Raw genomic sequence first — 72089 nt, forward strand, 5'->3', positions numbered from 1 at the left:
CCTCCTTTCACTCTCTAAATGATTGAACCTTCATTTATCCAAGTGATCTCCTGAGCTTGAGAACCTCTTTTACCAGAGACTTGACAAGGCACTGGGGTTGGAAACTAAAATGTCATATACATTGTCATGACGTGATAATTGGACACACTGACACTAAAAGATGGCCGTTAATTTCGCTGCACTGTTTTGCTTGTCTCCAACAGGTTTGCTATGTAAGCGTACACTGCTAGCTGATGTCCCCTCCATAGCGTGTGGCTGATCAGTGTGTTTACTGGTCATGTCCTGTCTCACCCACTGTACCAGGAATTGAGCTGTGACTTACTCTTTTTTTTGTTTTGTTTTTTGTCTGTATTTCATAAAACAAGTTATTAATCCAAATTCATAGGCTACAATTTCCGTAATGGATTATTTAATCAGTTTGGATTAGTAACTCGTTACGAGAAGAACACTAGTTTTGAAGGTGAGACTGACATCTATGCTCGACGCCATTGTTGAGTTGTTTGTTTGGATGTACAAATAAAGATCATTCATCATTGATAGGAGACGAGTGAATTTATTGCCAGTGGCTCCCTCTTGTGGTCAACATTGTTTTTTTGGCATTGCAGTTCAGACTTGGTGACAGCCATGTCTCTCAGCTCAGTCCAGATGTTAAGGGTCATCTGGATAGCTTCAAAGTCTTCAACACCAGTAGAGCTATACAGCCAGCCCCTGGTTACAACAGGTTTGATAAGACCTAGCAATGTGCTGTTAGCTCAACTTTTATCAGGATGTGTCTATGTCACCCCTATTATCATTAGAAATGGGAACATTGGCTCGCCCATACGTTTGATATATTAATGAAGGACCAGCCCACTATTATGAGGGCTCTCCTGGCTTGCCCCGGGTGATCAATGTGTAAATCAACCCCTGACAGTACGTAATATAATGACAGTATGGACAGATGATCGCAGTGCCAGACCACGTGTAACAACACCTGCACAGGATTGGTACATCTGAACATCACACCTGCGGGACAGGTACAGCATGGCAACAACAACTGGCCGAGTTACACCAGGAACGCACAATCCCTCCATCAGTGCTCAGACTGTCCGCAATAGGCTGAGAGAGGCTAGACTGAGGGCTTGTAGGCCTGTTGTAAGGCAGGTCATCACCAGACATCACCGGCAACAACGTCGCCTATGGGCACAAACCCACCGTCGCTGGACCAGACAGTCGCAGTTTGGTTTCACCAGGGGTGATGGTCGGAATCGCGTTTATTGTCAAAGAAATGAGCGTTACACCGAGGCCTGTACTCTGGATCGATTTGGAGGTGGAGGGTCCATCATGGTCTGGCGTAGTGTGTCACAGCATCATCGGACTGAGCTTGTTGTCATTGCAGGTAGTCTCAACGCTGTGTGTTACAGGGACGACATCCTCCTTCCTCATGTGGTACCCTTCCTGCAGGCTTATCCTGACCTGACCCTCTAGCATGATAATGCCAACAGCCATACTGCTTGTTCTGTGCGTGATTTCCTGCAAGACAGGAATGTCAGTGTTCTGCCATGGCCAGCAATCAATCCCAACTCAATCCCATTGAGCACGTCTGGGACCTGTTGGATCGGAGGGTGAGGGCTAGGGCCATTCCCCCCAGAAATGTCCGGGAACTTGCAGGTGCCTTGGTGGAAGAGTGGGGGTAACATCTCACAGCAAGGACTGGCAACTCTGGTGCAGTCCATGAGGAGGAGATGCACTGCAGTACTTAATGCAGCTGGTGGCCACACAGACTGTTACTTTTGATTTTGACCCCCCTTTTGTTCAGGGACACATTATTCCATGTTTGTGGAACTTGTTCAGTTTATGTCTCAGTTGTTGAATCTTGTTATGTTCATACAAATATTACACGTCTGGGAACTTTTTTGCTGAGTTTACAATTATTAACTTCCACAAATGTAATAACTGTAGTTGGATTGTAGGCTGTGCCGATGTTGTTGTAGACTAGGGTGGTTTCAGTAGGGACCCACATATCTTCCATTCATCAAAGCAGTATAAAAGGCCACCTTTGGTCTGTCTGTGAGCACAGGAGATCGAACACACTGCTGGATGACTGCAGCATTCAACATTTTGAATGATGAACATTCCAACCTGATATTTATTTCAAATACGTATAGGAAGATAAATTATTGACTGTTCATACACTGACTATTCCAGAAGACGACATTAAAGTAGTGTATCACTAGTAATGAATGCTTCTCTACTTTTAAATTGGAGTATTAAGCAGGACTGACGGGGCAGGGATCAATGTTTTCTGGATGGTTACTTTGCTAAACTTGAAAGTCTCATTAACACTATTATCCCAGAAACCCTAGACCCACTCCAATTTGCATACCGCCCAAACAGATCCACAGATGATGCAATCTCTATTGCACTCCACACTGCCCTTTCCCACCTGGACAAAATGAACACCTACATGAGAATGCTATTCATTGACTACAGCTCAGCGTTCAATACCACAGTGCCCTCAAAGCTCATCACTAATCTAAGCATCCTGGGATTAAACCTCTCCCTCTGCAACTGGATCCTGGACTTCCTGACGGGCCGCCCCCAGGTGGTGAGGGTAGGTAGCAACACATCTGCCACGTTGATCCTCAACACTGGAGCCCCTCAGGGGTACTTGCTCAGTCCCCTCCTGTACTCCCTGTTCACCCAAGATTACTTGGCAAGGCACGACTTCGACACTATCGTTAAGTTTGCAGACGACACAACAGTGGTAGGCCTGATCCCCAACAATGACGAGATAGCCTATAGGGAGGAGGTCAGAGACCTGGCCGGGTGGTGCCAGAATAACAACCTATACCTCAATGTAATCAAGACAAAGGAGATGATTGTGGACTACAGGAAAAGGACAACCGAACACACCCACATTCTCATCAACAGGGCTGTAGTGTTGCAGGTTGAGAGCTTCAAGTTCCTTGGTGTCCATAAGACTCCTGAACAGGTAATCGAATGGCTATCCGGACTATTTGCATTGTGTCCCGCCAACCCCTCTTTTACGCTGCTGCTACTCTCTGTTTATCATCTATGCACAGTCACTTTAACTCTACATTCATGTACATATTACCTCAATTAGCCCGACTAACCGGTGCCCCCACATATTGGCTACCCGGACTATTTGCATTGTGTCCCAAACTCCCCACCTGCCAACCCCCTCTTTTACTCTGCTGCTACTCTCTGTTTATCACCTATGCATAGTCACTTTAACTACATGTACATATTACCTGAATTAGTCCAACTAACCAGAGCCCCCTCATATTGACTCTGTACTGGTACCACCTGTATATAGCCTAGTTACTGTTATTTTTACTGTCATTTTACTGTTTTGTTTTTATTTCTTTACTTATCTATTGTTTACCTAATATTTACTTAAAAATTGCGCTGTTGGTTAGGGCTTGTTAGTAAGCATTTCACTGTACAGTCTACACCTGTTATATTTGGCGCACGTGACAAATAAACTTTGATTTGATTTGAGTCTTCTTGGGTATGACGCTACAAGCTTGGCAGACCTGTATTTGGGGAGTTTCTCCCGTTCTTCTCTGCAGATCCTCTCAAGCTCTGTCAGGTTGGATGGGGAGCGTCACTGCACAGCCATTTTCAGGTCTCTCCAGAGATGTGAGATCGGGTTCAAGTCCAGGCTCTGGCTGGGCCACTCAAGTACATTCAGAGACTTGTCTCAAAGCTACTTCTGCTTTGTCTTGGCTTTGTGCTTAGGGTCGTTGTCCTGTTGGAAGGTGAACCTTCACCCCAGTCTGAGGTCCTAAGCATTCTGCAGCAGGTTTTCATTAAGGATCTCTCTGTACTTTGATCCATTCATCTTTCCCTTTTACGTGCTTTTACAAAGGAGAAAATCATGTAGGCTATGAGGATTATACGTTTCTATTCATAGCTACAGCCATTGTAACATGAAATAGGTGACAATGGTCAACCCGCATTGTTTTTCAAACCACTTTGACTGATTGGTGGTGCAGTCTGTTAAAACAGTTGACTCATTGTTGAATGTTTGTGAGTTATAATCAATCAATCAAACACTTTTATAAAGGCCCTTTTTACATCAGCAGTTGTCACAACGTGCTTATAAGAAACCAAGCCTAAAACCCCAGAGAGCAAGCAATGCGATGTAGAAGCACGGTGGCTAGGAGAATCTCCCTAGAAAGGCTGGAACATTGGAAGAAACCTAGAGAGGAACCAGGCTCGGAGGGGTGGCCTGTCCTCTTCTGGCTAATGGAGCAGATTTTCTTCAATTCCTTTATTTTCAATATTCATCCTGTGTCCACACAATTCTAATTCTTAAAGTGAAATCATGCCTGTGAGAGGGGTCGCCCTGATAGTAGTTGTTGGTTTTTATACTGTACCCAAGCCCAATCCATGAGTTAATTTGACTATTGGAAAAATACATACTGCGTAACTACTTCAATGCGGGTTGGATTTAATTGAGCCACTAATCTTCATTTTCAATTAATGAGAATTTACATTTCTACGTTTTTTTTGCGCGCCATGGGCATTCGAACTTAAACTGCAAGTGGCAATAGTTACTCGGCGCTTTACCAATATGAACAAACTGTACAGAACCATCTTTTTTTGCGAGTGCCAGTGGACTTCTGGTAAGTATGATTTAGTGAGAAAGCGTTGAGATCAGGTACAACTACGTTTACCCAATGGTGTAAAGTACTTTTAAGCATGAATACTTTAAAGTACTACTTGAGTCGTTTTGGGGGGTATCTGTACTTTACTATTTATATTTTTGACAACATTTTTCCTGACACCCAAAAGTACTCGTTACATTTTGAATGCTTAGCGGGAGAGAAAATTGTTAAATTCACACACTTATCGAGAGAACATCCCTCGTCATCCCTACTGCGTCTGATCTGGTGGACTCAAATGCTTTGTTTGTAAGTGATGTCTGAGTGTTGGAGTGTGCCCCAGGCAATCCATACATTTAAAAAACGAGAAAATTGTGACATTTGGTTTGCTTAATACAAGGAATTTTGTATTATTTGTACTTTTACTTTTGATACTTAAGTATATTTTAGCAATTACATTTACTTTTGATACTTCTGTATATTTAAAACCCAAAACTTTTAGACTTTTACTCAATAAGAATTTTACTGGATTACTTTCACTTTTACTTGAGTCATTTTCTATTAAGGTATCTTTACTTTTACTCAAGTATGACAACTAGGAACTTTTTCCACCATTGCGTTTACCTACCCCCAAAATGTATATTTATGACTGGTTATAAGAGGTCCCTACCAGATTTCAATTTTTTTCAATTTCAATTTTTTCAACTTAATTTAACTAGGCACGTCAGTAAAGAACACATTCTTATTTACAATGGAGGCCTAATGTATGGAGTAAAAAGTACATTATTTTCTTTAGGAATGTAGTGAAGTAAAAGTCAAAAATACAAATAGTCAAGTAAAGTACATACACCCCCAAAAAAGACTTAAGTAGTACTTGAAAGTATTTTTACCTAAGTACTTTACACCACTGGGTAATAGTTGCACCCGACCCCAACGCTTTTCTAGGCTGACCGTGCACGTTCATCCAACTGCAACATATTTCCAGCCTCCAAACAGTGGTGCATGGAAAGAGACATCTGTTACACAAAATAGCATAATGGCATTTCGCGATTGTCATTAGGCCCGAAATTATGAGACCAGTGCTGTCAGCGCTCGTCTGTGAAATCGGCCACACGTCTCTGCATTGGCAAAATGTCAGTGTTTTCGTGGAACCACATCGCATTTAGTATAGGTAGGCTATACCATCCGTATTCAAGTCCATTCGCTCCATTTTCATCCCTCTGACATGTGGAATAATTTTTTTTACAAGTGGTGTAATAGCCTAGTTTTCTTGACATTGTGTTATTGTGATAGGCTCATGCTTTACTGGTACAGTTCCCCCACTATTTATTTTGCCGTGATGCGTTACCAGACCGTACCGTTTACTTTCACCCGTTTATTAGCAATTTCCCCCACCCACAACTTCTCACCTGAATACATTTTTTTATATTTTATTTGAAGGGCTTAGGCAATTGCTAAAATTGGGATTTGAGTGTTACTATTTATTTAATAGAACACTTATTTGGCCACTTTATTGTTATTTCTGGCTAAAACTCATACTCTGAAACGGGGACTTTTCCTTCCCGCTTTAGTTTTTCTTCTGAGGCTGAAGATAATCATGTGAATCCTGGTCACCTGCTGACCGCAAGGAACGCCCTGTTCAAATAGCGTGAATTACATTCGTTCTTACCCAGTCTGAAGTTCATTCCCAAAAAATTGAACGATTTAAAAAGCGCTTTTTGAGTGTAGAAAACACAAACGTGTAATAATCATTCAAGTCGCATCAACCTGTTTCAGCTGGGACACTTCCGAACTGTATTCATTTACCGTCTCAAAAAGGCACTGCTGAGATTCGAACTCAGGATCTCCTGTTTACTAGACAGGCGCTTTAACCAACTAAGCCACAGCGCCAGTGATGTAATTGGTATGACATAAGTTACTCATACTTGACCTTTGGTAATGTGAGGATTTGTAAGGTTTACTGTGTGCAGTTACCACATTACATTCCGGTATGAACTGTAAAGACCAGAACGGTGTAAAGTGGTGGATCAGACATCAATCTAAAGGAAAATGGTATTCAGTCACATATTGGTATGATGCAGTAACAGCTAAATACCTCAGGGTGTCACTATCTACACGTGTCAGAAAACACAAGCCCCACGTAACATTACGTGACCAAATCCAAAAGCTGCCACCGCGGCCAGAAAGCGGCGCACACTGTCGCAAGGCATCAATGTTGTGACGGGTCAAAGAGATCTAGCTAGGTACCTAATCGTCGCCTTGATCGTGTTGAATTTACAAGTAAAAGGTAGCTAGCTAGCTATGCTTGCTATTGATCTCCGTTTGACAACCGCTACCGGTCGAACATACATCGGCTTGCAGTGAAAAGGAACCTCGATCGTGTTCTGACTGCGCGTGTCACGAAACAAGTCAAGACTGTGATTCTAGTGTCTATCAAAGTGGACACCATTTTATCAAGGATAGCTAGCTAGCTAGTCTATTCCAAATCCGCTAAAAACACTGGCCTTCGCGTTGTGAATGGGTTTGCGATAGCAAACTACTGCTACAGAGAGGGGAGCGCGTCATCCAGTAAAATGGAAACGGCAGATGAAGGTAAATGTAATTTTACAGTCAGTCTAACGTTACTTGTAACGTCAGCTGATTTACACTACTATTAGAGACCACATGTTTGAGACTGTGGGTAACGTTAGTTTACCTTGCCAACGTCAGCTGCAAACACATTTTTCTTCGGCAGACACCCAAACAGTGACATGAGCCTTCGATAATAAAATAAGGTGTTTCTCTGAACAAATTAACTAATATCTTCATCCTTTGTCTGTTTGTAGCAGATATATGTCGTGTGTGTCGTTCGGAGGGGACCCCAGACAAGCCCCTGTACCACCCCTGTGTATGCACCGGCAGTATCAAATTCATTCATCAGGAATGGTGAGTGGCTATTTGTCTGACTTGATCACACTGTGAGTATGCAGTCGTCAGGAGCAATTACAAAGAATGTCATTGAATTGGGACCTCAAGATTGTTTTACTTATCAGGAGTCCACTGTATGTAGCCCCCCCCCCCCCCCCCACACACACACACACACACACACACACACACACCAGCCCCAAGTATTAGCAATAGAGACATAATGGACATAGAATAACATTTGAGTCAGTAGGAGGGACTAACATTAATGTTGATATACAGCTATAGCATAGGTCCTAGCTTTTACCTAAGACTGTCCTGAGGTGATGGTTTTGGCCTGCGTCCAAGTGGCCACCCTACATTTGTCTGCTTTCCCAGCTGGTTTCTCTGCAGTGTGGGTCTAACAAAGGAAAAACAATTAGCTGGGTGTGCTGAAATAACGCAAAGGATAGCAGCCAGTAATTGAGACTATTTTAGACTGAGGTCTAAAATAACTATGTGTTTTTCCATTGAGTGAGAATGATAGGCTTAGCCTCCAGGCCTGCTAGTGTAACTCTACATTACACACACACACACACAGTGTGGCAACAGCTAGGACACAATCATTGACTTACATAACCCAGTAGTTCATTGTTCAGAGCTGGGTAGTTAATGCCATGCTGCTGGTACATTTATTGGGTAGTGTGTGCGTGCTGGTTCGGGATACAGAAGTAGAGGAATAACAATACTGTCACTATCTCACTTTCCAACCAAGGGTGGCATAACAGAGGAGCAAACTGAAGATTAGAAAAACATTCAGGCCTAGCTACACTTTTTGGATGACAATTAGTTGCTTCTAAAATAGCATACATTGTTATTAAAATTAGAACCTGGGGTACTGAGGAAAGTTGTTGATTTGTCATTTAGGATATTAGCTACAGATTATTGATGATAAGCAGTAGAGGTCGACCGATTAATCTGAATGGCCGATTTAATTAGGGCCAATTTCAGGTTTTCATAACAATCGGAAATCTGTATTTTTTTATTCCATTTGCCTTTTTTTTATTTTTTTTTTACACACCTTTTATTTAATCTTTATTTAACTTGGCAAGTCAGTTAAGAACACATTCTTATTTTCAATGACGGCCTAGGAACGGTGGGTTAAGTTAAAATAAGTGTTCATTCAGTATTGTTGTAATTGTCATTATTACAAATACATTTTTTTTTAAAAATTGAAAAAGCTGATAAGCAGCCTCCTGAACTACGGTTTACTGCTGCAGGCCCAGGTTTTGAAATGTGATGAGGTGATGTCACAAACACACTCTGCTTCTCTGGGTATAGAAGTACTGTGTCATTGACATCATCCCCTTTCTGAGAATATTTTAACTTTATTTAACTATGCAAGTCAGCTAATAACAAATTCCTATTTTCAATGACAATAGGTAGGTTAACTGCCTGGGGGCAGAATGACAGATTTTTACCATGTCAGCTCGGGGATTCGATCTTGCAACCTTTCGGTTACAAGTCCAATGCTCTTACCACTAGGCTACCTGCCGCCACAATATCTCCTCTGTTATTATGTCACTGATCTCTAATAGCCCCTGTTGCGTCAGAATACTGGTCACTCACACACTATTCATTAAGCTGGACATATAGATACCATGTTACCTAGGCTTAGTTAGTTACACTTAGAATTCATGGTGTTATTAACATGTAGGCCTAACTGGGCACTAGCTGTTTGTGTGTGTCGTAATATTTTATTCACATTACAGTGCCAATTAGTTCCACAGAATCACAAATACCAGACAGCTCAGGGTTACAGTAGCAAGCGTTATACTCAGTCTTATAGAAGGCATTATAGGATGGTGGGCTTATGAATGAATGGACTGAGGTGTATGTATGAAAGTGTCTTGTGGACGGTTCAGTGTGGGCTGTTCTCTGTCTCACTCGCATTCACACGCACCACACCCCACATACCACCCACACATCGCCCCATGTGAGTTAAACTGAATTGCCCTGCTTGAGTGAGGAAGCCAGTATTCCATGCCTGCACTTGCACATGTTAGTTCCTCCCCTACAACACACCTCTTTTACTATTGTTGTTGTTTACAGTTTGGTCCAGTGGCTGAAGCACAGCAGAAAGGAGTACTGTGAATTATGCAAGCACAGATTTGCTTTCACACCAAGTAAGTACCCGTCCGTGGCATTGACCTGTCAGTTTAAAAACGTGCTCCGTTACAAGGGGATGACTTCAGACTGGGAAGCTCTGCCATTGAGTACAGTCTTAGAAACCTGTTTTCTAATTGGAGCCCAAAAGGGTTATTCAAAGGGTCATCCTATTGGGACAGACCCAAAAAACCTTTTAGGTTCTACACACTTTTTGTTATTTTTAAGTCATTTCTCAACCTTATTATTCTGTCTAAGTTTGTAACTTTGAACATGGAGTGTCTCATCCCTCTCTCTCTGTCCCTGCTGTCTGTGCTCCAGTTTACTCCCCAGACATGCCCCCCCGCCTGCCCATCCAGGACATCTGTGCTGGCCTGCTGACCAGTGTGGGCACGGCCATACGATACTGGTTTCACTACACACTGGTGGCCTTCGCATGGCTGGGGGTGGTCCCCCTCACTGCATGTGAGTAGACTGACATACGCGGACACATACCCACACCATTGCGTCAACACTTTACTCTTAAGTACTGTATCACTCGCATAAGAACCTGTACACACACACACACACACACTAAGTAAAGTTTCAGTGTGTTATGGTTTTACAGGATCAGGAGACTTAGAAGTGGACCAGCGTTGTATTACAGTCTGTCATTTCCCAGTTCGGTAAATCCCACTGGTGTGTTTCATTATTTGTACTAGGCTTGTCACGATGCTAACATTTTACAAACGATACGATACCAGGCCAAGTATCACGATTCCGTGGAGAATAACGATACCACGGTGGTAAAAAAATCAGTGGCCTAGCATTCTGTTTGCTCCGTCCATAGGACGCTTGTTCAAGTTTTCTAAATGTTCTCCAAAAACCTGTAATTGAAATGCACACCTCTACTCAATAAAACACATTGAATTTAACTGACCACTGTTCATTATATAATAGAACACTGAGGGTTATTCAAAGGGAATTTAAATGACCACTGTTCAGTATATAATAGAACACTGCATAGAATGACTGATTTGCTCATATTTGGTGCCGTGTGGTCCCAGTATAACAACCTTTCCCTCAACGTTATCAAGACAAAGGAGTTGATTGTGGACTACAGGAAAAGGAGGACGAAGCACGCCCCCATTCTCATCGACGGGGCTGTAGTGGAGCAGGTTGAGAGCTTCGAATTCCTTGTTGTCCACATCACCAACAAACTATCATGGTCCAAGCACACCAAAGGCAGTCGTGAAGAAGCCACGACAAAACCTATTACCCCCCAGGAGACTGAAAAGATTTGGCATGGGTCCTCAGATCCTCAAAGTTCTACAGCTGTACCGTGGAGAGCACTGGTTGCATCACTGCCTGGTACGGCAACTGCTTGGCCTCCGACCGCAAGGCACTACAGAGAGTAGTGCTTACAGCCCAGTACATCACTGGGGCAAAGCTGCCTGCCATCCAGGACCTCTATACCAGGTGGTGTCAGAGGAAGGCCCTAAAAATTGTCAAACACCACCCCAGTCATAGACTGTTCTCTCTGCTACCGCACAGCAAGCGGTAACGGAGTGCCAAGTCTAGGTCCAAGAGGCTTCTAAACAGCTTCTACCAAGCCATAAGACACCTGAACAGCTAATCAAATGGCTACCAAGACTATTTGCATTGCAACCCCCCCCGTACCGGTACCCCCTGTATATATAGCCTCAATACTGTTCATTTACTGCTGCTCTTTAATTATTTTGTTACTTTTATTTGAATTGTTTTACTTATCACAATCAATCACATTTATTTATAAAGCCCTTCTTACATGAGCTGATGTCACAAAGTGCTGTACGGAAACCCAGCCTAAAACCCCAAACGGCAAGCAATGCAGGTGTAGAAGCACGGTGGTTAGGAAAAACTCCCTAGAAAGGCCGGAACCTAGGAAGAAACCTAGAGAGGAACCAGGCTTTGAGGGGTGGCAGTGCCGGGTGGAGATTATAACAGTACATGGCCACGGTGTTCATAGATGACCAGCATGATCAAATAATAATAATCACTGTGATTGTACAGGGTGCAACGGGTCAGCACCTCAGGAGTAAATGTCAGTTGGCTTTTAATAGCTGATCATTCAGAGTATCTCTACCGCTTCTGCTGTCTCTAGAGAGTTGAAACAGCAGGTCTGGGACAGGTAGCACGTCCAGTGAACAGGTCAGGGTTCCATAGTAGCAGGCAGAACAACCAGGTGGACTGGGGACAGTGAGGAGTCATCAGGTCAGGTAGTCCTGAGGGGTAGGGAAGGGGAGGGAGAGAGAGAGAGAACTTAAATCCACACTGGATAAGAGAGGAGAAATACTCCAGATATAACTGACTGACCCTAGCCCCCCGACACAAACTATTGCAGCATAAATACTGGAGGCTGAGACAGGAGGGGTCGGGAAACGGTGTGGCCCTGTCTGATAATACCCCCGGACAGGGCCAAATAGGCAGGATATAACCCCATCCACTTTGCCAAAGCACAGCTCCCACACCACTAGAGGGATATCTTCAATCACCAACTTAATATCCTGAGACGAGGCCGAGTATATCCCACGAAGATCTCCCCCACGGCACGCAACCAAGGGGGGGCGCCAACCCGGACAGGAAGATCACATTAGTGACTCAACTCACTCAAGTGACACACCCCTCCCAGGCACTGCATGGAAAAGCACCTGTGACTCAGCCCCTGTAATAGGTGTTGAGGCAGAGAATCCCAGTGGAGAGAGGGGAACCGGCCAGGCAGAGACAGCAAGGCCGGGTCGTTGCTCCAGTGCCTTTCCGTTCACCTTCACACTCCTGGGCCAGACTATCAAATTAATTTATATATCCCTTCTTACATCAGCTGATATCTCAAAGTGCTGTACAGCAACCCAGCCTAAAACCCCAAACAGCAAGCAATGCAGGTGTAGAAGCACGGTGGCTAGGAAAAACTCCCTAGAATGGCCAAAACCTAGGAAGAAACCTAGAGAGGAACCAGGCTATGAGGGGTGGCCAGTCCTCTTCTGGTTGTGCCGGGTGGAGATTATAACAGAACATGGCCAAGATGTTCAAATGTTCATAAATGACCAGCATGGTCAAATAATAGTAATCACAGTGAACAGGTCAGGGATCCATAGCCGCAGGCAGAACAGTTGAAACTGGAGCAGCAGCACGGCCAGGTGGACTGGGGACAACAAGGAGTCCTCATGCCAGGTAGTCCTGAGGCATGGTCCTAGGTTTCAGGTCCTCCGAGAGAGAGAGAGAAGGAAGGAAAGAGAGAATTATAGAGAGCATACTTAAATTCACACAGGACACCGGATAAATACTATGGCCTCATCCGATGATACCCTCGGACAGGGCCAAACAGGCAGGATATAACCGCACCCACTTTGCCAAAGCACAGCCCCCACACCACTAGAGGGATATCTTCAACCACCAACCTACTATCCTGAGACAAGGCCGAGTATAGCCCACAAAGATCTCTGCCACGGCACAACCCAAGGGGGGGCGTCAACCCAGACAGGAAGACCACGTCAGTGACTGTATATTGTCTTCAGAAAGGCAGTGAGTTGCTGCGCAACAGCTTTTTAAATTTTTTTTGAGAGGAATGTGAGATTCGATATAGGCCGATAGTTTATATTTTCTGGGTCAAGGTTTGGCTTTTGTCAAGAGGCTTTATTACTGCCACTTTTAGTAAGTTTGGTACACATCCGGTGGTTAGAAAGCCGTTATTATGTTCAACATAGGAGGGCCACGCACAGGAAACAGCTCTTTCAGTAGTTTAGTTGGAATAGGGTCAAGTATGCAGCTTGACGGTTTAGAGGCCATGATTATTTTCATCAATGTGTCGAGACATAATACTAAAAAACTTTAGTGTCTCCCTCGATCCTATGTCCTGGCAGTGTTTTGCAGACTCAGGACAACTGAGCTTTGGAGGAATACGCAGATTTCAAGAGGAGTCCATAGTTTGCTTTCTAATGACCATGATCTTTTCGTCAAAGCTCATGAATTTATCACTGCTGAAGTGAAAGCCATCCTCTCTTGGGGAATGCTGCTTTTCAGTTAGCTTTGCAACAGTATCAAAAGTAAATTTTAGATTTCTTATTTTCTTATTTTCCTCAATTAAGGTGGAGAAATAGGATGATCGAGCAGCAGTGAGGGCTCTTCGATACTGCACAGTACTGTCTTTCCAAACTAGTCGGAAGACTTCAAGTTTGGTGTTGCGCCATTTCTGTTCCAATTTTCTGGAAGCTTGCTTCAGAGCTCGGGTATTTTCTGTATACCAGGGAGCTAGTTTCTTATGACAAATGTTTTTTGTTTTTAGGGGTGCGACTGCATCTAGGGTATTATGCAAGGTTAAGTTGAGTTCCTCAGTTAGGTGGTTAATTAACTGATCTTTGTACTCTGACATCCTTGGGTTGGTGGAGGGAGTCTGGAAGGGCATCTAGGAATCTTTGGGTTGTCTCAGAATTTATAGCACAGCTTTTGATGATCCTTGGTTGGGGTCTGAGCAGATTATTTGTTGCGATTGCAAACGTAACAAAATGGTGGTCCGATTGTCCAGGATTATGAAGAAAAACATTAAGATTCACAAAATGTATTCAACAGGACAAAACTAGGTCCAGAGTATGACTGTGTCAGTGAGTAGGTCCGGAGACATTTTGGACAAAACCCACTGAGTCGATGATGGCTCCGATAGCCTTTTGGAGTGGGTCTGTGGACTTTTCCATATGAATATAGGTCCGATAGGAACTCAGTGAGGAACACTGTGTCTGGCTCAGGAGGCCTGTAAACAGTAGCTATATAAAGTGATTGAGTGGGCTGCATAGATTTCATGACTAGAAGCTCAAAAGACAAACTCAGTCGTTTCTTTTTTTTGTAAATTGAAATTTGCTATCGTAAATGTTAGCAACACCTCCGGCCTTTGTGGGATATGCGGGGGATATGGTCACTAGTGTAACCAGGAAAATTCATCAGGTTTAAGCCATGTTTCAGTCAGGCCAATCACATCAAGATTATGATCAGTGATTAGTTTATTGACTATAACTGCCTTGGAAGTGAGGGATCTAACATTAAGTAGCCCTGTTTTGAGATGTGAGATATCACAATCTCTTGCAATAAGAACAGGAATGGAGGAGGTCTTTATTCTAGTGAGATTGCTAAGGCAAACACCGCCATGTTTAGTTTTGCCCAACCTAGATCGAGGCACAGACACGGTCTCAATGGGGATAGCTGAGCTGACTACACTGACTGTGCTAGTGGCAGACTCCACTAAGCTGGCTAACCGCCTGCTGCCTGGCCTGCACCCAATCTCATTGTGGAGCTAGGAGAGTAAGAGCCCTGTCTATGTCCGTAGATAAGATGAGAGCACCCCTCCAGCTAGGATGGAGTCCGTCACTCCTCAGCAGGCCAGGCTTGGTACTGTTTGTAGTTGACTCCCAGAAAGAGAGCCAATTATCTACAAATTCTATCTTTTGGGAGGGGTAGAAAACAGTTTTCAACCAGCGATTGAGCTGTGAGACTCTGCTGTAGAGCTCATCACTCCCCCTAACTGGGAGGGGGCCAGAGACAGTTACTCGACAGTTACTCTTTCTAGCTGATTTACACGCTGAAGCTATGTTGCGCTTGGTGACCTCTGACTGTTTCATCCTAAAATCATTGGTGCCGATGTGGATAACAATATCCCTATACTCTACACTCGCCAGTTTTAGCCTTAGCCAGCACCATCTTCAGATTAGCCTTAACGTCCATAGCCCTGCCCCCTGGTAAACAGTGTATGATCGCTGGATGGTTATTTTGAAGTGTAATACTACGGGTAATGGAGTCGCTAATGACCAGGGTGTTCAATTTGTCAGAGCTAATGGTGGGAGTCTTCTGCGTCTCAGACCCCATAACGTGAGGAGTTGAGACCAGAGAAGGCTCTGACTCCGACTCGCTGCTTAATGGGGAGAACCGGTTGAAAGTTTCTGTCAGCTGAATGAGCGACACCGGTTGAGTATTCCTACAGCATTTCCATCCAGAAGCCATGAGAAAATTGTCCGTCTGCGGGGACTGTGCGAGGGGATTTATACTATTATCTGTACAGCACAGACGCTGTTTCATCCTTTCTGACACTTAAATTACCCTTGACTAACGATTGCGTCTGAAGCTGGACTTGCAGCACAGCAACCTCGCCATAAGGCGATCATTCTCCTGTATATTGTGAGTACAGCAACTCCAATTAGAAGGCATAATGTTAATGTTACTACTTAGCTTCGGCTGTTGGAGGTCCTGATGAACCACGTCGAGATAAAGCGTCCGGGGTGAAAAAGTTGAGCGAGCAAAAATATAAAACGGTCATTAAAAAGTAAAAACGGTGAAGTTGGCAGGTAGCAAAGTAAGGTTAGCAACAAACCGCATGTTCTCATCAATCTACACACACCACCCCATAATGACAAAGCAAAAACGTTTTTTTTTTTTTTTTTTCATAGGTGTTCAGACCCTTTACTCTTTGAAGCACCTTTGGCAGCGATTACAGCCTTCTTGAGTATGACGCTACAAACTTGGCACACCTGTATTTGGGGAGTTCCTCCCATTCTTCTCTGCAGATCCTCTCAAGCTCTATCAGGTTGAATAGGGCGCGTCGCTGCATAGCTATTTTCAGGTCTCTCCGGAGATGTTAGATCGGGTTTAAGTCCTTGCTTAAGTCCTTGCAAGCCACGTTTGGGGGGAGGGCAGCACCATTTTTATTTTTTCAGTCCGGTTGGATAAACACTCCAAACAGCCTACTCAACCACTGAGGCGTCTGCATGGTCATAAAGCACACCATTGTTAAAAAGATGGGCCGACAGACATGGCAGCTCTGCTTCTAGCTCCTAAGCTACTTTGCTGTATTTTTGTGTTATTTCTTGTTGTTGTTGTGTGTTATTTCTTACATTATTAGCCCAGGATGTTTTTTGTGTTATTACATACAGCCAGAAATAACTTTTGGATATAAGAGCGGTAACTCTTATCGTAATGTTGGTAAGTTGACGTCACTCTTATATCCAATAGTTCTTCCCAGCTGTATGTAATTAGACCTAAAACTTCCTGGGGTAACAATGTAAGAAATAATACATTAAAAAAAACGAAATACTGCGTAGTTTCCTAAGGAAGCGAGACGACCATATCTGTCGGCGCCATCTTACTGTAGTTTGTACACTATCCACTCTATTAGGACTGTGAGGAAAACATTCAGGATTACAATTGTTAAAGGAATTTAACAATTCCTATATGTGTTCATTAACCAATTCAATTTAAATCACTTTAAATCATTTATTCTCGAGAGCGCTGATCATGTACATCAGTTTATATATTACATATGATGTCATAGGTTTTAAAATGTCCCTCCTCCTTTCCGACCAGGACAAAGCAGCTTCAAAAGTTTATTCCAACTCACTAGCACACATACATGACACACAATATATCTGGATTATCTCCTGAAGTCTCACCACAGTTTATTACCACTTAGCAGACAGTCCCAGTCCCCCCCAGATACGGAAAACCTGGAGGGGCTCTCGCTGTCTTATTTTATATCCACAGAGTTCTTGCCGGGTCGGTTCAAACATAGGTTAAGGAACCTCTTTGTTTTCGTTAGGCACAAACATGCATTCCTCTCTTCCCCCCTCCAACCTAGTTGGAGCTATGTTTATTATTTTTAATTACTCCTTGTTCATGCTACATAACCTCTAACCCCTAATGGTTAAGGTTCTGGGTAGAATTTATTTAATCATTTATCTTAAACCTTGATAAAATATCTTAACAACAAGGGTTTCTCATACAATTACTTAGGCTGCCCCCACCTAAACACATTTGGCTTCAGTTGTCAGTTAATGTTTTAGGTGTTCAATTGATTCTAAGAGGGAGCTGTGCTCCTAACCAAGACTGGATTGTGGTACTTTATATACATCTTTCTTCAGTGTTTCCTCCAATGGTGAGATGACGCCCATAGCTCCTCTCGGTCTCCCTCTTCTCTTCAGGTCGAATCTACAAGTGTCTGTTTACCGGCTCCGTGAGCTCGCTCCTGACGCTGCCATTGGACATGCTTTCCACGTGAGTTCTGATGTCGTATCCTCCTCATTCGCCAATCAGACTCTGTAACTCCTCACCCCCTCCTCATATGAGATGTTTTCTCCATTTCCAGTACTGTAGGTAGTCATAAAAAAGAGAAACCCTCACACTGCTCTTGCTGGCATCACTTGTTTAAGCTCTCAGAGCTTTTTGATATTGTTGCATTATTCCTACCAACCTACAACAAGAACTCAGATGTGAATGCCTTTTTGAATCACAGTGTTGTAGAACATTCATCTGTCTTTCTCTCATCCCCCTCCTGGTAGAGAGAACCTGCTGGCGGACTGTCTACAGGGCTGTTTCGTGGTGACGTGTTCGCTGTGTGCTTTCATCAGCCTGGTGTGGTTAAGAGAGCAGATTGTCCATGGTGGTCCCCCACTGTGGCTGGAGCACCACCAGCAGCCCCAGCCCAACGCAGCCGGACAACAGCCCAACGAGGTAACACACGCACACAAAGTAACACGTACATGCGCACACAAGATCTCACACACACTTACAGCCCCTCCATACACATTCCTCCCACAGGCTGCAGGTGCAGGTCAGGGAGCAGCTGATGACCCCCCTGCAGCCCCCCCTGCCCCCGCCGCCCCTCCAGCTCACCACGAGGCAGAACCAGAGCCCCCAGACGGCCTCCCAGAACAGGGGGAGGAGCCAGAACTAGACAATGAGGAAGAGGGGGCGGCGGCTGAAGATGCGGACGCCAACAATGGAGCTCAAGGTAGGAGACTAGGGCCAGCCCTCAGCTGACGGGTAACATAGGACAACGGCAATACTAAGTTATATAATGTCTTTCTCTCCATCTCTTTCTCACTCGATCAATCTCTATCTTTATCTCTCTCACTTTCTCTCTTTCTACATCTCTCTGTTTCTGTCTCTCTGTCTATGTGTAGATGATATGAACTGGAATGCTCTAGAATGGGACAGAGCAGCAGAGGAGCTCACCTGGGAGAGGGTAAGACTGGTTTAGTTTCAGCAATCTCCAACACATCTGTCATGACTCAACTTCATGACACAACACTATCCATGACTACATCGATCACCTCGTAATGTCTCTCTCTACCTCTCAGATGCTTGGACTGGATGGCTCCTTGGTGTTCTTAGTAAGTATTTTACACACCTGGTATAGAGTAATATTTACACACCTGGTATAAAGTAATATTTACACACCTGGTATAGAGTAATATTTACACACCTGGTATAGAGTAATATTTACACACCTGGTATAGAGTAATATGTACACACCTGGTATAGAGTAATATTTACACACCTGGTATAGAGTAATATTTACACACCAGGTATAGAGTAATATTTACACCCCAGGTATAAAGTAATATTTACACACCTGGTATAGGGTATGATTAACACACCTGGTATGGGGTATGATTAACACACCTGGTATGGGGTATGATTAACACACCTGGTATAGAGTAATATTTACACACCCGGTATAGAGTCATATTTACACACCCGGTATAGAGTCATATTTACACACCTGGTATAGAGTAATGATTAACACACCTGGTATGGGGTATGATTAACACACCCGGTATAGAGTCATATTTACACACCCGGTATAGAGTCATATTTACACACCCGGTATAGAGTCATATTTACACACCCGGTATAGAGTCATATTTACACACCTGGTATAGAGTCATATTTACACACCTGGTATAGAGTCATATTTACACACCTGGTATAGAGTATGATTTAGCAGATTTAATATGGGATGTTATTGCAGTGAAGGAAGGGGTTGTCTTGTTTTCTAAGCAGTAGCACAAGAAAGTAGTGACGTGACATTTTGCGTTGTCTCGTCTTCCAGGAGCATGTGTTCTGGGTTGTGTCTCTGAACACTCTCTTCATCCTGGTGTTCGGTAAGTACTCGAACGCAAACTCTCTCTAGCGTAATACCCTTCTTAAAACCAACTAGCCTGGTACGGTGGTAGGGCTCAGTATAAGCCTGGGAGCTTTGATATATCTTCTTGTTCTCTCTTCCAGCGTTCTGTCCATACCACATTGGTCACTTCTCTGTCGTGGGACTTGGCTTTGAGGAATATGTAAGGAGCTGTTTGTGTCATACCTCTCCTGCCTTTCTGAGCAAAACTTAGAGGTATAATGATATGGAATTTTTGTGGAAAATTTGATCCAAAGATTAAGACAGTGACTATTTTAATTATGTAATAGAACAATCTTTAATCAATCAGCTGCAGGGGAGATCTATCTCTGATTTCACAGGGAAGAACTCGAAGAGTAAATGGTTCCATGTCCCTTATTTAGTGGGAGGTAATAATACTATCATATTGTTTACACAACAGTTCTTTATACAAGCAACCATTCCCAGAGCGCAATGGCCTTGTGTTAGGTTGCAGACATACCAGGAGTCTATGAAAGGCATGACATCACAGTCCAACACAGAACATATCCCTGGAGAAGTTACAACAGCTCACCCCAAATTCTGCCACCACAGAATGATATTGAATATGTGTGTCTTCTCTAGGTTCAAGCTTCCCATTTCGAGGGCCTGATCACGACCATCGTGGGGTACATCCTGCTGGCCATGACGCTCATCCTCTGTCACGTATCCTTCCGCCTACTGATGGGGATCACTTCCTGTGACCATGCAGTGTTACCATGGAGACCTGGGTGCGCAGTGTTCAAGAAATGAAAGAGAGAATTGTTAGCCATCTACTTTTCCGTGCCTGTCCAGATGACAAAGCCCTATTATAACGTTTTAAATAGTGATTTGAAGACTGAATAAGGTGTCATAATGTTGGGAGGAGGATCAGGGATGGGAAGAAAAAAACCATTCAAAACTATATTTCCTTCTATAACTGCTTATAACACAAAATAACTCCACTGAAAATAATTACTGTACTGCCCGTTCCTGTGGACTGTTGATCCTGTCCTGAACTTGACTCTAGAATTTCACTCTTGTTCTCGTGTCAACCTGTGTTTGTTCTTAACTGGTGTCTCTCAGGGGTTTGCGGCTCTGGTCAGGTTCCAGAGGTCCCGCCGTCTACTAGGGGTCTGCTATATTGTTGTCAAGGTAACATTTCAGTTTTAAATCTAGGCTTTAAATCTATTACTGTAAATCTATTACTGTAAATCTATTACTGTAAATCTTAATAAATTTAAACACTGAGCGTACAAAACATTAGGAACGCACTTTCTCTTTCCATGACACAGACTATGATTCCTTATTGATGTGACCTGTTAAATCCACTTCAATCAGTGTAGATGAAGGGGAGGAGACGGGTAAAAGAAGAATGTTTAAGCTTTGAGACATTGATTGTACATGTTTACCATTCAGAGGGTGAAAAGATGTGCCTTTTGAAAGGGGCCAGCATCCCTGTGGAATGCTTTCAACACCTTGTAGAATTCATGTCCCAACAAATTCAGGCTGTTTTTGAGGGCAAAAAGGGGTGCAACTCAATATTAGGAAGGTGTTCTTTCCTGCATAGTGCCTGTTGTAGGTGCCAGGCGCACCGCCTAGTGTCAAGAACAGCAACACTGCTGTTTTATTCCCCACTCAACAGTTTCCCATGTTTATCAAGATTTTATTTTTTTACCTTTATTTAACTAGGCAAGTCAGTTAAGAACAAATTCTTATTTTAAATGACTGCTAACTGCGGGTTAACTTAAGGACAGTGGAACTATGGACCTTCAGGCCTAAAGGCCCTAACTCCCTATCCAGGAACAGGCCTCGACATCTGCTCTTTAGTACAGACATACCTCTGTGGGTTAACTGCCTTGTTCAGGGGCAGAACTACAGATTTGTACCTTGTCAGCTCGGGATTCGATCTTGCAACCTTTCGGTTACTAACTAGTCCAACGCTCTAACCACTAGGCTACGCTGCCGCCCCAAAGAATGGTCCACCAGCCAACTTGACACAACTGTGTCACAACATTGGAGTCAACTGGGCCAGCATCCCTGTGGAATGCTTTCAACACCTTGTAGAATTCATGTCCCAACAAATTCAGGCTGTTTTTGAGGGCAAAAAGGGGTGCAACTCAATATTAGGAAGGTGTTCTTAATGTTTTGTTCACTCTAAATCTTCCAATGACATCAATTAATGATTTATGAATTGTCTGTGTTTTCCTGCATAGTCCCTGTTGTCATGTGTGTGTTTAACATGGTGTGTGTGTGTTCCAGGTCTCTTTGCTGGTCGTCGTGGAGATAGGAGTTTTCCCCCTCATCTGTGGCTGGTGGCTCGACATCTGCTCTTTAGTACAGACATACCTCTTCTTCCTTCCTAATCCGTCTCTCTTCTTGCTCTCTCTACCTCTCTCCCCCCTGTCTCTCTCTACCTCTCTCCCCCCTGTCTCTCTCTACCGCTCTCCCCCCTGTCTCTCTCTACCTCTCTCCCCCCTGTCTCTCTCTACCGCTCTCCCCCCCTGTCTCGCTCTACCGCTCTCCCCCCTGTCTCTCTCTACCTCTCTCCCCCCTGTCTCTCTCTACCTCTCTCCCCCTGTCTCTCTCTACCTCTCTCCCCCTGTCTCTCTCTACCTCTCTCCCTGTCTCTCTCTACCGCTCTCTCCCCCCTGTCTCTCTCTACCGCTCTCCCCCCCTGTCTCTCTCTACCGCTCTCCCCCCCTGTCTCTCTCTACCGCTCTCCCCCCCTGTCTCTCTCTACCTCTCTCCCCCTGTCTCTCTCTACCTCTCTCCCCCTGTCTCTCTCTACCTCTCTCCCCCTGTCTCTCTCTACCTCTCTCCCCGTCTCTCTCTACCGCTCTCTCCCCCCTGTCTCTCTCTACCGCTCTCTCCCCCCTGTCTCTCTCTACCTCTCTCCCCCTCTGTCTCTCTCTACCTCTCTCCCCCTCTGTCTCTCTCTACCGCTCTCCCCCCCTGTCTCTCTCTACCTCTCTCCCCCTCTGTCTCTCTCTACCTCTCTCCCCCTCTGTCTCTCTCTACCTCTCTCCCCCTCTGTCTCTCTCTACCTCTCTCCCCCTCTGTCTCTCTCTACCTCTCTCCCCCTCTGTCTCTCTCTACCTCTCCCCCCCTGTCTCTCTCTACCTCTCTCCCCCCTGTCTCTCTCTACCTCTCTCCCCCCCTGTCTCTCTCTACCTCTCTCCCCCCCTGTCTCTCTCTACCTCTCTCCCCCCCTGTCTCTCTCTACCTCTCTCCCCCCCTGTCTCTCTCTACCTCTCTCCCCCCCTGTCTCTCTCTACCTCTCTCCCCCCCTGTCTCTCTCTACCTCTCGCCCCCCCTGTCTCTCTCTACCTCTCGCCCCCCCTGTCTCTCTCTACCTCTCTCCCCCCCTGTCTCTCTCTACCTCTCTCCCCCCCTGTCTCTCTCTACCTCTCTCCCCCCCTGTCTCTCTCTACCTCTATCCCCCCCTGTCTCTCTCTACCTCTCTTCCCCCCTGTCTCTCTCTACCTCTCTCTCCCCCCCATGTCTCTCTCTACCTCTCTCTCCCCCCCATGTCTCTCTCTACCTCTTTCCCTTTTTATCATCAAACATTGCTCTATCTCTCCTCCCTGCTTTCTTAAATAAAAACACATTTCTCTTCCATCTGTTCTGCAGGAGATGTTTGATGCGTCTCTAAAGGACAGAGAGCTGAGTTTTAAATCTGCTCCAGGCACCACCATGTTCCTCCACTGGCTGGTGGGAATGGTCTACGTCTTCTACTTCGCATCCTTCATCCTCCTACTGAGAGAGGTAGGGGACAGGGCTCACACTTATGCTGAGACCCAAATGACACCCTTTCCCCTTTCATAGTGTGGTACTTTTGACCAGGGCCCATAGGGTTAGTTCTGTGGACCGTACAGCCTAGCGCTAACAGATTCAGGCATTGGTTGGAATCCGAGTCTTGCCCTTCTGACTCGCAAACTCTCCTAACTTTCCTGTCTCCTCGTCACTATCCTATCTTAATAAAATACATAAAACCCCTTAAAACATTTATTATTATAAAAATAAAGTAGTGCACTATATAGGGTGACATTGGAGACCTTCTTATTGACTGCATTGTTAGTGTGTTGATGAGCTGCTGTGTTGGGTCAGGTGCTGAGGCCTGGGGTCCTGTGGTTTCTGAGAAACCTGAACGATCCAGACTTCAACCCAGTCCAGGAGATGATCCACCTACCTATCTACAGACACATCCGCAGGTTCATCCTGTCTGTGGTACGTACATCTACAGACACATCCGCAGGTTCATCCTGTCTGTGGCATGTACATCTACAGACACATCCGCAGGTTCATCCTGTCTGTGGTACATACATCTACAGACACATCCGCAGGTTCATCCTGTCTGGTACGTACATCTACAGACACATCCGCAGGTTCATCATGTCTGTGGTACGTACATCTACAGACACATCCGCAGGTTCATCCTGTCTGTGGTACATACATCTACAGACACATCCGCAGGTTCATCCTGTCTGGTACGTACATCTACAGACACATCCGCAGGTTCATCCTGTCTGTGGTACGTACATCTACAGACACATCCGCAGGTTCATCCTGTCTGTGGCACGTACATCTACAGACACATCCGCAGGTTCATCCTGTCTGTGGTACGTACATCTACAGACACATCCGCAGGTTCATCCTGTCTGTGGTACGTACATCTACAGACACATCCGCAGGTTCATCCTGTCTGTGGTACGTACATCTACAGACACATCCGCAGGTTCATCCTGTCTGTGGTACGTACATCTACAGACACATCCGCAGGTTCATCCTGTCTGTGGTACGTACATCTACAGACACATCCGCAGGTTCATCCTGTCTGTGGTACGTACATCTACAGACACATCCGCAGGTTCATCCTGTCTGTGGTACGTACATCTACAGACACATCCGCAGGTTCATCCTGTCTGTGGTACGTACATCTACAGACACATCCGCAGGTTCATCATGTCTGTGGTACGTACATCTACAGACACATCCGCAGGTTCATCATGTCTGTGGTACGTACATCTACAGACACATCCGCAGGTTCATCATGTCTGTGATACAATACATTGAGATCAGCACTTGGTGTGTACTACATTTCAGACCTACATTGTTCCTAGCGAGTAGTTCCATTCCAGCTCTGGGTCTGCTTTGATTATGTGCCGATCATTAAAGGTGTGTTTAATCTCTCCTCTTGTCCCCCTAGGTGGTGTTTGGTTCTATCGTCCTCCTAATGCTGTGGCTGCCCATCAGGATGATAAAGGTCTTCCTCCCTGCCTTCCTCCCCTACAACGTCCTCCTCTACAGGTACACTCCTTCCTCCCCTACAACGCCCTCCTCTACAGGTACACTCCTTCCTCCCCTACAACGTCCTCCTCTACAGGTACACTCCTTCCTCCCCTACAACGTCCTCCTCTACAGGTACACTCCTTCCTCCCCTACAACGCCCTCCTCTACAGGTACACTCCTTCCTCCCTTACAACGTCCTCCTCTACAGGTACACTCCTTCCTCCCCTACAACGTCCTCCTCTACAGGTACACTCCTTCCTCCCCTACAATGTCCTCCTCTACAGGTACACTCCTTCCTCCCCTACAACGTCCTCCTCTACAGGTACACTCCTTCCTCCCCTACAACGCCCTCCTCTACAGGTACACTCCTTCCTCCCCTACAACGCCCTCCTCTACAGGTACACTCCTTCCTCCCCTACAACGTCCTCCTCTACAGGTACACTCCTTCCTCCCCTACAATGTCCTCCTCTACAGGTACACTCCTTCCTCCCCTACAACGTCCTCCTCTACAGGTACACTCCTCCCTCCCCTACAACGCCCTCCTCTACAGGTACACCTACGTGGCTCAACTGTGGCCAGTAGTGGTTGCCACCCCTGGACCTGGAGAGCTGCAGTGTGTATAAGTGTTGAATTTGGATGCAAGTGTTTCCTAACACCCTCCCGTCTCCTTCCTCTATCCTCCTCTCCTTTCTCTCCCCCCTCCTCTGTCCTCTCTCTCTCTCGCGCTCTCGCGCTCCAGTGATGCCCCAGTCAGTGAGCTCTCTCTCTCTCTCTCTCTCTCTCTCTCTCTCTCTCTCCAGTGATGCCCCAGTCAGTGAGCTCTTTCTCTCTCTCTCTCCAGTGATGCCCCAGTCAGTGAGCTCTTTCTCTCTCTCTCTCTCCAGTGATGCCCCAGTCAGTGAGCTCTTTCTCTCTCTCTCTCTCTCTCTCTCTCTCCAGTGATGCCCCAGTCAGTGAGCTCTTTCTCTCTCTCTCTCTCTCTCTCTCTCTCTCTCTCCAGTGATGCCCCAGTCAGTGAGCTCTTTCTCTCTCTCTCTCTCTCTCTCTCCAGTGATGCCCCAGTCAGTGAGCTCTTTCTCTCTCTCTCTCTCTCTCTCCAGTGATGCCCCAGTCAGTGAGCTCTCTCTCTCTCTCCAGTGATGCCCCAGTCAGTGAGCTCTTTCTCTCTCTCTCTCTCTCTCTCTCCAGTGATGCCCCAGTCAGTGAGCTCTTTCTCTCTCTCTCTCTCTCTCCAGTGATGCCCCAGTCAGTGAGCTCTCTCTCTCTCTCCAGTGATGCCCCAGTCAGTGAGCTCTCTCTCTCTCTCTCTCTCTCTCTCCAGTGATGCCCCAGTCAGTGAGCTCTCTCCAGTGATGCCCCAGTCAGTGAGCTCTCTCTCTCTCTCTCTCTCTCCAGTGATGCCCCAGTCAGTGAGCGCTCTCTCTCTCTCTCTCTCTCTCTCTCCAGTGATGCCCCAGTCAGTGAGCGCTCTCTCTCTCTCTCTCTCTCTCTCCAGTGATGCCCCAGTCAGTGAGCTCTCTCTCTCTCTCTCTCTCTCTCTCCAGTGATGCCCCAGTCAGTGAGCTCTCTCCAGTGATGCCCCAGTCAGTGAGCTCTCTCTCTCTCTCTCTCTCTCTCCAGTGATGCCCCAGTCAGTGAGCGCTCTCTCTCTCTCTCCAGTGATGCCCCAGTCAGTGAGCGCTCTCTCTCTCTCTCTCTCTCTCCAGTGATGCCCCAGTCAGTGAGCTCTCTCTAGAGCTGTTGCTGCTGCAGGTGGTTCTGCCAGCTCTCCTAGAACAGGGTCACACACGGCAGTGGCTCAAAGGTCTGGTCAGGACCTGGACTGTTAGTGCTGGATACCTACTGTAAGTCTATACACACTTAGACACTACTTCAGGGTACCTACTGTAATTCTATACATACTTCTATACACATTTAGACACTACTTCAGGGTACCTACTGTAATTCTATACATACTTCTATAGACACTTAGACACTACTTCAGGGTATCCCAACTGGCAGTGATTTTATATAATTGCAAAAATATATTGTTGGACATTGAAGAATGTAAAATACCAGGAAATTGGTTCCAAAGTATTCCCACACGTAATAGAGAGATATACTGTGCCTTCGGAAAGTATTCAGACCCCTTGACTTTTTCCACATTTGTTACGTTACAGCCTTATTCTGGATGACCTTTTTTTAATCCTAAACAATCTAAACACAATACCTCATAATGACAAAGTGAAAACAGATTTTTCAAAATAAAAAATATATTATTCACTTAAGTATTCAGACTCTTTGCTATGAGACTCAATTGAGCTCAGGTGCATCCTGTTTCCATTGATCATCCTTGAGAGATGTTTCTACAACTTGATTGTATTCCACCTGTGGTAACATCAATTGATTGGACATGATTTGGAAAGGCACACACCTGTCTATATAAGGTCCCACAGTTGACAGTGCATGTCAGAGCAAAAACCAAACCATGAGGTCGAAGGAATTGTCCGTAGAGCTCCGGGACAGGATTGTGTCGAGGCACAGATCTGGGGAAGGGTACCAAAACATTTCTGCAGCATTGAAGGTCCCCAAGAACACAGTAGCTTCCATCATTCTTAAGTGGAAGAAGTTTAGAACCACCAAGACTCTTCCTAGAGCTGACCGCCTCGGCCAAACTGAGCAATCTGGGGAGAAGGGCCTTGGTCAGGGAGGTGACCAAGAACCTGATGGTCACTCTGACAGAGCTCTAGAGTTCCTCTGTGGAGATGGGAGAACTTTCCAGAACCCAATTTTTACTAAGTACTTTAGTAAAAAATAAAGTACTACTTAAGTAGTTTTTTGGGATATCTGTACTTTACTTTACTATTAATATTTTGGACAACTTTTTTACTTTTACTCTACTACATTCCTAATTAAAATTATGTACTTTTTACTCCATACATTTTCCCTGATACCCAAAAGTACTCGTTACATTTTTAATGCCCAGCAGGACAGGAAAATTGTCCAATTCACACACTTATCAAGAGAACATTCCTGGTCATCCCTACTGCCTCTGATCTGACACACTAAACACGTGCTTTGTTTGTAAATTATGTCTGAGTGGTTGAGTGTGCCTCTGGCTATCTGTAAATAAAATAAAAGATTGTGCCTACTGGTTTGCTTAATATAAGGAATTTAAGAAATTATTCATACTTTTACTTTTGATACTTAATTATATTTAAAACCAAATACTTTTAGAATTTTACTCAAGTAGTATTTTACTGGGTGACTTTCTATTAAGGTATCTTTACTTTTACTCAAGTATGTCATAATTGTGTACTTTTTACACCACTGCCCGATGGTCACTCTGACAGATCTCTAGGGTTCCTCTGTGGAGATGGGAGAACCTTCAAGAAGGACAACCATCTCTGCAGCACTCCACCAATCAGACCTTTATGGTAGAGTGGCCAGACTGAAGCCACTCCTCAGTAACAGGCACATGACAGCCCGCTTGGAGTTTGCCAAAAGGAACCTAAAGACTCTCAGAACATGAGAAACAAGATTCTCTGGTCTGATAAAATCAAGATTGAACTTGTTGGCCTGCCGATGGTTTGTATGTATGAAAACAAATTTCTGCCAAAGGTGCTTCAATAAAGTACTGTGTAAAGGGTCTGAATACTTATGTTAAAGTGATATTTCTGTTTTTTTATTTGACTAATTAGCAAAAATGCCTAAACCGGTTTTGCTTTGTCATTATGGGGTATCGTGTGTAGATTGATGCGGACATTTAAAATAATAATAATACATTTTAGAATATGGCTGTAACAAAATGTGGAAAAAGTCAATGGGTCTGAATACTTTCCGAAGGCACCGTGACCATATACAAATGTAAGGTTTGAAATAATGTTTTAGTAAAATATTTTGTCTGTTTGGGCGTCTTGTGGTCAATTTGCAGTCTACATGTTCTGGCACCCTGACCATCCGCTCAAGAAAGAATCGGCCAGCGGCGGAATCTAGTTGATGATCCCTGCACTGCATATATACACACACTCCCAAACAGTATAGTATATATTTATTAACTCTCTCTACCCCCCCCCCCCCCCCCCCACTCCTACCCCTCTCCTCATTTCCCTCTCTTGTCCTCCTCCCTCCCCCCTTCAAGAGACCTCCACTCTTACCTGCTGGGTGAACAGGAAGACAATGAGGCCAATCAGCCTGTCAACAACAACAACAACCCTGCTCCAGGTCACCATAACAACAACCCCGCCCATGTTGTAGGGGAGGGGCTTCATGCAGCCCATCAGGCCATATTACAGCAGGGTGGACCTATAGGCTTCCAACCCTACCAACGCCCTCTACGCTTCCCCTTTAGGGTGAGTTACACTACACATTACAGCAGGTGGACCTAGAGGCTTCCAGCCCTACCACTTCAGGAAAAGTCCCCCCCCCCCCCCCCTATAATTTGTCTCTTTCCTCCTGTCTGTAGATCGTCTTGCTGATAGGCTTTATGTGTGTCACTCTGCTGGTGGCCAGCCTGGTGTGTCTGACGTTACCAGGTGAGACATGGTCATGAACACACTCCATTATTTATTGATTCATTTTTAGCAGAAGCTCTTATCCAAAGCGACTTACAGGAGCAATTAGGGATAAGTGCCTTGCTCAGGGGCACATAGACATATTATTCACCTAGTCAGCTCGGGGATTCGAACCAGCAACCTTTCGGTTACTGGCCCAACGCTCCTAACCACTAGGCTAGCTGCCACACTTGACATGTTTCTTAATTTAAATAAAATTAGTATAATTGATTAATCTCGAGCTAGGAAATGTATTGTATACCTTTTTTCTACCCTGAATGTCTAGAACATTTTGTTACATTACAGCCTTATTCTAAAATGTATTAAAACATTTTCCTCCCCATCAATCTACACACACTACCCCATAATGAGAAAGCAAAAACAGTTTTTTAGAAATGTTAGCGATTGTATTACAAATGGAAAAAAAGATACCTTATTTACATAAGTATTCAGACCCTTTGCTATGAGACTTGAAATTGAGCTTAGGTGCATCCTGTTTCCATGGATCATCCTTGAGATGTTTCTACAACTTGATTAGAGTCCACCTGTGGTAAATTTAAATTGATTGGACATGATTTGGAAAAGCACACACCTGTCTATAAGGTCCCACAGTTGACAGTGCATGTCAGAGCAAAAACCAAGCTATGAGGTCGAAGGAATTGTCCATAGACCTCCAAGACAGGATTGTGTCGAGGCACAGATCTGGGGAAGCGTACCAAAACATTTCTGCAACATTGAAGAACACCAAGACTTTGTAGAGCTGGCTGCCCAGCCAAAGTGAACAATCGAGGGAGAAGGGCCTTGGTCAGAGAGGTGACCAAGAACCCGATGGTCACTCTGACAGAGCTCTAGAGTTCCTCTGTGGAGATGGTTGTCCTCCTGGAAAGTTCTCCCATCTCTGCAGCATGCTACCAATCAGGCATTTATGGTAGAGTGGCCAGACTGAAGCCACTCCTCAGTAAAAGGCACATGACAGCCCGCTTGGAGTTTTGCCAAAAACCACCTAAAGATTCTCAGACCATGAGAAACAAGATTCTCTGTTCTGATGAAACCAATGTTGAACTCTTTGGCCTGAATGCCAAGCGTCACCTCTGGAGGAAACCTGACACCATCCGTACGGTAAAGCATGGTGGTGGCAGCATCGTGCTGTGGGGATGTTTTTCAGTGGCAGAGACTGGAAGACTAGTGAGGATCAAGACAAAGATGAACGGAGCAAAGTACAGAGAGATCCTTGATGAAAACCTCCTCCAGAGCACTCAGGACCTCAGACTGGGGCGAAGGTTCACCTTCCAACAGGACAACGACCCTAAGCACACAGCCAAGACAGCGCAGGAGTGTCTTCGGGACAAGTCTCTGAATGTCCTTGAGTGGCCTAGCCAGAGCCCAGACTTGAAACCGATAAGGACATCTCTGGAGAGACCTGAAAATAGCTGTGCAGCGACGTTCCACATCCAACCTGACAGAGCTTGAGAGGATCTGCAGAGAAGAATGGGAGAAACTCCTCATACAGGTGTACCAAGCTTGTAGCATCATACCCAAGAAGACTCGAGGCTGTAATCGCTGCCAAATGTACTTCAACAAAGTACTGAGTATTGCGTGTAGATTGATGAGGGAAAAAAACACATTTATACCATTTTAGAATAAGGCTGTAACGTAACAAAATGTGAAAAGTCAAGGGGTCTGAATACTTTCCCAATGCACCGTATATCTGTTTCATAAGTATCTGAAGCCTATCTGTGTACTGTAGTTTTTGCGGGCCGTTGGCTGATGTCGTTCTGGACGGGTATCTCTAAGATCCATGAGCTGTATACAGCAGCGTGTGGTCTGTACGTGTGCTGGCTGTCCATCCGCGGTGCCACCGTGCTGTTGGCCTGGATGCCCCAGGGACGCACCATCATCATGATCAAAGTCCAGGAGTGGACTCTCATGGTAAGACCTACTCTCTGCTGGAACTGTATGTGGACAAAGATATGGTAGGCTGTACTCATTATGAAGGTGGCTGGATGGATACCTTTATGTGGCTGTGTGTCCAAGGCCGAGATGTCCATGCCAAGATACTTTATGTAATATTTCAACATCCGATCATCTTGTGTGGGTTTGTGTAGATTCTGAAGACCCTGGTAGTAGCATTGCTGGTGGCAGGTGTTATTCCTCTACTGCTGGGCCTGCTGTTTGAGCTAGTCATCGTTGCTCCGCTACGCGTTCCTCTGGACCAGACACCCCTCTTCTACCCCTGGCAGGTACTGAGTGTGTTAAGAGAGCTAGAATGTAATAGTAGTGATCAGTGTATTTTAAACCGTAAAACTCATTGTACTTTGTGTGTGTGTGTGTGTGTGTGTGTAGGACTGGGCTCTGGGGGTGCTCCATGCCAAAATCATCGCTGCCATCACCCTCATGGGTCCCCAGTGGTGGCTGAAGTCTGTCATAGAACAGGTGTGTTACCTTACACCACGTCATTATTCCTTAACCCTGGCGTTCCTTCCAGCATTGGGGAACATCCCGTGCCACATCTATTTCTATGGGCACAAGCACTGTTCATGACTTAAAACTGTTCACACCGCTCTTGTTGGCAGAGAGAAAAAGCTTATTTTCTGCAATTCTAAACAGTTTGTCATGGGGTGCAGAGAACATTTTGCTGTTTTAAAGCAGTTCTATACATCTTGACATGTCTATTCATATGATATTTGAGTGACTCAAACATTAGAACAAAATCTATGGGCTAAAAACCATTAGCTGACATGGTCTCGTTGATCTGGGCATTTCTGACAAGTTATAAATAGCTCTAAGGTAGACTGACATGACAAGGAAAACTGTTGATGCACAACCCAATTTAAAAATGACATTCTACCATTTACAATTTAAGAGTAATCTGAAAGCCAGACTGAGTTCCTAAAAAAGACAACACTGCCTTAACCTAATAGAATTAGAATTCTCAATCTCACACTGTTTACCCAGCTTACATTGTGACTGTAATTGAACCTGTGGAAACCAATGAGACATGTCCACTCCCTCTACATGATCAATATAGCTTTTAACCTTTTGATACTGTGTAAAGTGACCAGTGAGGGGTAACATTGCCACCTCTCCTCCTGTCAGGTGTATGCTAACGGCATCAGGAACATCGACCTCCATTTCATTATCCGTAAGCTGGCTGCCCCTGTCATCTCAGTGCTGCTGCTGTCCCTGTGTGTCCCCTACATCATAGCAGCTGGCGTTGTACCTACCGTAGGTCAGTCGTGTTTGCGTGTGTGTGTGTGCGTGCGTGCGTGCGTGTGTGCGTGTGTGCGTTCGTGCTTGCTAATAACACTGGACCCCTCCTGGTGTATCAGGTGTGACTCCAGAGATGCAGATTCTGATACAGAGGAGGATCTACCCGTTCCTCCTGATGGTGGTGTCCATCATCGGCATCCTCTCCTTCCAGATACGACAGTTCAAACGCCTTTACGAACACATCAAGAACGACAAGTAACCACCCACCCTTATCTCCATATCTGGCCTGTTCATTCAGTGATAGTACAACCCTGGTCCTGGGGAGCTTCAGCGTATGCAGGGTTTTGTTTCGGCCAAGCACTACCACACCTGATTTAACTATTCAAGGTCTTTATCAGCTGCTGACACACAAACTTTGAAGTGACATGACTCTTATCTCCCCTGTTCCCTCTCTGCCTTTCCTGCAGGTACCTGGTTGGCCAGCGGCTTGTCAACTATGAACGCAAGGCGAGGGGAGCCAGCTCTGTCCCGCCCCCTAACCCTATCCCAGAGTAGTCATGTTTGTGTGAGGTCAAGGCTTTTGGAAATGACCCTTCTCGTGTTCTCCCTCCCTCTCTCGTTCTCTCAGTGGTGTTCATGCCTTGCTTTGGTTAAGTGCAACCTGAGAACTGTACATGTGTAAATACTTTGGACGCACTCTGTTGTCTGAAATGTAAAAGACTTGAATTAATGCAGTGACCATTGTACATCTTAAAGTGTATTTATGAAATCAAACTGACAGTTTGTGTCCTGTTGATTGTCATGTTATAAAATTGTACATTAAAACGTTTTTACATAATGGAGGTGGTGCGATAGCTTCTTCTTTTGGGATAAGTGGAGATTCCAGCAAATTTCCAAACTTCTCCTTTAGTATGTCAGGTATCTCATCTGTCAGCTCTCTGGTGGTTTTAGTTATGTTCCATCCTTCCTCTGAGGGGAACTGGGTGGTGATGAGTCTGGCCCATGTAGGTGAGCCTCCTGTTGGGCTTCAGGATGGAGCAGAGAGACTTACAGAAGATGGAGCTTGGGGAGCTCTGATGGTAGCCACATTTCTCTATGAAGTCTTCTGTGTCTTGTATCCAGAGTGACTTGTATAGCTCCGTCCAGAGCCCAGTTTCTCTTTTCATCTGGACACTCCAGAATGGGCATCTCTCCCTCCTGTCTGATCCTGTATACTCTGGGGTTCTACCTTATCGCCATGCGATGGCGTTTCTCATCTCCCGCTAGGATGGTGACATCGAATCCCATTTCTGACAAGTCGTTATTCTCAAAAGCAGAACCCTCGACGGCGGTGGTTAAAGATTTTATCATAGAGGTGTGGGAGTTCAAGTCGCACGCGCCCGCCGATGTGGATGGTGAGGTTCTCGAATGGGACCGTCATCAGGTGACAGCTGTGTGCACGCTAGAGAGCAGACACATTCCCACACTCTAATCAAACTTTAGACCTATTTGTTACGTATAGTTGATACAACAGGTGTAAGTAAACCAAGGACCAATAAATAACCAATTTGCCTTTATTTTCAATTGGAAAATACTCTTTGTGGTCATGGATGAAATCACTGTGGCTGTCCCATCTGTGAATCTGAAAGTGAAAAAACAAGTAAGTAATTTCTATGCATCATTCCTTTAAGGTGGTTTATGCATTCAAACAAGAGCATGTGACCTGGGGGTCCATTCAATCACAACTGAATAGTAACTGGTGGCCATATAGCAGTGTTGGGGAAACTGCTCTGAAAATATAGTTGACCAATTACATCACTGGAAGTTAATATATGCTAAACGTTAAACAGTTTACTTAACTAAAGCTGCTTATAAAAAAAGTGTTGACTCAACTTTTGTGGAAAATTATAATATAATCCCAAATGTCATAGAATACTAATTGCAAGAACAGATCACTCTGTAGTCAGAGGTTAACAGAATGTGTAATTTATCCTATTGAACACAAAACGATGTTTCAATTGAGAATTTGGCAGGTCGGATGCCTGAAAAAGAAAATAAGTTCTTGCCTACTTCACCCATATTTAAATTTAGCCAAAAAAGTTGTTTGTAGCTCCAGTAGTAAGCTACATGGCAAACAAGTAATGAACTACTGAAAACACTACACGTTTGAATTTAGTTCAACTATCACCAAGCTACTGCAAAATGTAGTTCACTTACGAGTTAAAATATATTTAGTTCACTACGTTCCCACAGTGCCATATAGTATTCATATTCAGCATTTTTTATCCCTTTTTCATGATAACCAATTGGTAGTTACAGTCTTGTCCTATCGCTGCTCCCGTATAGACCCGGGAGCAGCGAGCCTTAGGTGTCTCCAACTGTGAGTCTTGGACAACCATGGTTTGAACTGGGAAGTACGTACATACTGTATCAAAGCCTAGTGTGAAGACCCGGCCACTCAAATAAAATTGTATTAGTCACATGGGCCGAATACAACAGGTGTAGGTAGACCTTGCAGTGAAATGCTTACTTACAAGCCTCGAATAGTCTGGGTAGCCATTTGACTAGAGGTTCAGGAGTCTTATGGCTTGGGGGTAGAAGCTGTTAAGAAGCCTCTTGGACCTAGACTTGGCGCTCCGGCACCGCTTGCCGTGTAGTAGAAGGGAGAACAGTCCATGACTGGGGTGGCTGGAGTCTTTGACAATTTTCACTCAGAACGGCGGGGGTGATATTTACACCCTGGTGTGAAGTCACATGGGTGTGGTTTTCACATCCTAGTTTAAAGTTATGCCAGCAGCATACCACCCTGCATACCACTGCTGGCTTGCTTCTGAAGCTAAGCAGGGTTGGTTCTGGTCAGTCCGGATGGGAGACCAGATGCTGCTGGAAGTGGTGTTGGAGGGCCAGCAGGAGGCACGCTTTCCTCTGGTCTAAAAAAAAAAATCCAATACCCCAGGGGACAATGCCCTGTGTAGGGTGCCGTCTTTCGGATGGGACGTTAAACGGGTGTCTTGACTTTGAGGTCATTAAAGATCCCATGGCACTTATCGTAGGAGTGTTAACCCCGGTGTCCTGGCTAAATTCCCAATCTGTCCCTCAAACCATCACGATCACCTAATAATCCCGAGTTTACAATTGGCTCATTCATCCCCCTCCTCTCCCCGTAACTATGCCCCAGGTCATTGCTGCAAATGAGAACGTGTTCTCAGTCAACTTACCTGGTAAAACAACAAATAAATAAAGTCCGCCCCCCTCATAAATCAACGAGGTGTGAAAGAACGTTTGACATAAGCAACACTACAATAACCACTAATGTGTGTGGGAGTGTTGTTATAGTGTGTGTGCGCAGGGTCAGTGTAGATAGTCTGGGTACCATTAATTGACTATTTAACTGTCTGGCTATTTAGCAGTCTTATGGCTTGGGGGTGGAGTCTGTTGGTCCGAGAGCCGATGCTCCGGTACCGTTTGCTAAATGGTAGAAGAGTGAACAGTCTATGGTTTGGGTGTCGGGAGTCTTTGGCAATTTCAGGCCTTCCTATGAAACCGCCTGATAAAGAGGTCCTGGATGGCAGGGAGCTCGGCCCCAGTAATGTACTGGGCTATCCGTACCACCCTTTGTAGTGCTTTGCAGTCAAGGGCGGTGAATTTGCCATACCAAGTGGTGGTGCAGACAGTCAAGATGCTCATGAAGTAGCAGCTTTAGAACTTTGAGGATCCGAGGGCCCAGGCCAAATCTTTTCTGCCTCCTGAGGGGGAAGAGGTACTGGCCTTCCTTTTTCACGACTGTGCGGGTGGGTGTGGACCATGTTAAGTGCTTTGTTGTGACATGACTCATTAATGTTATGACATGCTATTTATCGAATAATGAACTGTGTTTAATTATGTGACTAAATTAAATCACCTAACTACTAACTCATTAGTAACTTCAGGCACCACGGGAAAAGTTTGTTTAATGAGTTACCGTTTCCCGAATGAACTCAAAAATATATCAGAATCTCAATATCATAGCAGTCAATAATTTCCTCATATTAGTGTCATTCTGAACATCTCATAATCCTTTAAATCTGCACAAACCCGGGTCTCACTAATCATTCCGTACCACACAAATTGAGTTGATTTATTTACTTACAAGCTAAATGATAACATAAGATACACAGTCTAGGTTATTGATTAGAACTTAATACAATGACAACAGGTCCTTAGCGGACCAACACAATATGACACGTGTTACACAAGGAGATTTAAATAAGGAGAGAGAAAGCAAGAGAGAAAAGCAACACTTGGATACATAGTACCTTGCCCCGAACTGCCGCTTTTATGGGTAAGAAGTGTAATGCATGTATTTACGTGAAGGTCTCTGTTGGATATCTTCGGATGGCCTGCTCTTTCGTCCTCAGGTGTAAGTCTCTGATTGTCCACAAGATGTCACAATGTCCTTTCTCTTAGTTGTCTGTTTCCTTGCACTCATTCTGTAAGTGGTCTTCTCGGGACAGCTAATCAGCCGTGTAGATGATTCCAGTGTGGGAATGAGAGCAGTGCAGACAAACGATGACTTGAAGAGAATAACCGGGTGGTCCTGCTTGAATTCACCTTCTTAGATACAGTACTTAAGACAGCTACTCAACCGTAACATTGATTGTTAACATAAATGTTCAATAATACTCCAACCGGAGAATTTCTTTGTCTTCAGAAAAGCAAAGGAACGGGAGCTACCTCTCATGTGAAATGCCCGTGACCAGTGCGTGACTACTGGCAGACCTCTGACTCATTCCCCTCTCATTCAGCCCCCCTTCATAGTAGAAGTGTCACGGCTGACTAGGTGTGTAGATAGGAATCAGGCGCAGAGAGGTCCAGGGGAAAGATGCACTTTAATGCGGCACCAAAAGTAAATGCCCAAACACGCAAACCACTGACCACTGACCAACCCAAAACAACGACACAAACGTGAAGATCAAAATAATCCCGCACAACAAAGGGGCGGGTTCCACACGCTAAATAGGGAAGCAAATCAAGCACACGCAAAATAGGAACAGGTGTAACTAATGAGACAAAACTAACCGAAAAGAAAAAGGGATCGGTGGCGGCTAGTAAGCCGGTGACGACGACCGCCGAGCACCACCCGAACAGGCGGGGGAGCCAACTTCGGCGGGAGTCGTGACAAGAAGCGTCTACTGTATCTTCAATAGGGGCTGAGTTGAAAATCGACCAACCTCAGATTTCCCACTTCCTGGTTGGATTCTTTCTCAGGATTTTGCCTGCCATATGAGTTCTGTTATACTCACAGACATCGTTCAAACAGTTTTAGAAACTTCAGAGTGTTTTCTATCAAAATATACTAATAATATGCATATATTAGCAACTGGGACTGAGGAGCAGGCAGTTTACTCTGGGAACCTCTGGGCACCTTATTCATCCAAGCTACTCAATACTGCCCCCAGCCATTAGAAGTTTAAGAGTTTCCTTTGTCTTCTTCAACCTCGTGTTGCGTTTCGAGGTCGTGACTAATCGTAGACCTTGACTGCAGCGCCTGGTCTTCTACTCTAGTATGTTAATTCTTAACTCACATGCTTTATACCCTCAGGTAAAAAGGGGCATTTCCGTCTTTATGACAAGCTCTCTGGGTTCCCTGGGGTGTCTTATTGTCACAAAAACATTCTCTTTAATCTGGATATTTTCTACACAAGGTAAAGTATCTAAACCTCATATACACATTATGAAAACTCTTCAAGTTACAATGTTTTCGTTATAAAGTCTTCATTTAACTTTTAATAACATTGTAAAATTAACATACATTTTCATATTCCATCCATCATTATTCCCACCCATTCAGATGATGAAATATATGTCCCAGAGTCCATTTATTTGATGTTTTACTTCAGGGTTGTAAACTCTTCAAAGACATTCCAGACATTCCAGACAAAGACATTCCAGACACCCAAACTAGGCACCATAAAAACGCCACCGTCAACTCTCTCCCCCTCTGCAGGAGAGATATCTCTGTAGAGCGGATCCACTGTAACCTGATCCTCATAGGCCAGCCATGACACCTAAGTGATGTGGATTCCAAGGAACTTGAAGCTCTCGACCCGCTCAACTACAGCCCTGTCGATGTGGATGGGGAAATGCTCTCCCCACTTTCTCCTATAGCTCACGATCAGCTCCTTGGTCTTACTGATGTTGAGGGAGAGGTTGTTGTACTGGCACCCCATTGCTAAGTCTCTGATCACTTCCATATAGGCTGTCTCATTGCCGTCTGTAAACAGGCCTACCATCATTGTGTCGTCAGCAAACTTGATGATGGTGATGGAGTTGTGCATGGCCATGCAGTCGTGGGTGAACAGGGAGTACAGGAGGGGGCTAAGCACACACCCCTGAGGGGCCCGTGTGTTGAGGTTCAGCGAGCCAGAGGTGTTGTTGCCTACCCTTACCACCTGGGACCGGCCCATTAGGAAGTCCAGGATCCAGTTGTAGAAGGAGAGGTTCAGTCCCATGGTGACATCCTGGAGCATCAGCAGGCGTGGAGTGGGTTGAAGCCCAGTTTGAGACAAAGTTGAAAGTAGCTTGGGCTTTGCTTGTAATCCCGTAGATCTGCTCAGTTCAGCCTTCATTGAGTAGACAACCTCCCCATGAAGGCCTTTATAGGATGATGGCATGTCTCTGAAGACGAATGTGAAAAGTGCATTTCAGGACATTATGTACAGTTGAAGTCGGAAGTTTACATACACTTAGGTTGTAGTCATTAAAACTCATTTTCAACCACTCCACAAATGTATTGTTAACAAACTATAGTTTTGGCAAGTCGGTTAGGACATCTACTTTGTGCATGACACAAGTAATTTTTCCAACAATTGTTACCAGACAGTTTTTTTCACTGTATCACAATTCTAGTGGGTCAGAAGTTTACATACACTAAGTTGACTGCCTTTAAACAGCTTGGAAAATTCCAGAAAATGATGTTATGGCTTTATAAGCTTCTGATATGCTAATTTACATAATTTGAGTCAATTGGAGGTGTACCTGTAGATATATTTCAAGGCCTACCTTCAAACTCAGTGCCTCTTTGCTTGACATCATGGAAAAATCAAAAGAAATCAGCCAAGTCCTCAGAAAAATAATTGTAGACCTCCACAGGTCTGGTTCATCCTTGGGAGCAATTTCCAAATGCCTGAAGGTACCACGTTCATCTGTACAAACAATAGTACGCAAGTATAACAGCAAAGGACCTTGTGAAGATGCGGGAGGAAACAGGCTCAAAAGTATATATATCCACAGTAAAACAAGTCCTATATCGACATAACCCACTCAGCAAAGAAGAAGCCACTGCTCCAAAACCACCATAAAGAAGCCAGACTACGGTTTGCAACTGCACATGGGGACAAAGATCGTACTTTTGGAGAAATGTCCTCTTGTCTGATGAAACAAAAATAGAACGTTTTGGCCACCATCCCAACCGTGAAGCACGGGGGTGGCAGCATCATATTGTGGGGGTGCTTTGCTGCAGGAGGGACTGGTGCACTTCATAAACTTGATGGTTTCATGAGGGAGGAAAATTATGTAGATATATTGAAGCAACATCTCAAGACATCAGTCAGGAGGTTAAAGCTTGGTCGCAAATGGGTCTTCCAAATGGACAATGACACCAAGCATACTTCTGAAGTTGTGTCAAAATGGCTTAAGGACAACAAAGTCAAGGTATTGGAGTGGCCATCACAACGCCCTGACCTCAATCCTATAGAAAATTTGTGGGCAGAACTGAAAAAGCGTGTGCGAGCAAGGAGACCTACAAACCTGACTCAGTTACGCCAGCTCTGTCAGGAGGAATGGGCCAAAATTCACCCAAGTTATTGTGGGAAGCTTGTGGAAGGCTACCCAAAACGTTTGACCCAAGTTAAACAATTTAAAGGCAATGCTACCAAATACTAATTGAGTGTAAACTTCTGACCCACTGGGAATGTGATGAAATAAATAAAACTGAAATAAATCATTATCTCTACTATTATTCTGACATTTCACATTCTTAAAATAAAGTGGTGATCCTAACTGACCTAAAACAGGGAATTTTACTAGGATTAAATGTCAGGAATTGTGAAAAACTGAGTTTAATTCCATGAATTTGGCTAAGGTGTACGTAAATGTCCGACTTCAACTGTAGGTAGGCTACATGGAGAAAGTGTTTACTTTTTGCAATAAAAAATCCAAAGTGTATTACAGTGAGTGAATCTGAAAAGAAAAGGTGGTACTCATGGCAGGTTCAGTAATGTTCTTGCCTGTAAAACACACATACAGGCACACACACACTTCTGCAGTCACTTAAATATAGATGCAACTACCATAAGAAGCAATTTAATCGAATGATATAGCCTACAATAAAATAAACATTTGTCGCTCTGTTGAAATCAAATCAATTGTTATTTGTCACATGCGCCGAATACAACAGGTGTAGTAGACCTTACAGTGAAATGCTTACTTACAAGCCCTTAACCAACAATGCAGTTTTAAGAAAAATAAGTGTTGAGTAAAAAATAAAAGTAACAAATAATTAAAGAGCAGCAGTAAATTAACAATAGCGAGGCTATATACAGGGGGTACCGGTACAGAGTAAATGTGTGGGGGCACCGGTTAGTCAAGGTAACTGAGGTAATATGTACTTGTAGGTAGAGTTAAAGTGACTATGCATAAATAGTAAACAGAGAGTAGCAGCATCGTAAAAGAGTGTGAGGGGGAGGGTGGACAATACAAATAGTCTGGGGTAGCAATTTGATTAGTGTGTTCAGGATTCTTATCGCTTGGGGTAGAAGCTGTTAAGAAGCGTTTTGGACCTAGACTTGGCGCTCCGGTATCGCTTGCCGTGCGGTAGCAGAGAGAACAGTCTATGACTGGGGTGGCTTGAGTCCTTGACCATTTTTAGGGCCTTCCTCTGACACCGCCTGGTATAGAGGTCCTGGATGGCAGGAAATTTAGCCCCAGAGAGGAACTGGGCCATACGCACTACCCTCTGTAGTGCCTTGAGGTCGGAGGCCGAGCAGTTGCCATACCAGGCAGTGATGCAACAAGTCAGGATGCTCTCGATGGTGCAGCTGTATAACTTTTTGAGGGTCTGAGGACCTATGCCAAATCTTTTCAGTCTCCTGAGGGGGAATAGGCTTTGACGTGCCCTCTTTATGACTGTCTTAGTGTGTTTGGACCACGATAGCTTGTTTTTGATGTGAACACCAAGGAACTTGAAGCTCTCAACCTGCTCCACTACAGCCCCACTTTAGGGGCAGGAAAACAACTAGTTGGCTGTCCAGGCCAGCTTTGCTGTTTGGACTGCACTTGCAAGTGTGGGACACTTGCGCACTCTACCGGGAGACGAAGGGAATTGCACATGGGAGTTTGGTACGTGACGTCACGCAAACACTCCCTTCGGTTTGGTGGAAGAGTAAAGATGGCGCCCACCCACGTATTGAGATGCTGTCAACGGGGCTTAGCTTGGATACCTGTGATTTTTATCGCCCTAGTCGTATGTTGGTCTTACTATGCGTACGTCGTAGAACTCTGCATTTGTAAGTATAAAAAAAATGCTTTTCACTGCGAGTGTCGTTGTGTTATGGTTGATATTTGTGCTAGCTAGCTAACGTTAGCTGGCCACAGGAAGTGAATGGAGCGACTGCTGCTAGATAACAAAGGCTTGGCTAGTTAGCTAGTTTGATCTTGCCAATGTAGCGCTATAACTAGCCAAATAATCTGTTTATGTAGCTACCCGTTAGCTAGCTAGCGAATTAAACTGTTCAATTTTAGCACTTCATTAAAAGCTATCATACATTGGTACAACGATAGCCTACCAACCTCCGTTATCTGTTATTCTGTCGACATCTTGCCAGATGTAGAGAATTGTTCACATTATTTTCTACCTGCAACAATGTACCTAAGTAAAAGACGAAGAAGCAAAGATAAAGAATGCTTATTATTTGTTTCAAGTGGGCGTGGCTTCCCTCTCCTTCCTCTGCATTGATGTCCAAGAACTGGACAGGTGAAAGCGTGCCAGGAATGCCAGAAAAATAATGTTGAAGGGCTCAATGTCCACAGGAATGTGTCTTGTTGTTGCTAGCTGCATACAGTATGTCTGACACCCACAACATACACCAGATGCAAACGTAACATTATTTTATCTCCTTCCCCCCTGCAGTCACCATCCCCAGCATAGCAGAAAAGAGTAAGTAGTGGCTATTGGATGGGATGGATTTCTACTGGTTGATTGGCTTTTACTGACATGGGCCCATTTGCTGCTCATTGGGATTGTTGCTCAAGGGCCATGGCTGAAGTTAGTTTTATTTACTCTGGCTGGACTGGGCTCAATTTGGACACACGTAAACACACATACACACTGTAGACACTACTAAATTGCGCCCTTACACTTGACCTATGCATGTGCAGATAGTCAAAATATGAATATCTGCTATGTTAAAGCCAGGTGTGAATGTGTCTCTGACTCTGTCTGTGTGTCTCTTACAGTCATCTACATGGTGTTCTTCCATCTGTCCTTCGTCATGTTTGTGTGGTCCTACTGGAAGACCATCTTCACCAGACCAGCCAACCCCTCCAAAGAGGTACCCTGCCTTTTTAGATACCTGCCCTGAAACATCTACAAGGCTGTAGCTCACAGCTTCACTGGATAGATGTCTATGAGTAGATTTATTCCAATGACACAGGTGGATGGACAATGTTGCTAAGGGACTAACTATAATTGAAGTTTTTTTCCTGTGTCTGTTTTGTTTATCTCTCCTCTCTCTCTGCCATCTTTCTCTCCTGTTAGTTCTGCCTGCCTAAGGCAGAGAAGGAGCAGTATGTGAAGGAGGAGAGACCAGAGTCGCAGCAGGAGATCCTGTGGAGGGCTGCCGCTAACCTGCCCCTCTACACACGCACCGGGGCTGGAGGTCTGTCTCTATCTGTCTTGTCTATCTATGTTTGTGTGTGTGTGTCTGTCTGTCTGTCTCTCTCCCAGTTGATTGATCCAGCCCTGGCCCGTTGAGTGTGTAGCTTATCAGTTGGTTTAATGTGTTGTGTACAGCGATCCGCTACTGTGACCGGTGTCAGGTGATTAAACCAGACCGCTGCCACCACTGTTCTGCCTGCGACATGTGAGTCTGCTATTTCCTGTCTCCTCTCCTCTCTCTTCCAGTCTTGCTTTTCCTGTTGAAAGGCCTGATTCTGATTTTTTTTTTTCATTCTTCTTCATTCACTCCTCTTCTCTCTTCTTCCATGTATTAGGTGTGTGCTGAAGATGGACCATCACTGCCCCTGGTATGTTGTCTGTTTCCTCACGTCCACAGTAGATCAAAGTATTCTAATGTTCTGAGGAAGTATGATCATAACTCAACTTACTTTTTGTCTCCTCTCTCTCTTTCTCTCTCTCCTTTCTCTCTCAGGGTGAACAACTGTGTGGGATTCTCCAACTACAAATTCTTTATTCTGTTCCTGTGCTACTCTCTGGTGTACTGTTTGTTCATTGCAGCCACCGTACTGCAGTATTTCATCAAGTTCTGGACAGTGAGTAATGGTCTCACATTCACTGCAGCCTGCATCTGTTCTGGCATCCACTGCTTTAGTCTTGTTATTCCCCACCCACCCATACATTCAATGCTGCAGATGTGGGTGTGTGTGCGTGCTTTTTCCCACATATAAGATACTGTAGCATTTCCTACACTGTGTGTGTGTGTGTGTGTGTGTGTGTGTGTGTTAAATGCTACTATTTGTGTTTGTTGTAACCGCTTGGATTGTCCCACATCCTGCTGCTTAACACTGTGGCCTCACAGCTGTACTGCTTCACTGTTATGCAGCTCCCTCTTTCTCTTTCTTTCTTTTGTCCCCCCCCCCGCCCGCCCGCCTTCCGCTCCTTGTTCTCTTAGTTCTTGGCCTCCCTCCCAGCTTTTCGCATTTTGCTCTCCCTCTGACCCCCCTCTTTTCCTCACACACATTATTATTGTTCTGTCTACCCCACTCTCTCTCTGTTCATTTCTACCATGTCCTCTTGTCCATGCCATCTCACCAGCCCTGACTCTGCCTGCTCCTCTGTCCTCTTTTAATACACTTTCTCTTTCTTCCACCTCGTTTTATTTCACTCCAGGTGACTCCTATATGATCCCTGAACCATTTTCCAACACTTCACCACCTCCCCCTCAATCTCTACCTTTCTCTCCCTCCGTCTGACCTCTCCTGGTGTCTAACAGTCTTGTCTCTGTTTGTACTAAAGCTTTGCCGGAGGAAATCGGCAGAGAACTGCCCCAAGGTAACCCAGCCTCCAGAGCCTTAGTGTAGCTGTTGCAGGGCATGAAGTGCACCTGTGGATGTTGTGTGATGGCGTTGTGTGTTTGCTGTGTTTTGTTGTGTTGACGTGGTTATCAAGGCGCCCTGCCTCTCTCCCGCTCTCTCACCCCCACCCCTCCCTCCATGTGGTTTTTGACATTGACTCTCCCTCTCTCTCTTTTTCTCTTCTCCTCTCCTCCCCAGAATGAGCTGCCAGACACTCACGCCAAATTCCATGTCTTGTTTCTCTTTTTTGTGGCGGCCATGTTCTGCATCAGCATTCTCTCCCTCTTCAGCTACCACCTGTGGCTCGTAGGGAAGAACCGGTCCACCATAGGTAACACACACAGTCCCACACGCACTCTTTTTTTAAGGGCTCCCAAGTGGCGCAGCGGTCTAAGGCACTGCATCTCAATGCTAGAGGTGTCACTACAGACCCTGGTTCGATTCCAGTATCACGTGATTGGAAGTCCCATAGGGCGGCACACAATTGGTCTAGCGTCGTCCCTGTTTGGCTGGGGTAGGCCGTCGTAAATAATCATTTGTTCTTAACTTTACTTGCTTAGTTAAGTAAATGTTAAAATATAAATAACTCACACAGTCCCGCAACACACACTCATTTGCTCCTCAGACACTCACCCCCTCACCCTCTACCCCCTCTCTCTTTCTCTCACTCCCCATCTATCCCCCTCTACCTCTCTCTACACCCCCCCCCCCCCCTCTCCCTCAGAGGCATTCAGGGCTCCAGTGTTCAGAACAGGTTCTGATAAGAACGGTTTCTCTCTGGGCTTTGGGAAGAACATCGCCCAGGTGTTTGGAGACAAGAGGAAGTTCTGGCTGCTACCCATCTTCACCAGGTTAGTGTGAGGGATGTCTCTAACCCAGAGTTCCAGTCTCTAACCCTTCCAGTTCCAGTCTCTAATCATACGGTGTGATGTGATACGGTGTGATGTGATACGGTGTGATGTGATACTGAGTCATGTGTTGTAATACTGTGTGATGTGTTGTGATACTGTGTGGTGTGGTGTGATACGGTGTGATGTGTTGTGATACTATGTGGTGTGGTGTGATACGGTGTGGTGTGTTGTTATACTGTGTGGTGTGGTGTGATATGGTGTGGTGTGATACGGTGTGGTGTGATACTGTGTGGTGTGATACGGTGTGATGTGATACGGTGTGATGTGATACTGTGTGGTGTGGTGTGGTGTGATACGGTGTGATGTGATACGGTGTGATGTGATACGGTGCGGTGTGATACGGTGTGATGTGATACTGAGTCGTGTGTTGTGATACTGAGTCGTGTGTTGTGATACTGAGTCGTGTGTTGTGATACTGAGTCGTGTGTTGTGATACTGAGTCGTGTGTTGTGATACTGAGTCGTGTGTTGTGATACTGAGTCGTGTGTTGTGATACTGAGTCGTGTGTTGTGATACTGAGTCGTGTGTTGTGATACTGAGTCGTGTGTTGTGATACTGAGTCGTGTGTTGTGATACTGAGTCGTGTGTTGTGATACTGAGTCGTGTGTTGTGATACTGAGTCGTGTGTTGTGATACGGTGTGATACTGAGTCGTGTGTTGTGATACGGTGTGATACTGAGTCGTGTGGTGTGATACGGTGTGATACTGAGTCGTGTGGTGTGATACTGAGTCGTGTGGTGTGATACTGAGTCGTGTGGTGTGATACTGAGTCGTGTGGTGTGATGTGATACTGAGTCATGTGATGTGATACAGTCAGGGTGATGGACTGACGTTCCCATCACGGCTTGTCAACATTGACCCAGAACAGCCCACAGTCAGCTTGCAACCAGAGGCCAATAAAAGGTAATAAAATATGATCAATAGTTCCATCAATGCCAACAAACGGCTGTCAGATTTAAGATTAAGCTGAAACCTGAGAACTTCTATTTGACATATCATCAAATATGATCTAAACATGTTCAGTAATGCATTATCAATCAGATGTTTTTAAATAGATTATTTTCTTCCCAGTATTGAAGACGTCCCGGCCAGTCCTCTCAGCGAGTCTCAGAACCATCTCCTTGGCAACGAGCAGCATGCCAACAACGTCACAGAACACCTGGAGAATGACAGTAGGTATCTGCTCACAATTGATCGGTAGGTTCTGCTCTGAATGGTATTGATGGTAGCTAATGGATAGTTTTGGTCATAAAGACATCTGACCTCTGTGTTACAGCTGGGAGTGAGACCATCACAATCATCATGGAGAGGGAGTCATAACAAGGTGAGCCAGCACAAGTTCTGCCCCTGACTACATCTGTCTTCTATGAGGCTAGATTTAATCAACTAAATGTATCTCTGTCTCTTCCCAGGAGAAGAAACCAGCCATCTAATATGATGCCTTAAGTATACCACCATTTTTTCTTTTTTTTGGCACCATGGAAACAGTCTCCCAACGCGTCCCTGTAGTTCCGAAAATGTCACACTCAGCATAACCATGGAAACGGACTCCTTTCACGCATCACCATAGATGTAGCCTTGTCTTTTAATCATCAGAAAGTTACACACACAACTATTTATGCAGTTGCACAGAAGAACCACGCACAGCCTACTGTAAGCATATTTTTATTTTAGTTGACTGTGGCCCGATTGTCCACCCAGGACTGTTAATGGATCTCAGCATCATTTGATGATGGCAGGAATAGTAATCAGTCTTCACACTTCAGAGTGGAGGAGAATGCCTGTGCCAAAAGCTGACAGACTGGGTGTTAAATGGACCAGGGCTGAGGAAGGACCTGGACTGGGAGAAGACGAAATCTGAGCTGGGAGGTACTGGGACATAATAATTTTGTACAGATTTTTCACCCAACGTTTATAAAATGGATGTTATGAAGCTGGAAGATATCACCAAGAAACCTAATTTTGTTTACAAATAATTTAGGGGTGTTTGTTTGTACTATCGATAGACGTTACAAAGGGTGCCTAAAAGACAACCTGGACTATACAAAGAAGACCCATTGGAGGGGATGCTGGACTGAACCAATTTTAAAGTGAAATGGGGGGTCTCCAACCGGGTTTTGATCATGTCATCACACAACATGGCGCATTTGCACTCTCAAGATTACATTTTATTATCCATCATGTTCTGCATTCTTCATGTCCAAAAACAGATTAAGAAAGGTGTGTCCTTGAGTGGGTGTGTGTGTAGTCAGATTTGTGAAGAGAGGGAAAGAGGGAGTGTCTGCATGAGTGTGTATGTAGGCAGATTTGTTAGGACAGAGAGAGAGAGTGTGTGTGTGTGCGTGCATGCAGGTGCTTGCTGTAGCTAACAACCTAGAAGGATCAGCTTCAGATGTTAGTTGATGGATGGATTGATAGTTTGGTTTACATTCATTCCCAAGCTGCTGAAGGGTGTCTTATGTGAGAGTATACAGTATAGCCTCAAGCTCCTCAACCAGTTCTAGCTCATGGTCAAGTTATTACACGTTGATCAATGATTATTTTTAACGCATCAGAGACTACAACCTTGAACATCACTTTTTACGAAGGCTGTGTCTGAAATTACACCCTATTTCTCCATATAGTGTACTTTTGACCAGAGCTGTGTAGGGTTTGTGGTTAAACTTGTTTGTTAAATGGGGAATAGGCTGTGATTTGAGATCAGCCCGAGGTCACCATTCATTGCCAAATAAAGGGCTGACCAATCAGCTGCTCTGACCTCTGAACTGGGAGTGTTTACAACACCAGATGCCATAGAATTAGAATCATAGACCATTGAATGGGAATGTCCATTTTAGTATTCTAGTCATTCTAGTTCTATGCTTGATACATCTCTGCTCTCACGTCATTGGCCTGTGTCATGGAAACCAAATTTAACTGCTTATCGTTGTGACTTGATGTTTTTAAGGTTTACCCATATGTGCCCAGTGCCTAACTGTTGAGGCTTGGCCACCCTGCGGTACTGATGCTGGCCAGCAGGTGGTGACACCTCTCAGCTGTCTAGCGACCTTCTGTTGTACAGTACTTGTTGTTCCTCCAAAACGAGGTGCCTCACAGTTTAGGTCTAAAGTGGACCAGTATGTATTATATGCAGTAAGATTCCCTGTGATGTGAAAGTGTTCGGGGCTCAGTTTGCGTGAACTGTGAGGTGGTGGTGTAGTGTGTCCATGTGTCAAAACAGCTGTGATTGGAAGGTGTCAGTGACGGGGGTGGACAGAATCTGTCAGTGACGGGGGTGGACAGAATCTGTCAGTGACGGGGGTGGACAGAATCTGTCAGTGACGGGGGTGGACAGAATCTGTCAGTGACGGGGGTGGACAGAATCTGTCAGTGACGGGGGTGGACAGAATCTGTCAGTGACGGGGGTGGACAGAATCTGTCAGTGACGGGGGTGGACAGAATCTGTCAGTGACGGGGGTGGACAGAATCTGTCAGTGACGGGGGTGGACAGAATCTGTCAGTGACGGGGGTGGACAGAATCTGTCAGTGACGGGGGTGGACAGAATCTGTCAGTGACGGGGGTGGACAGAATCTGTGGGGGGGGGGGCATATTTTCCTCAACTGGTTTTAGATAAATGGAAAAGCGTTTCAAAACTTTACAGTTTTATCCTCAGTTGAAGTCAAAAGTGAAGACAACCGTTATAAAGGTAGTGATATAGGACATTTCCCGTAGATTACTCCTGGCCATAGCAATGTACAAGTTTACAGACCAGAGGTGTGGGTTAAGATAGTTGTAGGCATAGGGGTGTGTGTCATTGCATATTGTGGTTTAAGTTCTGAATGTAATAAGGAGGGATAATGATGATATTTTCTACAGTTATGGAACCCCTACCTCTAGGTTCTTGTGTAATTCTGGAACGATTGGATAGGTATAAGCAATATGGTGAAAAGCTACCACCATATTGCTTATACCTATCCAGTCCTTTGCATCTCGACAAGTGCTCTTGGTTGAGTGGCAAGGGATCCAATTTGGAATGAGGCCTTTTGAACCTCCTCTAGTTGTTCTTTCATTCTAGTTTGAACTCCTGACCCCGGCGATGGTCATTGTTTGTTTAGCTCCTCCCTCATAAACCAATGAACCCGAGACAGGATTATTTCACTCAGAATGGTGACCTTGGTTATACTGAGGTAAAGTTGCTACCGGACAAGGTTTATAAATTCACTCTGCTGGAACTCTGAATAGTTATCCCTGTGTTCTACACTTTGTGTTCTAGAACCCATAATTAAAATGCTGTTTCTTTTCATATGGTCACTATTTTTTCTACCTAATAGATTTACTTACAGCTACACTCTGAACTACTTGACCCAGAGACTAAGAACTCGTTGTTTGACATTAATTGGAGTGCTCTGTTTTAATTCTGGGAGAATACACTTCATTAAACATACGTGGCCTTTACATTAGATTTTGATCAAAGTCTGTGTAAATAACATGCGGCTCATCAGCATGGAGCTCAGCTGGAAATGTGTTTATGGGGATAGATGGGAGGTTGTGGTGTTAAAACAGCCATATTATTTATACAACTAGATCCATTTAGTTTGACCCTACAAGACTCCATCAACTGTTCCCACCATTATACCTGAATCCACAATAATGACTCCTGTCAAAACGGAAGAAGATTCGGATCATTCTTGTCATATTTTAGGGGGGTTGATTTGACTAACCCACACCCATGTGTCTTCTGCATGTACAGTGCAGATGTATTTGTACTCTGCTTATTGCAAGCTTTGACCTATCATTTTTTTCAATGTCATGTTTTACAAAGTGTACTGTGTGTAATATATATATATATATATTGATAATGTAAAAAAAAAAAAAAAAAAAGGTGTCAGCCTATCTATTTTTCTTGTCTGATTTTAATTTTTCCTGTTCCTATTTTGTGAATGAAGTACATGCCTCTATAAACTATTAACGTGAAAAAAATAACAATAAATGTTTTTTAAAACCTGCAGGCTGTGCCTCCATTATCTTTTGGAAAGTCACAATTTACAGTGCATTTGGAAAGTATTCAGACCCTTTTCTACATTCTGTTACTTCACAGCCTTATTCTAAAATGAATTAACCATTTTTTCCCCCTCATCAATTTACACTCAATACACAGTAATGTCAACGTGAAAACAAGTTTGTAGAAATTTTTGCACATAACTATAAAATAAATACCTTATTTACATAAGGAATCAGACCCTTTGCTGTGAGACTTAACATTGAGCTCCATGGATCATCCTTGAGATGTTTCTACAACTTGATTTTAGTCCGCCTGTGGTAAATTCAATTGATTGGACATGATTTGGAAAGGCACACACCTGTCTATATAAGCTCCCACAGTTGAAGGTGCATGTCAGAGCAAAAACCAAACCATGAGGTTGAAAGAATTGGCCGTAGAGCGCTGAGACAGGATTGTGTTCAGGCACAGATCTGGGGAAGGGTACCAAAAAATATCTGCAGCAATTGAAGGCCTCCAATCATTCTTAAATGGAAAAATGGACCCATGGAGCAGCCAGCTGCGACAGAGGCTGGGCTCGAACCCAGAATCTCTGGTGGCACAGCTAGCACTGCGATGCAGTGCCATAGACCACTGCGCCACCCGGGAAGCCCTGTGGCGGAATTATCATGCTTTGTGGATGTTTTTCAGAATCAAAGACTGGGAGACGAGTCAGGATCGAGGCAAAGATGTACAGAGCAAAGTACAGAGAGATCCTTGATGAAAACCTGCTTCAGAGCGCTCAGGACCTCAGACTATGGCAAATGGTCACCTTTCAACAGGACAACGACCCTAAGCACACAACCAAGGCAATGCAGGAGTGGCTCCGGGACAAGTCTCTGAATGTCCTTGAGTGGCCCAGCCAGAGCCTGGACTTGAACCCGATCTAAAATCTTTGGCGAGACCTGAAAATAGCTGTGCAGTGACGCTCCCCATCCAACCTGACAGAGCTTGAGAGGATCTCCAGAGAAGAATGGGAGAAACTCCCCAAATACAGATGTGCCAAGCTTGTAGCGTCATACCCAAAAAGACTCAAGGCTGTAATTGCTGCCAAAGGTGCTTCAACAAAGTACTGAGTAAAGGGTCTGAATACTTATGTAAAATCTTAACCTGTTTTTGCTTTGTCATTATTGTGCGTAGATTGATGAAGGAAAACAACATAAAAAATAAAAAAACAATTTTAGAATAAGGCTGTAATGTGGAGAAAGTCAAAGGGTCTGAATACACTGTAACATGGCAAAGTAATAATTTTATTTTACAGCACGTAATTCACATACTACTAGAAAATTGCACATTGTTTTCTGGTGCTCTTAAGGGTTTTGACACTGCTGTAAAGAGATTGGAATTCTCTGGTACTTTTATATACTTTTTAGCCAGTAGTTCTGAAAGCAACACTCACGAGCCAAGAGTGGTCCCCAAAAATTGCCTAAATTACATATGTGCACCACTTCATTGCTCTTTCTCTCGCTCTGTTGTGTGTGCATCATGTGCATCATGTGCATCTTGCTAGCTGTCACTCATATGGCGAGGGGCCGAAGTTCATTGGTTGACCTCAAATTGCTAGGGGGCTGGCCCATGTGGGGGGGAAATGGCACAGCACAGCTTCCAAAAAAGTTGCTTTCAAACTAGGGATTTAATGGCTAATTGAGGTATTTCTTTCCATAGACTATGCATATATGAACTACACATTGACATATCTAGTCCAAAGCGGGAGGATTCAAAAATACTTAGTTGCCAAAGTTCCGGAGCACATCTTTAAGAGTGAAAGGTAGACAGGAGTCAGTCTTGGTATTGCAACATTGGTTAGTCACTCACACACACACACATAATCATTCTAATTTCATCATAATCTGCAAGAACACACACACACTTCCGATGGGACCCATCCCAGGTTAGTCAGAGCAGTGCCACTGATCATCTTTATCATGATCCTCATCATCCTCTCTCCAGACCTCTAACACTGTTGTACTGGATTGCTACCGTGTTACTTGCCTGATTATGTTAAATGCCCAGTGCAGTTAAAAACTAGATTATCCTGTGTTTATTTCCACACTGTGAGGTTGGAATAATATTTTGAAAATGATTATAATGCCCTTTTAGCGTAAGAGCTGTTTGAAAGAGCTTTGGCCTGCCTGGTGCCATGAGTTAATACATAAATAAGAAAGAGTTCCAAACCTCTCTGCTAATAACAGCTGGTTGTAATTTTCCCCCTCCTTAGACCACTCCCAAGCAATCCTAGCACAATTCTTGCTTGAGAAATTGCTCTTAGCTAAGAAGCTATTCATATAGGTTCAGAACTTTTGTGAAATAGCACAGTTAAAAATATGTGGCAAAATTAAATCAAACTGGATGAACATCAGAACTAGTTGGTGGAGGTGGAGGTTAGAGGTGGAGGCCAGGACTTAAAGCAAACAAAATAGAACTATTGTAAAATACATTGTGTCTGTAAAATGTATATAGCAGTGGTTCCCAAACTTTTTATAGTCCCGTACCCCTTCAAACATTCAACCTCCAGCTACATACCCGCTCTAGCACCAGGGTCAGCACACTCTCAAATGTTGTTTTTTTGCCATCATTGTAAGCTTGTCACACACACATTATATGTTACAATTATTAAACATAAGAATGAGTGTGAGTCTTTGTCACAACCTGTCTCGTGGGAAGTGACAAAGAGCTCTTATAAGACCAGGGCACAAATAATAATATAATAATAATCAATAATTTTGCTCTTAATTTAGCCATCTGACATATAAAACTTTAACTTAATCGGAAATGGTGAATAACTCACCACAGGTTAATGAGAAGGGTGTGCTTGAAAGGATGCACATAACTGCAATGTTGGGTTGTATTGGAGAGAGTCCCAGTCTTAAATCATGTTCCACACATGGTCTGTGCCTGTATTTAGTTTTCATGGTAGTGAGGGCTGAGAATCCACTCTCACATAGGTACTGTGGTTGCAAAGGGCATCAGTGTCTTAACAGCACGATTTGCCAAGGCAGGATACTCTGAGCGCAGCCCGATCCAGAAATCTGGATTTGATTCAATTCAATTTTCAAAGAACCGCTTGTTGCAATTTCGATGAGTTCAGATATCGGTAAGTGGACTGGAGGCAGGGCATGAAAGGGATAACGAATCCAATTGTTTGTGTCATCCATTTCGGGAAAGTACCTGTGTAATTGCGCACCCAACTCACTCAAGTGTTTTGCTAGATCACATTTGACATTGTCTGTAAGCTTGAGTTCATTTGCACACAAAAAAAATCATACAATGATGGAAAGACCTGTGTGTTGTCCTTGTTAATGCAGACAGAGAACAGCTCCAACTTCTTAATGATAGCCTCAATTTTGTCCCGCACATTGAATATAGTTGTGAAGAGTCGCTGTAATCCTAGATTCAGATCATTCAGGCGAGAAAAAACATTGGCCAGTCGTGTGAGAAACTCATCATCATGCAAGCGGTCAAACAAGTGAGAATGATGGTCAGTGAAAACTTTAAGCTCGTCTCTCAAGAAATAAAAAATGTGTCAGTACTTTTCCCCTTGATAACCAGCACACTTCTGTATGTTGTAAAAGCGTTACATGGTCACTGCCCAAATCATTGCATAGTGCAGAAAATGCACGAGAGTTCAGTGGTCTTGCTATAACAAAGTTAACCATTTTCCCTGTAGTGTCCAAAACGTCTTTCAAGCTGTCAGGCATTCCCTTGGCAGAAAGAGCCTCTTGGTGGATGCTGCAGGATACACAAGTGGCGTCGGGAGAAACTGCTTGCAGCGTGTTACCACTCCACTATGTCTCCCTGGCTTTTGCGCCATCAGTACAGTATATAGTATATATTATATATATATTTACCTCAAAAATATATGGGGGATTGGAAATTATATAGACAATTACATTGATGGAAGCTACAGTCTATCTGCAAAATTAAAGCTGATCTATCCACTAAAAATGTTTTTTTTTTAATAAAAAGATAACTTGTTTTATTTTTGACAATTTTAATTGAAAACAATCAATTAGTAACACCTGCTATTTCTAACTCTGAATGCTCGGCTATTCATAGCTGAGCATTCAGAGTTAGAAATAGCAGGTGTTACGGAACAGCCACTACGTTCTAAATTATGGCACCATTTTCAACACATATTCAGGTACGAGTGTAAAGGGTTTCAGGTCCAAAATGCAGCCGTTTTTATCACAATATCAAATCATTTCTGGGTACAACGTAAATACCTTATTGTGATTGTTTTCAATTAAAATTGTCAAAAATAAAACAAGTTATCTTTGGCAGGTTTGTTGTGGTGCCATATTCCGGTACACTGTGGGATGTTCAAAGTCTCTGATTATTTTTATAACCAACCCTGATCTTGGTTGCACCTGATCTTATTTAGTGGCTTCATAACAAAGGGGGTGAATACAGTACATATGCACACACCACTTTTCCATTTTTTTGAATTTTTTGAAACAAGTTCTTTTTTTCATTTCACTTCACCAATTTGGACTATTTTGTGTATGTCTATTACATAAAATCCACATTTTAAATCCATTTAAATTACAGGTTGTAATGCAACAAAATAGGAAAAAACGCCAAGGGGGGTGAATACTTTTGCAAGGCACTGTAAAATCAACAGTGTAATGTTTGGATTCAGTCTTGTGTCAGGTGTTGTGTATTCACCTTTGGTCTAATAATTTGGTCTAATAATTTTCCCTTTAAATGCACATAAAATCAACAGTGTAATGTTTGTACATAATGTTCCTGCCACAGTCTCTGATGACCTAAAGGAGCTTCTAGATATCAGGACAGCTATTACTCATTTCGTACTGGAAGGATTTACTAGAGACACCTGACAAGGCCCAAATCCCCGTGATTCGCATGACAAAGAGACAGAGATATCGGGGACGTACGTCGGGGTGCCTTGTAAGGATCCGACGGCGAGTGGGTAATCTGCATCTACCATCAGTCCTACTAGCCAACGTACAATCATTGGATAACAAAATAGATGAGCTACGATCAAGAATATCCTACCAACAAGACATTAAAAACAGTAATATTGTATGTTTCAAAGAGTTGTGGCTAAACGACGACATGAATAACAAACAGCTGGTGGGGTATAAGCTGCTTCGGCAAAATAGAAAAGGCGCCTCCGGTAAGACAAGGGGTGGCGGTCTGTGTATATTTTTAAACAACAGCTGGTGCACGAAATCTAATATTAAGGAAGTCTCAAGGTTTTGCTCGCCTGAGGTAGAGTATCTCATGATAAGCTGTAGACCACACTATTTATCAAAAGAGTTTTCATCTATATTTTTTGTAGCTGTCTATTTACCTCCACAACCCGATGCTGTCACTAAGATCGCACTCAATGAGCTTTATAAGGCCATAAGAAAACAGGACAATTCTCATCCAGAGGCGGCGCTCCTAATGGCCGGGGACTTTAGTGCAGGGAAACTTAAATCAGTTTTACCTCATTTCTACCAGCATGTTAAATGTGCAACCAGAGGGAAACTCTAGACCACCTTTACTCCACACACAGAGATGCGTACAAAGCTCTCCCTCACCCTCCATTTGGTAAATCTGGCCATAATTATATCCTCCTGATTCCAGCTTACAAACAAAAACTAAAGCAGGAAGCACCAGTGACTCGTCAATAAAGAATTGGTCAGATGACACAGATGCTAAGCTACAGGACTGTTTTGCTAGCACAGACTGGATTATGTTCCGGGATTCTTCCAATGGCATTGATGAGTACACCACATCCGTCACTAGCTTCATCAATAAGTGCATCGCTGACATCGTCCCCACAGTATGTATATACCCCAACCAGAAGCCATGGATTACAGGCAACATCTGCACTGAGCTAAAGGGTAGAGCTGCCGCTTTCAAGGAGCGGGACTCTAACCCAGACGCTTATAAAAAATCCCACTATGCCCTCTGACGAACCATCAAACAGGCAAAGCATCAATAGAGGACTAAGATTGAATCGTACTACACCAGCTCCGACACTCGTCGGATGTGGCAGGGCTTGCAAACTATTACAGACTACAAAGGGAAGCACAGCAGTGAGCTGCCCAGTGACACGAGCCGACCAGACGAGCTAAATCACTTCTATGCTCACTTCGAGGCAAGCAACACTGATGCATGCATGAGAGTATCAGCTGTTCCAGACGACTGTGTGATCGCGCGCTCTGTAGCCGATGTGAGTAAGACCTTTAAACAGGTCCACAGTCACCAGGCCACATGGCCAGACGGATTACCAGGACGTGTACTCCAAGAATGCACTGACCAACTAGCAAGTGTCTTCACTAACATTTTCAACATGTCCCTGAGTCTGTAATACCAACATGTTTCAAGCAGACCACCATTGTCGCTGTGCCCAAGAACACTAAGGTAACCTGCCTAATTGACACCGACCCAGAGCACGCACGTCTGTAGCCATGAAGTGTTTTGAAAGGCTGGTCTTGGCTCAAATCACACCATTATCCCAGAAACCCTAGACCCACTCCAATTTGCATACTGCCCAAACAGATCCACAGATGATACAATCTCTATTGCACTCCACACTGCCTTTTCCCACCTGGACAAAAGGAACACATACGTGAGAATGCTATTCATTGACGACAGCTCAGCGTTCAACACCATAGTGCCCTCAAAGCTCCTCACTAAGCTTAGCTAACACCTCCCTCTGCAACTGGATCCTGGACTTCCTGACGGGCCACCCCCAGGTGGTAAGGGTAGGTAGCAACACATCTGCCACGCTGATCCTCAACACGGGGGCCCCTCAGAGGTGCATGCTCAGTCCCCTCCTGTACTCCCTGTTCACTCATGACTGCATGGCCAGGCATGACTCCAACACCATCATTAAGGTTTCCGACGACACAACAGTGGTAGGCCTGATCACCGACAACGATGAGACAGCCTATAAGGAGGAGGTCAGAGACCTGGCCATGTGGTGCCAGGATAACAACCTCTCCCTCAACATGATCAAGACAAAGGAGATGATGTTGGACTACAGGAAAAGGAGGACCAAGCACGCCCCCATTCTCATCAACAGGGCTGTATTGGAGCAGGTTGAGAGCTTCAAGTATCTTGATGTCCACATCACCAACAAACTATCATGGTCCAACGAAACGAAGACAGTTGTGAAGGGCACGACAAAGCCTATTCCCCCTCAGGAGACTGAAAAGATTTGGCATGGGTCCTTAGATCCTCAAAAAGTCGAGAGCATCGTTGAGAGCATCCTGACAGGTTGCATCACGGCCTGGAATGGCAACTGCTCGGCCTCCGACCGCAAGGCACTACAGAGGGTACTGCGTATGGCCCAGTACATCACTGGGGCCAAGCTTCATGCCATCCAGGACCTCTGTACCAGGCGGTGTCAGAGGAAGGCCCTAAATATTGTCAAAGACTCCAGCCACCCAAATCATATACTGTTCTCTCTGCTGCCGCACAGCAAGCGGTACCGGATTGCCAAGTCTAGGTCCAAAAGGCTTCTTAACAGCTTCTACCCCAAGCGATAAGAATCCTGAACACACTAATCAAATTTCTACCCCAGACTATTTGTATTGTCCACCCTCCCCCTCACACTCTTTTACGATGCTGCTACTCTCTGTTTACTATTTATGCATAGTCACTTTAACTCTACCTACACATACGTATTACCTCAATTACCTCGACTAACCGGTGCCCCCGCACATTGACTCTGTACCGGTACCCCCTGTATATAGCCTCCACATTGACTCTGTACCGGTACCCCCTGTATATAGCCTCCACATTGACTCTGTACCGGTACCCCCTGTATATAGCCTGGCTACCGTTATTTTACTGCTGCCCTTTAATTATTTGTTATTTTTATATTTTACTTATTAACACTTATTTTTCTTAAAACTTCCTTGTTGGTTAAGGGCTTGTAAGTAAGCATTTCACTGTAAGGTCTACACCTGTTATATTGTATTTGGCGCATGTGACAAATACAGTACAATTATATTTGATTTGATATGGGTATGGGCACGTGTAAAGACATGAGTATTATGTGTGTGATTGTGCATGTCTGCGTTTGAATGTACTCTCGGGTGAATAACCTCTGTGCTGTTGATCTGACACACGGAGCTTCTGAAGACAGCAAACACCATTCAGTTCAACACCAGACCCACTGGCAACCCCACAAGGCCACTGTAACCACCCTGTACTGTTGCATCACACACAGACACACGCACGCTGAAACAATGCTACCTGGGGCAGCAGGTAGCCTAGTTAGAGTGTTGGGCCAGTAACCGAAAGGTTGCTAGATCAAATCCCCGAGCTGACAAGGTAAAAATCTGTCGTTCTGCCCCTGAACAAGTCAGTTAACCCACTGTTCCTAGGATGTCATTGTAAATAAGAATTTGTTCTTAACTGACTTGCCTGCTTTAAAAAAAATGTATTAATAAAAAAATGCACAAGACCAGGAGAGGAAGCCATTCCAGACTATTGAAAGGCATTCTGAGTTCCCCCTCATTATGTCTTGGCTCAGTATTGCCCTGCCGTCTCTGGCCAAGTGGGTCTGGGCCAGATAAGGTGTTCCACGGGTGTGTGTGATCACCAGTCACGGACTCACATCTGTCTAGTAGGGGGATTCCGGTGTCATTCATTGGGCCTAAATTGGGCCTGACCAGACCAGCGTGGGCTAGGGCATGCATGCTTGCATCTAAATCTTTAAGTATTTGCACTTGCAGCTCAGAGATCCCAGATTTAGTAAAGAAAGCAAGAAAGACAGAGTGTGGGAGAGAATGAGATATCGAGAGAAAGAGAGATTTTAGTTTAATCCTCAAGTGGCGCAAGAAGCTCCAGGGACGTTTCTCAGATTGTGTCTTGTCTTGTGTGTGTCTTCTTCTATGATTCATGTAATTTAATCAGTTATACCAGCCAATGTGAGATCTTTACATTACATAACAGGACACATATATTTCCTGTGCCGCGAGATGACAGAGTTAGATGTTTGAGAGAGTGGTGAATGTGCTGCTAAAATGGCAAATCCAGGGTTTAGGCAAACATGACCAACAGACATTAATTAATTCATTCATTCATTCATTAATCCACTCATTTGCAAAGAGGCATGTGCCATTAGAACTCAGTCAGATCAAGAATATAAGCGTTCTGAGCTTTGATCAATGCTTGGAGCAATATTTACAGTGCATTATTTACAGTATTCAGACACCTTGGCTTTTTCCACATTTTGTTACATTACAGCGTTATTCTAAAATGATTTGAATTTTTTTTTTTTTTTTGCTGATCAATCTACACACAATACCCCATAATGACAAAGGAAAAACAGTTAATATTGTATTTTATGCAACAACAAAAAAAACGGAAATATCACATTTACATAAGTATTCAGACCCTTTACTCAGTACTTTGTTGAAGCGCCTTTGGCATCGATTACAGCATCAACTCTTCTTGGGTATGACGCTACAAGCTTGGCACACCTGTATTTGGGGAGTTTCTCCCATTCTTCTCTGCAGATCCTCTCAAGCTCTGTTATGTTGGAGGGGAGCGTAGCTGCACAGCTATTTTCAGGTCTCTCCAGAGATGTTTGATCGGTTTCAAGTCCGGGCTCTGGCTGGGCCACTCAAGGACATTTAGAGACTTGTCCCAAAACCACTCCTGCATTGTCTTGGCTGTGTTCTTAGGGTCGTTGTCCTGTTGGAAGGTGAACATTCGCCCCAGTCTGAGGTCCTGAGCACTCTGCAGCAGGTTTTCATCAAGGATCAAAGAGTTCAATCTTGGTTTCATCAGACCAGAGAATCTTTTTTCTCATTGTCTGACAGTCTTTTAGGAGCCTTTAGGCAAACTCCAAGCGGGCTGTCATTTACCTTTTACTGAGAAGTAGCTTCCGTCTGGCCACTCTACCATAAAGGTCTGATTTGTGGAGTGCTGCAGAGATGGTTGCCCTTCAGATTCTCCCCTCTCCACAGAGTAACTCTGTAGATCTTTCAGTTTGGCCGGGCGGCCAACTCTAGGAAGAGTCTTAGTGGTTCCAAACGTATTCCATTTAAGAATGATGAATTGACGTCTGTGTTCAGTGGGCAGTATCTAGTCTGGTGTACTGTGTGATCTTAGGCATGCTCTCTCTCTCTAATTGCCCTCTTTCTCGCCTCCCCTCCCAGGGCACCCGAGCCCTAGGACCATGTTTCAGGGCTACCTGGCCTGACGATTCCTGGCTGTCCCAATCCCCAGTCCATTCGTTTGTGCTGCTGATCCAGTTCTACTGGGGTGTTGAACTGTTGCACCCTCTATAGCCATAGCGGTTATTACTAGACCATGCTGGTAATCTATGAACGTTTGAATGTCTTGTCCACATATACTCTTTAAATCTCCATCCAGTACATCCAGAAGAGGACTGGCCATCTCTTGGAGCCTGGTTCCTCTATAAGTTTCTTCCCAGGTTCCTGCCTTCTGGGGAGTTTTTCTTAGCCACTTTGCTTCTGCATCTGCATCTTGCTCTTTGGGGTTTTTGGCTGGCTTTATGTTAAAGGGAAACTCCACCATTTTTAACATTTGGGTTGTTATTATGAAGTTTTTAGTGATGTCCTACACAGTTTTCATTTCTATTGACTGTTTAGTGATGAGCAAATCTGGAAATTGCTTCCCTTGTGACGTTTTCATGTAGGATCCCTGAGATCCTACTTGAAAACTTGAGATCCCTATTTTCACCTGTCTGTAGTTTTCAGATCATATTGGAACTACTATGTTGCTCTGGCTGTCCTCGTCTAATAATTCTGTAAATATTTTACATAGACACTCAAAAACCTATAGAATGATATTTATAGTCAGTTTACTCCAATCATTTAGTGTTGTTCAAGGCTCAAGCTCCCATGAGATTCCATTTGGCAAAACCCCCACCATCACTGATGAAGTTGCTGTCCATTCTAAATTGCCTATATTTTCTTAGTGGATTACTTGTATATGTCATACTTTATTTGAATTTTATATACAGTACCAGTCAAAAGTTTGGACACACCTACTCATTCAAGGGTTTTTCTTTATTTTTACTATTTTCTACATTGTAAAATAATACTGAAGACATCAAAACTATGAAATAACACATGTGGAATCATGTAGCAACCAAAAAAGTGTTAAACAAATCAAAATAGATTTGAGACTCTTCAAAGAGGCCACCCTTTTCCTTGATGACAGCTTTGCACACTTTTGGCATTCTCTCTCCCAAGTGGCGCAGCGGTCTAAGTCACTGCATCTCAGTGCTAGAGGCGCCACTGCAGACCCTTTTTCGATCCCAGGCTGTATCACAACCGGCCGTGATCAGGAGTCCCATAGGGTTAGGGGAGGGTTTGGCCGGGATAGGCCATCATTGTAAAATAAGAAATTGTTCTTAACTGGCTTACCTAGTTAAATAAAAGGTTAAATAAATAAAATAAAAAGCTTCATGAGGTAGTCACCTAGAATGCATTTCAATTAACCTTGCCTTGTCAATAGTTCATTTGTGGAATTTCTTTCCTTCTTAATGCGTTTGAGCCAATCAGTTGTGTTGTGACAAGGTAGGAGTGGTATACAGAAGATATCCCTATTTGGTAAAAGACCAAGTCCATATTATGGCAAGAACAGCTCAAATAAGCAAAGAGAAACGACAGTCCATCATTACTTTAAGACATGAACTTTGAAAGTTTCTTGAAGTGCAGTCGCAAAAATCATCAAGCGCTATGATGAAACTGGCTCTCATGAGGACCGCCACAGAAAAGGAAGACCCAGAGTCCCCCAAGACCCAAGTTCATTAGAGTTACCAGCCTCACAAATTGCAGCCCAAATAAATGCTTCACAGAGTTCAAGTAACAGACACATCTCAACATCAACTGTTCAGAGGAGACTGCGTGAATCAGGCCTTCATGGCTGAATTGCTGCAAAGAAACCACTACTAAAGGACACCAATAAGAAGAAGAGACTTGCTTGGGTCAAGAAACACGAGCAATGGACATTAGACTGGTGAAAATATGTCCTTTGGTCTGATAAGTCCAACTGCTGTGTCTTTGTGAGACGCAGAGTAAGTGAACGGATGTTCTCCGCATGTGTGGTTCCCACCGTGAAGCATGGAGAAGGAGGTGTGGGGGTGCTTTGCTGGTGACACTGTCTTTGATTTATTAAGAATTCAAGGCACCAGCATGGCTACCACATTATTCTGCAGCGATACACCATCCCATCTGGTTTGCACTTAGCTCATGTCACGTCTACTCCCGCTCCTCCTCTCTGGCGCTCGTTGTCACAAGTTTACTCATCATTACGCACACCTGCCACGATCGTTACGCACACATGCACTTTATGAGACTCACCTGGACTCCATCACCTTCCTGATTTCCTTCCCTATATCTGTCACTCCCCTTGGTTCTTTCTTCAGGTGTTATTGACTCTGTTTCATGTCTATGCTTTTCGTGTTAATTGTTTTGTTCTATGTTCTATTTATTTAATTTGCTTTCTCTGTACTTGCTTCCCGACTCCCAGCATACACGTTATAGAATAACGCCTCACCAAGGGGAAGCAACAGGTATTTTACATTTTTACTGGTGATGTCGGGTACAAGTGCCGCTGCCGAAGCAACTGGTGGTGCCCCAGCTGGCTCGTCAGGCTTCCATGTCTCAGCCGGCTTGTCAGGCTCCCATACCTCCAAGAAGGAGAGTTATTGAGTGCTGCATCAGAATACCTGGCCTCCACAATCACCCAACCTCAACCCAATTGAGATGGTTTGGGATGAGTTGGACCGGAGAGTGAAGGAAAAGCAGCCAACAAGTGCTCAGCGTATGCGGGAACTCCTTCAAGACTGTTGGAAAAGCATTCCAGGTGAAACTGGTTGAGAGAATGCCTAAAGTGTGTAAAGCTTTCATCAAGGCAGAGTGTGGCTACTTTGAAGAATCAAACATATATATATATATATAATGTATTTTGATTTGTTTAACACTTTTTTTTTTGGTTACTACATGATTCCATATGTGTTATGTAATAGTTCTGATGTCTTCACTATTATTCTACAATTGTAAAAAATAAAGAAAAATCCCTGAATGCGTAGGTGTGTCCAAACTTTTGACTGGGACTATATATATATACAGTGCCTTGCGAAAGTATTTGGCCCCCTTGAACTTTGCGACCTTTTGCCACATTTCAGGCTTCAAACATAAAGATATAAAACTGTATTTTTTTGTGAAGAATCAACAACAAGTGGGACACAATCATGAAGTGGAACGACATTCATTGGATATTTCAAACTTTTTTAACAAATCAAAAACTGAAAAATTGGGCGTGCAAAATTATTCAGCCCCCTTAAGTTAATACTTTGTAGCGCCACCTTTTGCTGCGATTACAGCTGTAAGTCGCTTGGGGTATGTCTCTATCAGTTTTGCACATCGAGAGAATTACATTTTTTCCCATTCCTCCTTGCAAAACAGCTCGAGCTCAGTGAGGTTGGATGGAGAGCATTTGTGAACAGCAGTTTTCAGTTCTTTCCACAGATTCTCGATTGGATTCAGGTCTGGACTTTGACTTGGCCATTCTAACACCTAGATATGTTTATTTTTGAACCATTCCATTGTAGATTTTGCTTTATGTTTTGGATCATTGTCTTGTTGGAAGACAAATCTCCGTCCCAGTCTCAGGCCTTTTGCAGACTCCATCAGGTTTTCTTCCAGAATGGTCCTGTATTTGGCTCCATCCATCTTCCCATCAATTTTAACCATCTTCCCTGTCCCTGCTGAAGAAAAGCAGGCCCAAACCATGATGCTGCCACCACCATGTTTGACAGTGGGTATGGTGTGTTCAGGGTGATGAGCTGTGTTGCTTTTACGCCAAACATAACGTTTTGCATTGTTGCCAAAAAGTTCAATTTTGGTTTCATCTGACCAGAGCACCTTCTTCCACATGTTTGGTGTGTCTCCCAGGTGGCTTGTGGCAAACTTTAACCGACACTTTTATGGATATCTTTAAGAAATTGCTTTCTTCTTGCCACTCTTCCATAAAGGCCAGATTTGTGCAATATACGACTGATTGTTGTCCTATGGACAGAGTCTCCCACCTCAGCTGTAGATCTCTGCAGTTCATCCACAGTGATCATGGGCCTCTTGGCTGCATCTCTGATCAGTCTTCTCCTTGTATGAGCTGAAAGTTTAGAGGGACGGCCAGGTCTTGGTAGATTTGCAGTGGTCTGATACTACTTCCATTTCAATATTATCACTTGCACAGTGCTCCTTGGGATGTTTAAAGCTTGGGAAATCTTTTTGTATCCAAATCCGGCTTTAAACTTCTTCACAACAGTATCTCGGACCTGCCTGGTGTGTTCCTTGTTCTTCATGATGCTCTCTGCGCTTTTAACGGACCTCTGAGATTATCACAGTGCAGGTGCATTTATACGGAGACTTGATTACACACAGGTGGATTGTATTTATCATCATTAGTCATTTAGGTCAACATTGGATCATTCAGAGATCCTCACTGAACTTCTGGAGAGAGTTTGCTGCACTGAAAGTAAAGGGGCTGAATAATTTTGCACGCCCAATTTTTCAGTTTTTGATTTGTTAAAAAAGTTTGAAATATCCAATGAATGTCGTTCCACTTCATGATTGTGTCCCACTTGTTGTTGATTCTTCACAAAAAAATACAGTTTTATATCTTTATGTTTGAAGCCTGAAATGTGGCAAAAGGTCGCAAAGTTCAAGGGGGCCGAATACTTTCGCAAGGCACTGTATATATATCCTTTTTCAATCTTGTCTCATCGCTGCAACTCCCCAACGGGCTCGGGAGGCAAAGGTCGAGTCATGTGTCCTTTGAAACATGACCCATCAAACCACGCTTCTTAACACCCGCCCGCTTAACTCTGAAGCCAGCCACACCAAAGTGTCAGAAGAAACAACTGACAATCAAGGTCAGCCTGCAGTCGCCCGGCCCACCACAAGGAGTCGCTAGAGCACAATGAGTCAAGTAAAGCCCCGACCAAACACTCCCCTAACCCAGGCGATGCTGGGCCAATTGTGAGTCACCTCATGGGTCTCCCGGTCGCTACAGCCTGGGATCAAACCCGGGTCTGTAGTAATGCCTCAAGCACTGGGATGCAGTGTCTTAGACCGCTGCACCACTCGGGAGGCCCATGTCTAGCCTACTTTTATTGTAATATTGTTTTACTATTTTAATTTGTGTAATTTTAGAAAACGTGTTGTGCTTTTATCTTTCTGCCCTTTTATTATTTTATTTGTTAAGCGCTTTGAAATACATCCCCTGTAAGAAATGTGCTCTATAAATATAGTTTGATTGAACCACAAGAACTCAACAATAAGCCTCCTACAACAGCATGAACATAGCAGGGTAGGATCAGAGAAACAGAACGCTTGATAAAGCCACAATATACTACTGTACTACTGTACAGTTGATATTGTGTTCAAGTAAACGGAGGACTTTGATTTTATTTTGTAAAAACATTCTACGAGCTGGGTGTGATTTCACAATTGACCCCGTGGAGGTGTCCCTGCGGTTAGAGACAACTCTGTTCACAGAAAATGACGTGCGCTGCAGCCGGGCAGAGGGCGGGTCCAAGTTTTTAGAAACTGGTGATTTCTCTGAGTTTGCCCGCAGTTGCAGTCCAGAGGTGAACTGCAGCCCATGTTCCTTGCAGCATTCCAACATCATTTATTTTGAGATTTTCTATCAATATTGACATTGCTGCCAACTGAGTGCATGTGGGTGGTAGAGGGACAGAGCACGGATAGATAGTTTTTTGTTTTCGTCAACGGCGCCCTCTCTCTACTCAGACCGGCTGAGGATGGACGGGAACAGAACCATCGACCCGAGCTGCAGGGACAGACCTCCCGTGGCCATCGACATAATTTCCCGTGAGTTGAACCGCTCGAATAGGCCTATGTTTTCTATAGGCGTCTTCTTTATACTAGCCTATCGATAACTTTTCAACTGTTCTGGGACAAGTGCCGTTATTTTCTTCAATCTGCCAGTGCTTAGGCCTACTCATAACGTAAACATGCATTGCCACCCATGTCACTGGGCTATTAAACACACATTTAGGTAAGGTAGAATTTTAGGCGACATTGATACAGATTGAGCTGTTTATTAATTCAATCACCATTGAGACTGTTGGAGTTTGGAGAGATTAGCCTAACCTTTTTCAAATCGAATAATCCCATTAATCCAATAAAATAATTTAAATCTGACAGGCTGTTTATGATTTTTTTTGAACCACTGTAAACTCTCCTGTGCCTGCTGATTTCAAACTGCTGTTATAATGTAGAATTAACATACCAGTAGGGTTTTTAGGATGAGGGTCAACAGTTCTATATTGTACCCCATCACCTGAGCTCTGAATCTGGTCTTGAGGTGTGTGTGTGTGTTGGAAAGGAGGGTGTGTTTGCCTCCTTAATGGTTAAGTTGTGGTAAACTAAGCTGAAGTGAAGAAGCAATGATTTCACAACACTGCATCAAAACATCTGTTACTGGCGTCTGTAACATTGCAGGGGCAGGGGGATAGTTAACGTCCTACATTTTGCCATGGGGCAAAGAGAAACGTGCATTTTTTTAAAGCTAATCTCATGGTAGTCTACACATTTTGCCATGAGGCTGAGAGGAAAATGTGCAGTTCTATAGCTATTTTAAAGCTAAAATATACATGTGTTGACTGATGAACACAGTACAAATGAAGTAGGCAGTGGCATGGTGCTTTTAGCCAGTGAACCTCAGTGACATGCCTCAATGTGGTCATATTGGTGGTGTGGCTTTCAGTTAGTTATTTTTGGCCACCCATCCCATGAGATTGAAAGTCATTCCAGTGCACTTCTTGCTATGAATTCTATCTGATAGTGTTTACATGTTTAGGTATGTCGATTTTTGATTATGGGGATATTATCTATATGCATGCAGCACTAGATGCTGTTTTCAATTGTGCCCTTAGGTTTCTGACTGGTGATGGTTATAGAACTCACCATTGTGTTTTGTATCTATTTGTATGTAAGGAGAGAGCAGCATTCCCTTGTTTATCTACATAGCACACTCATGTAGAAACTTCCTATGCATCTAGCATCATGAATTCAATTTAGGTAAAAAGACAAGTGTCCCATTTGGAACACTGACAAGTAGAGAGCATTTTTTTCTTTTTTCTTCTCAATCATTTTGGGATGAGGGCCTACGCGGCTGCCCTCATCTCACTCCCCCATTCTTCTCTAATCATGTCCTTATGTGTCTGTCTATGCCTGTTACACAAATCAAGTTGCTCTTCCCAGAAATCAGAGCAAGGACTTTCTTTCCCCACATCCATAACGCATGGCTTTGTCTGCTGACACATGTGTTGTGTTGAAGTGTATTTGTGTATGTGTTAGTGCAGTCTTAGTTTGTGTTTGCATGTGTGAGTTAGTTACTCAGTCTTTGGCAGAAGGGCTTTGTGCTGTTTTCTAACTTTTTTTTCTTCTTTACTACTTGTTTTGATTTCACATAAACACCCTTGTTTTCCAGAAAACAACTATTTCTCTTTTGCTGAGATTGACAAAGCTCTTCAATTATATGCTTTTTTTGGAACTGGGAGGTCAGAAATGAGTTCCAGAGAAAATGGTAAAGTGAATCACCAAGCCCCTAGATGACGCCTGTGTATTGTCCCTAAAGCTGGACAGGTCCTTTAGCTTTGTGGGCTCCATCCTATTGCTTTCATCAATCTGTTTTATTGTATCACCAGTGTAGGTGAAGAGAGGACACCAGGAAATGAAGCTACTTTAGACTGTTGCCATTCTGTAGTCCTTTGCTCTGTCTTTTTTGTTGTTAATTATTTCCAACGTGTCAAGTTATCTTTTTGTTTTATCAGGATTTGGTTGGGTCTAATTGTGTTGCTGTCCTGGGGCTCTGTTTGGTCCCAGGACCAGCTTGCTAAGGGAACTCTTCTCCAGGTTCATCTCTCTGTAGGTGATGGCTTTGTTGTGGAAGATTTGAGAATCGCATCTTTTTAGGTAGTTGTAGAAGTTAACGGTTCTTTTCTGGATTTTGGTCATCTCTCTCTCATTTTCACACCTCTCTCTCTCTCTCTCTCTCTCTCTCTCTCTCTCTCTCGTTTTCACACCTCCCTCTCTCTCTCTCTCGTTTTCACACCTCCCTCTCTCTCTCTCTCGTTTTCACACCTCCCTCTCTCTCTCTCGTTTTCACACCTCCCTCTCTCTCTCTCGTTTTCACACCTCTCTCTCTCTCTCGTTTTCACACCTCTCTCTCTCTCTCGTTTTCACACCTCTCTCTCTCGTTTTCACACCTCTCTCTCTCGTTTTCACACCTCTCTCTCGTTTTTACACCTCTCTCTCTCTCGTTTTTACACCTCTCTCTCTCTCTCGTTTTTACACCTCTCTCTCTCTCTCGTTTTTACACCTCTCTCTCTCTCTCGTTTTTACACCTCTCTCTCTCTCTCTCGTTTTTACACCTCTCTCTCTCTCTCTCGTTTTTACACCTCTCTCTCTCTCTCTCTCGTTTTTACACCTCTCTCTCTCTCTCTCTCTCGTTTTCACACTCTCTCTCTCTCGTTTTCACACCTCTCTCTCTCTCTCGTTTTCACACCCCTCTCTCTCTCTCGTTTTCACACCCCTCTCTCTCTCTCTCTCTCTCTCTCTCGTTTTCACACCTCTCTCTCTCTCTCTCGTTTTCACACCTCTCTCTCTCTCATTTTCACACCTCTCTCTCTCTCTCTCGTTTTCACACCCCTCTCTCTCTCTCGTTTTCACACCCCTCTCTCTCTATCTCTCTCTCTCGTTTTCACACCCCTCTCTCTCTATCTCTCTTTCTCATTTTCACATCTCTCTCTCTCTCTCTCTCATTTTCACATCTCTCTCTCTCTCTCTCTCTCTCTCTCTCTCTCTCATTTTCACATCTCTCTCTCTCTCTCATTTTCACACCTCTCTCTCTCTCTCTCTCTCATTTTCACATCTCTCTCGCTCTCTCTCTATCGTTTTCACACCTCTCTCTCTCTCTCTCTCTCTCACTCTCTCTCTCTCTCGTTTTCACACCTCTCTCTCTCTCTCTCGTTTTCACACCTCTCTCTCTCTCTCGTTTTCACACCTCTCTCTCTCTCTCGTTTTCACACCTCTCTCTCTCGTTTTCACACCTCTCTCTCTCGTTTCCACACCTCTCTCTCTCGTTTTCACACCTCTCTCGTTTTCATACCTCTCTCTCTCGTTTTCACACCTCTCTCTCTCTCTCGTTTTTACACCTCTCTCTCTCTCTTGTTTTTACACCTCTCTCTCTCTCTCGTTTTTACACCTCTCTCTCTCGTTTTCACACCTCTCTCGTTTTCACACCTCTCTCTCTCGTTTTCACACCTCTCTCTCTCTCTCGTTTTCACACCCCTCTCTCTCTCTCGTTTTCACACCCCTCTCTCTCTCTCTCTCTCTCGTTTTCACACTTCTCTCTCTCTCTCGTTTTTACACCTCTCTCTCTCTCTCGTTTTTACACCTCTCTCTCTCTCTCTCGTTTTTACACCTCTCTCTCTCTCTCTCGTTTTTACACCTCTCTCTCTCGTTTTCACACCTCTCTCGTTTTCACACCTCTCTCTCTCTCTCGTTTTCACACCTCTCTCTCTCTCTCTCGTTTTCACACCCCTCTCTCTCTCGTTTTCACACCCCTCTCTCTCTCTCTCTCGTTTTCACACCTCTCTCTCTCTCTCGTTTTCACATCTCTCTCTCTCTCTCTCTCGTTTTCACACCCCTCTCTCTCGTTTTCACACCCCTCTCTCTCTCTCTCTCATTTTCACATCTCTCTCTCTCTCTCTCTCTCATTTTCACATCTCTCTCTCTCTCTCATTTTCACATCTCTCTCTCATTTTCACACCTCTCTCTCTCTCTCTCTCTCTCTCATTTTCACATCTCTCTCTCTCTCTCTCTCTCTCATTTTCACCTCTCTCTCTCTCATTTTCACATCTCTCTCTCTCTCTCTCATTTTCACATCTCTCTCTCTCTCTCATTTTCACATCTCTCTCTCATTTTCACTTCTCTCTCTCTCTCTCTCTCTCTCTCTCTCTCTCTCTCTCTCTCTCTCTCTCTCTCTCATTTTCACATCTCTCTCTCTCTCTCTCTCATTTTCACCTCTCTCTCTCTCTCTCATTTTCACCTCTCTCTCTCTCTCTCATTTTCACCTCTCTCTCTCTCTCTCTCATTTTCACATCTCTCTCTCTCTCTCTCTCTCATTTTCACATCTCTTTCTCTCTCTCTCTCTCGTTTTCACACCTCTCTCTCTCTCTCGTTTTCACACCTCTCTCTCTCTCTCTCTCGTTTTCACACCTCTCTCTCTCTCGCTCTCGTTTTCACACCTCTCTCTCTCTCTCGTTTTCACACTCTCTCTCTCTCGTTTTCACACCTCTCTCTCTCTCGTTTTCACACTCTCTCTCTCTCGTTTTCACACCTCTCTCTCTCTCTCGTTTTCACACCTCTCTCTCTCTCTCGTTTTCACACCCCTCTCTCTCTCTCGTTTTCACACCTCTCTCTCTCTCATTTTCACACCTCTCTCTCTCTCTCTCGTTTTCACACCTCTCTCTCTCTCTCGTTTTCTCTCTCTCGTTTTCACACCCCTATCTCTCTCTCTCTCTCTCTCTCTCGTTTTCACACCCCTCTCTCTCTCTCTCTCATTTTCACACCTCTCTCTCTCTCTCTCTCTCTCTCTCTCTCTCTCATTGTCACACCCCTATCTCTCTCTCTCTCTCTCTCTCTCTCATTTTCACACCTCTCTCTCTCTCTCTCTCATTGTCACACCCCTCTCTCTCTCTCTCTCTCTCTCTCTCTCGTTTTCACACCTCTCTCTCTCTCTCGTTTTCACACCTCTCTCTCTCTCTCGTTTTCACACCTCTCTCTCTCTCTCGTTTTCACACCTCTCTCTCTCTCTCGTTTTCACACCTCTCTCTCTCTCTCGTTTTCACACCTCTCTCTCTCTCTCGTTTTCACACCTCTCTCTCTCTCTCTCGTTTTCACACCTCTCTCTCTCTCTCTCTCTCGTTTTCACACCTCTCTCTCTCTCTCTCTCTCGTTTTCACACCTCTCTCTCTCTCTCTCTCTCGTTTTCACACCTCTCTCTCTCTCTCTCTCGTTTTCACACCTCTCTCTCTCTCTCTCTCTCTCTCTCTCTCTCTCTCTCTCTCTCTCTCGTTTTCACACCTCTCTCTCTCTCTCGTTTTCACACCTCTCTCTCTCTCTCTCGTTTTCACACCTCTCTCTCTCTCTCTCGTTTTTACACCTCTCTCTCTCTCTCTCTCGTTTTCACACCTCTCT

The 72089-nt window shown here is 44.3% G+C and overlaps 3 protein-coding genes, 1 long non-coding RNA gene, 1 other non-coding gene and 1 pseudogene across 7 annotated transcripts in view; 4 read left to right on the forward strand and 2 right to left on the reverse strand.

Annotated features, from left to right (window-relative positions):
* LOC110535438 overlaps positions 1-537 on the forward strand; it is a 5668-nt gene extending 5131 nt beyond the window's left edge. The window contains exon 3 of the long non-coding RNA XR_002475252.2: positions 1-537. This exon is cut by the window's left edge and continues 751 nt beyond it. This is a non-coding gene — a long non-coding RNA (uncharacterized LOC110535438).
* Positions 538-6429: 5892 nt separating this feature from the next.
* trnat-agu lies at positions 6430-6503 on the reverse strand. Its single transcript has one exon. It is a non-coding gene; the product is annotated as a tRNA-Thr (tRNA).
* Positions 6504-6869: 366 nt separating this feature from the next.
* On the forward strand, positions 6870-10574 carry ssm4 (SSM4 protein). The gene is given in 5 exon segments (NM_001160571.1): positions 6870-7205; positions 7439-7538; positions 9609-9682; positions 9984-10127; positions 10252-10574. Coding segments are annotated over 5 exon segments (417 nt in total). The 5' UTR covers positions 6870-7186; the 3' UTR covers positions 10332-10574.
* A 22876-nt stretch (positions 10575-33450) lies between these two features.
* On the reverse strand, positions 33451-39121 carry LOC110536577 (annotated as a pseudogene).
* Positions 39122-42023: 2902 nt separating this feature from the next.
* On the forward strand, positions 42024-50818 carry LOC110535439 (palmitoyltransferase ZDHHC20). Of its 3 annotated transcripts, none has more exons than XM_036935125.1 (14): positions 42024-42175; positions 42799-42825; positions 43125-43219; positions 43426-43546; positions 43681-43750; positions 43881-43913; positions 44039-44159; positions 44863-44898; positions 45120-45252; positions 45646-45772; positions 46646-46735; positions 46904-47029; positions 47109-47156; positions 47245-50818. In XM_036935125.1, exons 1-13 carry the CDS (start codon positions 42058-42060, stop codon positions 47116-47118), a joined length of 1107 nt encoding a protein of 368 aa, XP_036791020.1. In that variant the 5' UTR covers positions 42024-42057; the 3' UTR covers positions 47119-47156; positions 47245-50818. The 3 variants fall into 3 exon arrangements, with proteins under 3 accessions (XP_036791020.1, XP_036791019.1, XP_036791021.1); XM_036935124.1 differs by having other exon boundaries at positions 46904-47004; XM_036935126.1 differs by lacking the exon at positions 44863-44898 and having other exon boundaries at positions 46904-47004.
* Positions 50819-66410: 15592 nt separating this feature from the next.
* The window catches only part of LOC110535440 (organic solute transporter subunit alpha), a 13215-nt gene continuing 7536 nt past the window's right edge, over positions 66411-72089 (forward strand). Inside the window, exon 1 of the mRNA XM_021620431.2 lies at positions 66411-66692. Within this exon, the coding sequence (XP_021476106.2) occupies positions 66623-66692 (70 nt within the window). The 5' untranslated portion in view covers positions 66411-66622. The remainder of the gene's footprint in view (positions 66693-72089) is intronic.

This window comes from Oncorhynchus mykiss, chromosome 11 (assembly GCF_013265735.2).
Source record: "Oncorhynchus mykiss isolate Arlee chromosome 11, USDA_OmykA_1.1, whole genome shotgun sequence".
Lineage (NCBI taxonomy): Eukaryota > Metazoa > Chordata > Actinopteri > Salmoniformes > Salmonidae > Oncorhynchus > Oncorhynchus mykiss.

Bases quoted from the DNA above. Each gene is read 5' to 3' on its own strand.
- LOC110535439 (XM_036935124.1), top strand. From the start codon at position 42,058: ATGGCGCCCACCCACGTATTGAGATGCTGTCAACGGGGCTTAGCTTGG. The intron at 44,160-44,862 runs GTGAGTAATGGT...TTTGTACTAAAG, and splicing joins ATTTCATCAAGTTCTGGACA to CTTTGCCGGAGGAAATCGGC. The intron at 45,253-45,645 runs GTAACACACACA...CCTCTCCCTCAG, and splicing joins GAAGAACCGGTCCACCATAG to AGGCATTCAGGGCTCCAGTG.